The sequence below is a fragment of the Bidens hawaiensis genome, unplaced genomic scaffold, assembly GCF_021521415.1.
Source record: "Bidens hawaiensis isolate Kalapana, Puna unplaced genomic scaffold, B.hawaiensis_p1.1 tig00004105_1, whole genome shotgun sequence".
NCBI lineage: Eukaryota > Viridiplantae > Streptophyta > Magnoliopsida > Asterales > Asteraceae > Bidens > Bidens hawaiensis.
Genome location: NW_027491242.1, coordinates 815,852 through 883,058, shown reverse-complemented (window position 1 = coordinate 883,058; position 67,207 = coordinate 815,852). Strand labels below are relative to the sequence as shown.

Here is a 67,207-nt window from a genome sequence, read left to right as displayed (position 1 = left end):
TACTCACATTTATTTCTTCACAGTTTTTATTGGTAGCATTCAATTTCCATCTCTGATTGTAAAAGGAAAGCATGTATGATATATGGATAAAATATATTGTATAAAGATATTATGCATATTTTTTATCCTCAAAATATACATTAAATACTAAAATAAGAAATGTTACCATGACAAAACAGATTGATCTTAAAGCATATTTACACTGTATTCGAATATGCGTATTTTTTTATTTATATTAAATTAATGAATGTTCTTTATAAGAATAATAACTCTAATATATTTTTTTGAAAAAGGATAACTTTATAAAAAGTAGTACAATAAACGAATTTTACCTTGTATTTTTATAGTATTAATAGATCTTATAATCTTGAATTTTGGAATTTAAGTAGTGGAGAATCAAGAATCGATCGAGACTTATAGAATTACAAAAATTTCCAACTATGTAAATGATATAAAGATGTAAATATCGTTGACATTTCAATATAAATAAAATCTTTTAAATTCTGATTCGTTTCGTTTTCAAATTGTATTTGAATTTACTTCAAGGAAACTAAAACTCAAATAACTTGAGTAGTATGAAAATTTAAAAGGAAGCTGATTCGATAGACGCCACTAATAAAAAAGAGGTTTATGCGCATAAAAATATCCATGGCATTATGGCAAACTTCATGACACACGAGTTAATACGTCACAACGTGAGTTCACAGTTCAACGTTTGTTTCTTAGACTATAATAACCCAAGTTTTATACAAGGTAATAAATAAAATCTCTATATTTCATAATTATATGGTTAGTTTATTAATGAGATAATAATAATTATAAGATAATTGTTATGACCTCAAGGTTTAATAGAGTTTGTATTTGAATGCTAACATAATTATCATTCGTTAGTTAAGTAATATAAATAAACAGATTCTAAAATTTATGAAACAAAAAAATGCAAAACAAATAGCATTAAAGGATCCACACGTTTCTTTTATCCTTAGCCATCATCTACTGTAACAAATTGCCGGACTTTATGGAGCTCCGAATCCTTCGTTCTTGATCGCGATCACTGTTATAAATCCCTGAATCTGCAAATAAACTCCATCAAACCCTACTGCATACTCACTTTCTCCTACCTCTCCGCGTGTGACGACTCGACCCTGCTACAAGTTGGCCGCCGGCAACTCCAGTCCCGATAACCGCCACGAACCGATGGTATATAACCTCTGACCTCAATCTGAGTTGTTTCGCCATATTAGTTCCAATCCCAACGACATGCGCCATCACCATCACGTATCGTGTACCACCATCGTTCAAGTTTCCGCCTTTGATTTGTTATGTTTTTAAAGAAACCGACAATTTGTTATGTTTAGAGAAACCGACGTCATGTTTCTTCTAGTCACCGTTCAAGTCCGTGCATCACCGACTTTGTTCGGGTCCATATATGTTTTAAGTGTTCGAAGATATATGGCACCTATAATCGTTGATTTCTTATGGCGACTAACGCACTAATTAATTGACTGGGATTTGATTTACAAAGAAAATAACAATGCAGATAATAAGTTTCAATATAATAAGAGTTTGATATGTTTTGTTTTGATACACATCATATTGTTATGATCAATCATAGGGTGTTTGGCATAAACTATGCATTAGTAAAGTATTTTATATGAAGTGCAATATTAATGTATTTATAATAATGCTTGATCATATAAAAAGAGTTTTTGCTTGTTTTAATAATTATTGAAATTATTCTACTGTACTTTTGTTCCTTTATTATAATATTATAATGAATGGGTAAAGGTTGGCAACGTAAGAATTCTATATGAACACTTATAATTTTTAAAACTAACATTTTGGATACTAAAACAAGAAGCTGACAATTAAGATTTTAACGGTCAATCAAAAGGACGTTTGTCGAGAGAAATCAACGAATCAACCTATGTAAATTAAGTGTGTGTATCTAAATAATAAAAATGTAAATAAACCGTAGGTTCTCATAATTGTTGAAGACAAGCCAACTTGTTTATTTTTGCTTAATCATTAAGGTACGGATTCTGTTTTTCTTCACTCATAGTATTGGTTCTAGTCTATTTTATATTCGATGTCCGTCACTTCGTAGTGCGGATTTTTGTTATCTAGTTCGGTTTATTCGTATGATATGGTTATATTAATTTTATAGCATGCAATAGGTTATATATATTTTGAATTCATTATTGCATGTTCCTGTTTAAATATCTTTTAGTTATACGACTTTAGTTCAGTACTCTGTTACCCGAGCATTTCTGACTTGTCGTTGGGGCGTCAACGACATGGCACTTATCGTGACAGTGCGTAATCAAAGTTCACGGCGTCTCTAAAAGTACTCATGTAGTACCTTGGCCACTTAGAGGCGTATAGATCGATCTTAGCTCCGACTCCTGACTCCTGACTCCTGACTTCTGTTTGAGATGGAACAATGTGTGCACGCCACCCACACCGTCTCCTTGGTGCATGGACTAGCTAGCTGTGTACCCCTCTGTTTAGGCTCTGGGTGCTTCCGTATTACACGACCTATTTATTTTAACACCATCGTCGTGTATTTTAGTAATTATATTTTGTTTCGCTATATTTCTGGTCCGTTTTGATATGTGTATACGCATTTGGTTAAATTTGAGTATATTCAGATTACGTCCCGATCGTGTATCGAATTATGTTTCGCATCTAATTATAGTTCGGTCTAAAACGTGGTTTTATATCCGCAATAGTTTCAGTTTTATTTCAGTATGTGTTTTGTCTTATGTATGCCTTTACCCGTACCATTGTTCTCTCCGTTACTGGGCAATTTTTGGCTCAGCCGTATTTTCTTGTTTGTGTCTGTCTTATTTGCTAACAGGTAATTCGGGAAATCGGGGAGATCAGTGATGAGAGAGCGTAATAAAGTTCAAGATTTTAGAAGACTATAAATGTTTTCGATTATTTGATGGAATTAAATTTGACATAGGCTTTTATGAGTTATGTTTTGATATCTGTAATAGTGACACGTCAGCCTGCTCCGGGTTGGGGTGTTACATAGACAGTCTGTGTGTCTAAATAATTTTTTTGAAAATTTTTCATCATACCACTAACATTAATCTAATATTCATTTCATTTGTATTTTCTTAGAAAATGTTTATAGTTATTAAAGCTATATTTATGTATTTATAAATAAAATTTTGAAAAAATTACTATAATAGTTGATGCTCTGAGAGACCACAGGATGTACATGTTTTGATTTGAAAGGAAATTAATCATCATTCGTCCCACAAGTTCCACAAGTTCATCTGCATTAAATATTGTCACTCATTGTGGCGTTATATTACGTTTGATAAATCTAAGATAATAATTTATAAGATATATGGTATCACATATTCACATGGTACGCATAAAAATTCCCATAACTTTACATGCACCAAATAACGGATTATATGTGTTCAATAAATAAACATAACTGAAGACTTTAAGAATAAACCTAACAATGCAATAAAACGTGAAATCTCATGTAAAATAATGAGAATTAATTAATATAGTCATGCAATAAAGTGTGAAATCTCTTGTAACATAACAAGGCACGTACTTCGTATTAAATTGGATTAGATAATATCCTTGTATACATACATATCCATAAGAATTAATTCATATATTTTAATATATTTTGTATTAACGGATACATATATATTGGATCAAACAAAATATATTTTAATATTATGAGAGTTAATCTTGATTATGCGCATGCATACATATCCATATAAGATCAAGCATAATATATTTCAAAATATAATGAGAATTAATCTAGATTATGCACACACATACATCCATAACATGACGTTGACGTACAGAAGAGGAGCGACAAGCGTCATTGTATCCCAACTAATGGCTAAACTTGACTAAGGATGTTGGGGGGTGGGGGGGGGGGGGGGTTCACGGTTATCTTAATCGGTTATGCTTTATTAATCTGGATGAGATGAAATCATTTTTAATGTAAGCATCTTTCATTAGCCTCTCAATATTCTATGCTAAAATGTATAGTATTCGAATAATTATTAAATATTAAATTAATAATAAAAATATTAAACTCAATTTAAGATATCATTGGGTAAATTTCTTTGCTCTGAAAATTACTAGCTTGATTAACAAGATTGAAAGATAGCCAAATTTAACCAAAAAAACTCAAACCAAACGGATTAAAAATGCAAATTTTGGGTTTCGGTTAAGTTTAGCCCAAACTGTACCGAGGCCACACCATACACACCCCTACATCAGGGTGGTTTTCGACTTCTTCGTTCGTCTGGTATCCTTACAATCTAGACTCCACAACGGACTAGGCATTGCCGATGTTATAAGAAAAATATTCATAGTTTATAGCTTAAAATATTAAATAGAATAAATACCAACAAATCAATTAAAAATGTAAGCAAATTAGTTTTTTTTCCTTGTTGAACAACTGATAAAGATTATTTTTATTTGAATACATTATTGTCAATAAGCTAGTAGTGAAGTGGTAAATGATAAGTGAGAGATTTGATATTTAATGTAACTCATGTTCGATTCCTTCCCTCAACATTTAGTTTCAGAGCACCAGCATTTTGATTAGAGACTAAGACGAGTAGAGGCGTCTTTCGCTAGTTAGATCCTTAAACTGAACACGTTTTATCTCACTGTATTATTGTGCATTTAGGCAAGATGTTCACAGACGTTGGTCTTATGTAAGGGTTTTTTCCAAATCAGAATTCGAGGGTATCCTGAAATAATGAATTTAGTCAGTAATTCATTTAAACGATTCGCTAGCTATTAAAGAAAATAAAAAAGTTGTTTAGTATCATAAGACTACCCACGTGACCACAAAAGGCAAGAGTCAGGCAACCAGCTTTCTCTTTAATGTTGTCACCAAACCATCCTTTGTGGGTCCCACTCCTTATTCCTCTGTTTCCGGTTGGTGTGTTCGATCACGTGACATCGTATCGTAAAACACGTTCCACGCTGTCTCTGACGATGATTAATATTAATATTCTTAAGTCTTAACGCGGTATAGTAACCTTAAACTCCTTCATAGTTCATACGACAACTATATTAACGTACGGCCTTTCTTCATGGATTCTCCCTTTTGGAAATATTATACTCCATTCTTTTTTTTTTTTAATTCTTTGTTAATTTTTAATGTTACAATTTTAACTAAATGAAATTATATGAATATATGATATGTCGAGTTTTTATTACAACATGATAGTTAAATAGCGGCTAAACACTTCAATTTGGTGGCGTGAAACATATTATTTTTCTTAAAGAAGCATCATCACGATCTGATTGTGCATAAATAGTTTCATCGTTGAAGAAGAACTCACTTGCTTGAAAAATTCATCTAGGTTTTATGCATTCTTTCTGTCGTGGCATTTGTACAAGAAGCTTTCACGTAACTTGAGTTAAAAGTGATACAATAGAAATATTCTTTCTTTCCTCTTGACTTTGAGTTTTTCGGTTTATAATATATACAATATAAATAAAAAAGTTACATAAAGAAATTACATCTATCTCAGATCATCGAATGATTTTAAAAGAGGAGTGGTATACATCGATAAGTTATAGCAATGACCACGTATAACACCTTTTTCTGTTCTTGCGGTGGTCCAAATTACTCATTTCATGAATTTTAAGTAAGTCGATCACCGAGAATTCATATATGGGGAGGAAGTTTACAATGGTTACCAATAATTGCCAAACCAACATGACAAAACAACAAAAAGTAAGAAATTAATAACTCATTTCCTCAAACTCTACATAATCTACAAACCACCGGCCAATTCTATATTCTTTTGGATAACACCACAAGAGTCAAAGGTTAATAATATCAACACAAGATATAATTAATAAGTAAATAAAAAAAACAGCTATAATATATTCAATGATCATAATAACCACATAATTATATAGACACACCTGATATTCAAATAACTTATATGGTATGAAAATAACTTATCTCTATTAAAATTAGTTATATGTTTTTGAAACTTAAGTGGATAATAGACGTTGACACTTTTAAGAGGGGTAGAAGCCCTGGTTAAAGTTAACCTCAAGAATTTCCCGCGAAAATACAAGATGTGGGACCCACTGAAAAAAAAATGTGGATGACAGGTCAGATGTGTGTAATGGTGACACCCTTTTTTAACCTGGTGGCCGGAGTAACATGACCATATGTGGTATGGATTTTTTACTTTTTGACCAGCAGCTGGTTTATTGGCGGCAAACTCAAAAACTAATAATAATAAAAAAAAAAGAGAAATTGATACCTTCTTGAAGATTTACTTTCAGTCTTTTGAGATTTTAGTTTCAATATTTATTAATCGTCGTGGGCCACAATTGATATCCGCTCAAATATATAATCCAAAATATTTATATTGCAAGTTTAGTATCTTTTTAATAAAATTGAAAGATCAAATAGAGAACCTAAGTTTTTTTTGTAACAACTAACAACAATGAGTTGGAAACATGAACATTGAGATAATATGTATTTTGTGACATATGTTGGTTTTACTGTAATTGCCAAATTTGATAAAAAAAATGGTTTATGAGGATGGGTGTTGTGGGAGGCATCATGGCCACCTCACCAGCTTGTTAAATCACAACGATACCAAGCGCCATGTTCTTCCCCCCGCCTCTAGCATCATCTGGTTAATGCCTTCAACTTAAAATCTATTTAAACCTAGTTAATGCTTAGATTAACGGCTAGCTAGCTAGCTATTGTCTCACTGTCTGTGTGACAGTGATGCAGCGTGATAACTAGCTCTTGCTAGTTATCTAACAATACACTGCCTAACTAACATTGATCGAAGGGCAAAATTAAATGCATCGCAACAATTTAATTAGTTCAACTGATTATAACTACTAAAATAAATTGTTAAATGAATTGCAAGTATAATTAGTTGATGACTGAGTAAAAGAAGTTATAATTGTCAACATATATAGGTAGGAAAAGAAGGTTTCTGTTTGACATTACATGTACTATATTTATCATAATCATAATAATAATAATAACAACAAGAATATATAATAGTAATAATAGTTATAATAGTTTAATTATTAAGTATTAAATGTTTTATTTGGGAATTAAAAATGTGTTATTTCAAACAGTGAGAAACCTAGGTTTTGTTTATGTTTCATGTTGAAAATTTATAGTAAACTTATTATTTCAATTTGTGTATTTTTCTCATGGACTTATTTGATGGTTAATGAGACTGGATGGGCTTGGATGCCAAGCGAGAGATGGGCTTTAGGCCGTAGTGTTCGTGGACTAGAGCTTATTGGGCTGTTGTTGTATGCTTATAGACATATCTTTGTGTCTAGTGAATGAATATGATGGATATTTGAGCATTTTTGTTATAAATTCTGAAAATATTAAGCTCCATATTTCCGGGCTGGTAAACGAAGTGAACGAGGGCATGTTCGTCCTCATTTAACTTTAAGCGAACACAAACAAGAACATATAATTAAACAAGTTGTTTTGTTCATGTAATAGAATGAGCACGACCGTGATTTTTCATATTCATGTTCATGACTTTGTTCGTTTAAACCTGAATGAATAGTTCACAAACATAAATAAATATAAACAAATTCAAAGAAACATAATTATAAAGGTAACCAAGTAAATATATATAACTACTTATGTATTTATTAAATTTCAAACCATATACAAACGAACATAGACAAATGTTCACAAACATAAAAGAACAAACTAAACGTGTATTCTCGTTTGTTCGTTTAGTTAAATGAACAAAAATTTCTATAATGATGTTTGTTCATTTATTTAAAGGTGTATTAATTTTTATTAATCTCAACTATCATCTTTTGGTCGTTGCCGGTACCAACTAACACAGTGGCTGATGATGATCCCACTTTCTATCATATTTGTTCCCAACGACTAAAACAATCCTAAAGCCATTACTTGCTGGTAGCTAGAAAAACGATTTTGGCATTAAAAGTCACATTTTTTTACTGGAAAACTCAACTTGAACACCTCCACCACCAACCGATTCCGACGATGGTTCTGAGATTTCAACGACCTCAATAATTGAGGGCTTTCCGGTGACCTGCAACTAACGATGTTAGAATTATACTAGTTACGAACCATTGGTAACAAATATGATAAAAATTAAGATCACTATCGACCAATTCATTAGTTAATACGAACAACAATCAAAATATGATAGCTGAGAATAATAAAACGAACTGTATAATATCTAACTAACAATTTCCAAACTATACAACAAATAAAAATATGAACCTCCAAACGACAACGTTTAGGCACTTCATTTCTTCTTTCTTTTATCTAAAGTGTTGAGCCAAAAAGCTCACAGCTTTCTCAGCCCATGGCTTCTCACACCCTCTTTTCATCTTCAATTACATGTACCCATCATCAATCCATATACAAACCCGACCCGTTTTCCTCAATTACCCATATACCCACACACAGTTTACACTCAAAATGGTTAGGTATTACCAAATTATCCATTAAACACTCCCATATCCGACCCAAGACCCGACCCGTATCCGCCACTGTTTCTTTTAGTCTCCCAACTGCGTAAGTTATTATTAAATTTGTTGTTTTTTTTAAATTTTATTATTATTATTATTATTATTAATAAAAATTGGAAATTGAGTTGGGTTTTTGGTTGCAGGAATCCAGAGAGGGTTGATTCAGCTGATAAAGTTCCAAAGTTAGTTTTTTTTTAATTTATTATTATTATTATTATTATTATTATTATTATTATTATTTTAAATTGTAAATGTACTTTTGGAAATTGGGGGTTTATTTAAGGGGTGTAAATGAGCCGAGCTCGACTCGTTTTGACTTACGAGAGGTCGAGCTAGTTCGGCTCAGCTTATAAGTCGTTTTTTCAAGCTCGGGCTCAGGGGCCGGCTCGTTTATATAGGGATGAATTGTGTTGAAATTTATATGTAATTTTTCAAATATACATACATATATGCCAAAATTTATATATAAGATTTTCAACTTTGAGCAAATAGTGATTAATCGGCAACTAGTGGGTGGGTACCGACTAGCAATAAATCGGTGCCTAGGCTCGTTCTGCAACCATGATTTATATACATTTATAATTGTGTTTATATAATTTGAGAAAAACCTTAAACGAGCCTAAGCTCGGTTGGAGCTCGTGTAGTACCTTAAATGAGCCAAAGCTTGGTTCGGGCTTGGCTATGCAGCACGGGATTAATACATAGAACTTCAAATGAGGTAAAATTTAAAAATACACAAGGCTCGAGTTTATGTTTGATAACTAAACGAGCTTTATTTGAGGCTCTGGCTTGACTTGAGCTCGAAAAAGTTTGGCTCATTTACACCCCTACTTATTTACGAATGAATTAGGCGTGAATTTGAATTGTTTTAGATGGTCGTTGAAAGGAATAAAGTCATTTGCAATGGGCGAATTGGAGGCGAGAAAGCTAAAGTTTGCGAATACTGGTACCGAAGGGATTCTCATGGGGCTTTTGGTTGAAGGTTAGTGCAATTTCTCTCTTTTAGTTAATGAATTATGGAAATGTTGTGTTTATTTGATTTGATGCATTTTGCGTTTATTCATAGTTAGTTGTATGTGAAATTCAATCGTGCACTAAACAAAAACAAACGTCCTAAGTAAAATCCGACTAATAGCAAAAGATACTAGTAGGATGGAATGACTGCTCCCACTGAGACCCCCGACTCTAAAGAGACCGTTTTTGGTTTTAAATGTAAGGTGTAGTAAATTCAGGTAACATAAAGTGCGGCTAGGTGAGAATACAAAATTTAACAACAAAATACAGTGTGTCCTAATAATATTAGTAGAACACTACCTAGACATAAAGTGGCAAGAAAACTATAGTAGTAACATATAAAAGATCAAACAAGGAAACTAGAACAAGCAGCAGCGGTAACCCCTTAAAAGTCCGTATAGGCTTTCGTAAAACGTCCTTTTGCTTGACATAGATGGTATCAGTTGGTGGTTACTGTGTGGGTGAATGTGAAGTAGGTAGAGCTTCTGATGCGTAGGAGCCTAGTCATATAACTAAAGCATCAAGAGTTGGAGATGAGGTTGTAGAAGATATCGATGAATTCGTGCTCGGTTATAATGATGAAGATTGGTAGGGTACTAGGATTTATATTAGAGACTATAACTTGATCACTTACATGATTGCTTAGTGCTTATTTGATTTTAGAGGTTATTAAAATCTAAGTTAAGCATTTTTATATTCAAATGTTAACATGGTAGAAAATGTCATGATATGCCCAGCGAGGTGAGAAACATGGAAAACGCCTTCAGGGTATCCAGGCGTTTCCGTGACGTTCCGATTAGTTTTGGCCAAAATGGTCTAAAGCATCTCAAAGTGGCCCAAATGAGCCTAAAACATGTCTAAAGTCCATAAAAATAGTATGTTTATTCTTTGCGCCTAGGCCCAAGGCTCACCCTTTGCGTCTTGAGCGCCTTCGGCTACTATGTGTAATTAGTTTATAAGTATTGTTTAAATAGTGTGTGCCTTTGACTCACACCTTTAGGATTCTAAGCGCCTTGGAGAGTCCCGAAGGTGTTTTGAGTTCACTTGTTGAAAACAACTTATTTCACCTTAACATAAGCATAATGCTTTTCTTCTTCGTCTACCTCAATGGCTCAATATATAGGAAACAAACCTTATATGAATTCACCTACGATTATCTGTTTCTGTGGGGCGTATTAGTTACTTATATACCCTTATTCTGTTTATCAGCTTCTTAAATTTTAATCTGCAGGAACAAACCGGGCTTCAAAACTGTTGCGTGCAAACGGGTTTACACTTACCAAAGTGCGCGAAGAGGTCATCAAACTGATTGGCAAACCCGACTTTTTTTACTACAGTCCCGAGCACCCTCCTCTAACCGAATCGGCTCAAAAAGCCCTTGATTGGGCTGTTGATGAAAAACTCAAATCAGGCAACTTTCTATATATTTCGCTATTCAAACTCAACCGCAATGCTAATATTATTTTAATTATTATTAATTTATAATCTTATAAATTTAGGCGATGACGGGGAAATTACGACATCTCACTTACTTCTCGGAGTATGGTCTCAAAAGGAAGGAGCAGGATACAAAATAATGGCGACACTCGGTTTTGATGACGAAAAAGCCCAACAACTTCATTCTTTGGTTTCAAAACCGGGGTTTGCTGAAGATTAATAAGCTCGTTGACATACATTGTTGTTGGTCGTCAACTCTTTTCGTTTCAAACCGTTTAATTTTGCTGGTAAATGTTGTGATAATTTGATTTATGTGATTTTACCATTCTTGAATAATTAGAATCCTATTGTTGTTTCTTTGTTCAAAGTTATCATTTTGACTTTTTAGAGTCCAACTTGCATAATGGACCCATTCTGACTCAAACCAAAACAACCCTTTTTATAATGGACCCGTTTTGACTCAACCCATTTTGACCTATGACCCAATCGACCCAACCCAACCCAACCCATTTGCCACCCCTACTTCGGCCTGATTAATCCTTGAAATGAACATTAATAGCACCTTGTTTGACAACCAAAAACACCAGCTAAGATACCTATTAACATTTAGCGAAAATGAATCAAGATTTGATAAGCATTTAGCCCTCAACAAGCAACACATGAGTGATCTTAATATGAGCAAAGAAACCATCAGAACAAGAGTTTTGTGAAGTAGCTTGATGTTAAGTAACTCCATAAGCTTGACCACAATTGGGATCCTCCATGACCATTCATAAACCATTTAAGATCGAGAGACCGGTCACGCTTTCCAAGATGAACCCGAGTGTCCCACTAGTTAACTCAAGCTCATAATGTTGAGCAAGAAACAATGTAGTTACGGCTATCTTGACAAACTATAGCTAGCTCATTGCACCCAACGAGAACACAGTCGCCCGTTGTATTTTCAGGTCTGGCCATCTGAATGAGTTTCTCAGGCCATGGGTGTGAGTTTTCTCCATTTCTGACAAGTATTAGACTATCAGTAGTTGTAACTTGTAACTACATGTATTTGAACGGAGACTATAAAGAAAGAATGAGGACAACCGCCCTCCACAAACAAAAAATGTTATTTATACGCTAAAATTCTGATCCCCCCACCCCCCACCCCCTTTCCAATAAAATTTTGGTTAAGCACTCTGATCAGTGATCACTCATCATAAAAAGAATCTTGGGTGCGTCAGCGTCACCGGAGGTGATTACTAATGAATCTTGGGTTCGTCACTCGGTTTGGTACATCTCTAAAACACTGAGAGCCCGAGAAGTGACATGTTTAACCAAATTCGGTTACCGAGTTATATTTTAATAATAAAGTTTAAGAATACAGTGCATTAGTTTTAGTTTACTTTATATTGTTTGATAAAAAGGTTGCATTAAACCAACCTGACCGACTTTAGCCCATTGGACTAATCAAACTTCCAAAATTCCCATGTAAATTCCAATAAGCCCAAAATGATTGGGCCTAATACTTTTGTTTTACAATGAGCAGATACAAATCTACAATTATACAAAACTTGTATTTACTATTTAATTTGTGTCAAAACTAAACCCGACAACTCGAACCGATTTACGATAAAAAACCGGTTCCAGATCCTATCCAAAACCGATTATGAAACGTCTTTGAGAATATCCCCACTGAAGCATGTTTAAGACTGATTTAACTGATCCAAACTAGTTTGAAATCGGTTTGGGCCAATCCACTTTTAACAAATGTTTACTTGATTTAAAAAAGTTTGGAGACGAATCCGATTTGGCCAAAAAACTGGTTTTGTACATCTCTATGTGAAACCATACAACTGGTTTTATGAATATGCGTATTGTGTTCGCATTCATGTGCTTCATGAATTTTTATAGGTCCATGTCGGGTTACCATTAACCCTTCATGATCTCGACCTCTTTAATACACCTTCAAACAATTGAGCCAAACTGAATCAAACTAACCAAATATGTTATAGTAACTTAAATTGAATCGAACTGACCAAATATGTTATAGTTACAGAAACATATCATGTCTATAAAATAAAACATAATTATAAAATGTTCGTCAATAAATTAATATATCTTGATAAATAAAACAAGATTATCTAATCTATATTAGCATATAGACTTTGCAAGAAATGATTGAACATAAGTTGGATTTGGTTGTATTTTAGATGAATGATTAGAACAACAAGTTAGAAAAATGATTAAAGAATTAAACAACTGTTAACCAATCATTATCAACTATCATGTTGATCCAATTCAATCTAGTATATAAAGTCAAATATATATCGCTGTATTTTTATATTTCTCTTAATTAAGTTTTCAATTATTTGATGTTTAAACCCCAAAAACATGTGACAAAATAAATTGTATAAAATTTAACAATTATTATTAACTATTATACATACAATATAATATTACAATGTGTAACAAGTGCTATTACTTAATTAGTAACGGTTAACAGTTTATTTGCAATATTATTTTGTACTTCATTTATTTAAAACCGAAATTTGATGTGTCTTATCAAATTTATCATAACTAAAACTTTTATTATATACAAACAAATAATTTTTTATATACTCAACAACCTGTTTTGGTCAGAAATACTTCACAATTTACATGCAATCTAAACACAAGAAACTTCAACTGATGACCAAATAGTCATAGGTCAATGGGTGACAAATTCAGATGTGAAATCTTTTTGATAGTTTTCAAACCTTTTGATCAAACACATGTATCTTGTTACATGTTTTAAAATATAAAAAATGAAAGGAAAAAAAATGAAAAACTATGGCTTAAAATATTTATGATTTTATGGTCATCAAGTTCATTTTACTTTAGTTGGATTTACTAGAATTCGAGAGATATGAATATAAACATTGTTGCAAATAATATGTGTGGAGTCGACACTCATACAAGCCCCTAGTGACCAAAGGGATCTAAGGGAACATTGCCTCCGGTGGGCGTGGAAATTATTTATGTCACGTGTTTGGTGAAAAGCTACATTAAAAATGATAGTTAGTGGGTGGTGGGAATTGATGGTCAATGGTCACTGAGATTGTCAGATTGGTTGAAAGTTGGAACTCGACCCTCAATAGCGATTGTTACCAGTGTTAACTTAATTGGCAATGACAACTCAGATAAGTGGCAACTTTGTAACTAAATAGGGGTTTTCACGAGGTTTTCCACCACTCTTATGATTATCGAACTGTTATTTAACCGACAACTATCACACTCTTTCACTAAGAGTAGCAACGTCTCATTGTATTGGTTTCACACCCATATAAGAACGGTCTTTGGCATAATATGTGGCACGTTTGTAAAACATAACTTGCATTAATGTTTTACAGCGCGAAGGGTGGAATGGATTCCATGATGCTAATCACATGGCTATTGATTAATTAATGTCATTAACGAATTTTAATATAGACAGAACATGTTAATTAACTTCCTTTTAATAAAATAATAACTAAACAAGACTTTGATATATTAATATTATTTAAAACCACTCATAATCATCTTTAGTTTCACACTTAAAGAATTTATTTAAAACAAAAGAGAGCTAAACATGTAACAAGATATGTAGTTTACATTAAATTACTGTTAACACTGATGATGTTTTTAGTAATTACTTTTGTATACTTAAATGACATATTAATATCATATATTCAATTAATTGCCCTTAAGTTCTCTTGTTTGTAAACAAGGCTCTTCATCTTTTATTAATGTAAGTCAAGTAGTTAAATAAACTACAACACTTATTTAACTAATATTTTTGGCGTTAGTCAAATGTGAAAAATGTGGTAGATTTATTATGAACACATCATTTTCTAATGTAGCACAAAGAAATTGAATTTTGGTTTATGGTAATTAAAAATTGAAATACTTAGTTTATTTAAATTTATCAGATGATTGTTGGTCGGGATATGAGAAATATATAATATAACCTATAAAATATCATTTAACCAACTAAACGCCTATTTACATCCACTACTAGAAAAAGAGATGTTTTTTTACAACTGAATTCGTATGAAATTTGTTGGAAAATCCAGTTTCTAACAATTTTCCAACAAAAAGTTATGTTGGAAAAACATATGCTTGAAAACCGTTTTCAACCGTTTTCCAACAACTTTTCTTACAAAATTGCTACAAAAACATGTGATTGTAAACTTCCTACAACTTTCCTACAAAAATTATTTTAACTTAACATAATGTTTATTAGATAATGTTGTAGCAAAGTTGGAGCTTATTTTTTTTTGTTGAAAATCCGTTAGAACTATTTGTCGTAGGAAATTTGTAGGAAAGTTTTGTGAGAAAATGACTTATTTTCTAGTAGTGATCGTGTCATGCATGCTGAATGATTCAGAGACGACTTGTTAATCATCAGACATTTTATTGATTCAGCACAAGATTGTCAAAATCTCATAATTCAAATAAACCTTGTTTATTATTATTATTATTGAGATTTCTGATTTCATGTTAAATTATTCCACCCATTCTATATATGAAATAAGTTATTTTTCGTTTATTAACTTACCATTTTCCTTTTGTGTTTTGACTGCTTACCTCTTGTAAGTGGTCTTTTGTTTGGTTTTAATAGTTTCGCCTTTCAAATAAAAAAACTACATGTTAAACACATAAATGAGCCTTCTATGATCTCTTCCACCAATTTATGCATGATATACTCTTATTATTGAACTCTCAGTCCTTTCTCATTTTCCATAATTGCTTGAATGAACATCTTACGGCCTTTAAGTCTTCCATGTATGTCACAAACACAATCACATGTCTAACCGAATCTAGTGTTTGTTGGATTGATATTTTTAACCAAACACATATTTGCCACCAAGCTAATCTCGTCAACAAACAACACATCAACACATGATTTTGTCGATTCCTGACTGAATCGCAACTTATTCATAGAATACATTAGTGATTGACATACCTCTCCAATTTAAAGTGTGTCTTTTGAAGATAATCTTCCTTGTTCCGCTTGTCATACAAAGTAGTTAACTTTAAAACGTATCCAATTGTTCCATGAGCATACCCCAAACCCATAAGCAATTATGTCCCGTTAAAAGTTGATTGTCCTTAATTGAAGTGATAATGTTTAAAAGATTAATTTATCTTTTAATTTATTTTTGAACGGCAGAGAAATCTTACATATAAATCTATCATTTTCAAGACTATTTCTAAGGTCGACTTCTCGACCGTCGTGAGAGCGTACCCCCTGATGTGCATGGACCAGATGGAATCAGTAAACCCTCCCCCTGTCGGCTTTGAACCCAAGATTAAAGCCATAATTTGTCTCTTCACCTAAATGTCCATAAAAATAGCCCGAGTGAAAATTAAACCTGCATCTTCACCGAGAAAGGTAGACCAACTACTATTAGACCAAATTCACATGACAAAATGATAATTTTATCTAAAGAGATATCATCATAAACTCACTTGATTTTCAATTAATAACATATAATAATTGTGGATTATATTACAGTTGTGGTCCATGTTGGTAATTAGTGGGAAGTGCATGCTATGACCGAAGCCCAACGCCACCATATGAGGAGTGGTGGTGGTCAGCGGAGACTCCGCCGGTTAGGGTGGTGGCTGCATCCTCATGCCAACTTCACTTTTTGTCAACATTAATAATAATAATAATAATAATAATAATAATAATAATAATAATAATAATAATAATAATACATATATCCTTTTTCTTTCTTTTCTTTTCTATATGTTCTTTCTTTAATTAATTATTATTTAAATTTAGTAAAACCTCTTTAATTCATTTAGCTAACTTAAAGTGGAAATGGTGCCAATTGTGCTAATGGTAACTTTACGACTTTCTTTATGAGACGTCACGGTTTGAGTTTTGTATATGAAGCAATTTGTTTCAGGTTGAGCAGTGAGTTTTCTTAATTGTGGGTTTTCTACTAGATGAGTAGGCTAAGTAATCATATTCTGTACTTCGGGCAGAAGGGTGATATATTTAATTGCCAAGGTGATCTTGGATGTCCGGGTCTATGTTGTTCGAGAAAAAAACGGTGAAAGGGTTAAAATTAAGAGGAAAAATTTACCAACAAAGTAAACAAAATGTTTATTTCACCACTGTTTTCCCAAATGTTCATTCAAAATCCAGTCAATCCACCTCCTTAATAATTGTCACTCGACGAGATTTCCAACCAACAACATTCGACCATGTGTCAGAAAAACTCGATGGAAGCCAAAATAAATCTAGACAGGATATTGACATGTGACATGACATGATTTGTTTAAAAATCTAATCAGGTGATGGTTATTAAGGCCATTCGTAATTGGCGAAATTCAGGGGCTAAATGGGGCGATTTTGTGGGGGAACACCGACCCCGGATGATTTTGGGGCGAGGGCGGGAGGATTTTGTCGCCGGAAGGAAGAAAAGAAATATTATTATTATGTGTGTGATACATATATATATATATATATATATATATTACTATTTGTAGTTCCTACACCATTACATCCTAAAAACAAATTCTTATCTCCTTACTAACTAGGTGTCACATGTCATAATTCACCCTAATTTGTATCCACTACACTATGCATGTAGCCTAAAGATATAGGTTAATTGGATTTGAGATAAACATTTTAATTAGAAACTCAGTCAACCAACGACATTTAATTTGATCATTTTTCATAAGAGAAGAGACCAGTTTCTGCTTCTTTGTCGTCATCATTAACTTCTTCTACGTTATTCTTGTGGGTGGGGTAGTGACACGTGTCATTAAGAAATAAGTGTATCGGGTCCTATCCAATGTTGTTAAATATGGAAGGGTAGTGGTGCATGTGAATGACATCTTGGTAACATAAAAGAGAAAACATATAATAGTCCCATTATATGTTGCCTTCATAAATCTTATCCACACATATGTGCAAGTCATCTTAATAATGATTTGAGTCACACAAATAAACATTTGAGTGAATATTTAACATAACTAGATATTAGAACAAGAAAATCATACAAACCCACTAAAAAATATTAAAACTATATATGTATACTAGATATTAGAACAAGAAAATCATACAAACCTACTAAAAAATATTAAAACTATATATGTATATAATGTAAATATATGTGTGTGAAAGAGATGAAACATTAGGACCCATTTTGATTGTTTGTTACAAGTTTACAGTCAATGACTACAACTTGACAAACCTAGGGATTTAAAGTTCACTGTGAGTGCTCTTACTGTCTTCTTATGCGGTGCTATTAAATCATATAAAAATTAAATGTAAAAATGTTGAATTGCACGTTGCGTCACATTAAAACAAGAAATAGGAAAAATATAGATTGAAACGTAAAGCACTATCGAAAATAAAATAACCAAGCTGTAAAGGTAAAACCAATGTAAAAAGGAAAAAAATATACTAAAAACACCCATGATTATATGTTCGTCTATGCTTGATGATTTTTACATTATCATGCACAACTTCGTTTTAAATGAAACTTATATCAAAACATAGATAAAAATAAGTATGTCACAACGGTAATTTTGGAGTTTTATAAAACATAATATTTAGAAATTATAATTTTTGTTAATAAATCAGACACTTGTCGATTTGTAATTGACAAAATAGAATTAAATAAGGAAAAGAAAAACATTTGAAAAAGTATTAAGATTAATTGAAGTAGAAAGGTAATTATATTATAAGTTTTAGAAGGGCCATATTGTAACATCAAAAACATGATTTTGAATCACACAACTAAAACATTTGACCTAACTAGATATTAGTAGTTTAACGTACATTAAACTTAACTTAAAAAAGGGATGACATCATATCTTATTAATAACAAAAACGTTAATTGCCATGCCATGTGTTTCCCGTCGTCAGTTTTTACGAAAACATAAAACCAAACTATCGATTTTTGTTTCAGTATCGAATCTAATTTTTATTTTCTTTTTCAAACACAATAACACACCCTTAATTATATATTATCACCCACCCAATGTAGATGGAAAAGACGTTACGACACCACATTGCTTGTTGACAGATAGGTCAAACAACTTGCATGTCGTGGTTGCATGATTAATGGCCCTCTTAAAAGCTAAAACAATATTCAGTGCATACTTTCTGTTCATTATCTTGTTAGTATCCTAAATACAAAATAATTTTAATAAAGAACCAAACATATAAATAATAATGATACATGAATTTTAACTGTGATATAAAAACAGATATATACTAGTACTACACATGAACAACAGTCCAACACTATATACTACATAAACGATGATCATGTCAAAATATGTTAGAAAATTTTTGTGTAAATGGAATTATAGAAGCTCATACTACGGACACAAGTCAACTTCAATTGAATTTGTCAATACAAGTATTAAGATTTGTAAAATAGATTCATTGTATTTCGTTATTTAATTTGTTTTTTACTAAAAGAATAAATTAAGTGAACCTTGTAGTATGGTAAGGTTGTTGTCATGATAAGTACATGTTCAAGTTGTGACAACAATCTTTTATGGAAGTGCAGAATAAGAAGCTACGTAAACGAATTGAACGAATATGGACGAGTCATGTTGGTGTTCTTCAATTAACTTTAACTGAAAACAAACACGAACATATAATCGAACAAATTTTTTAGTTCGTGTTCGTTTATCAAGAAAATATGTTGTTCATGTTCATTTAAAACCTAAACGAACATTTCATTAGCGTAAACGGACACAAAATAAACAAACTTAAAAGAAATGAACGAACAAACATAAATGAACACATATAAACATAATCAGCGAATCATAAACGAACATAAACTCTAGTAGATAGATGATCGAAGATTTATTTCTTCAATAAAAATAATCATTTGTGTGTATAAATTTAAATGAGCCCCTTTTATATTTATATATTCATACAAATATAACTACTTGTATATTTATTGAAATTTAACCGAACATGATGGAATATCTAACCATAATATATAAACAAATATAAACGAACATTTACGAACATAAACTACCCATCTAACAGTTTACAAATAATTTATGAACGTTTGATTTGTTTACAGGAAGTCGGCCTAACACCCTAAATATACAAGGGCAGTCATTAGTACTAGAGAAGGACAAAATATTGGTCCAATTAGAACATGTGTTGTCAACATGAATTATATGTGAGTAGAGGATCCAATCCACCCCCTCCATCCATCCCCTATCTAAATCCAAATCTAACCTTAACCCATAAATCCTCTAATCTTTATCAACTTTCAACCAAGAGTGAGAAGTGAGAGAGTTAGTTTAGAGAGAGAAAGCACAAAAAACCACATTATTCTTCCTAACTCTCAACCACATCAACTCTCTTTCATAACCTAGATTCCCTCTTCATCTTCATCATCCACTCACAAGTTCTTTAATTGGTTTGTTTTTAGATCTTTAAACAATCCACTTAATGATATTGTTAGGTTAAAGTCAATAATATCCCACAAAAAGTCTTGAATCAAAACCCTAAATTTCACTACTTTTTTTCTTCTTGTTAAACCTTTTATCTAAACATCAAGATTTTAATGGATCAAATAACACCAACATCTCTCCCACCACCTTTTCACACAAGAAACTTTAATCTCCATCAGTTTCAACAGCCAAATTCTGAAGATGAACAAAGTGGTACAACTGGTCTCAACATGGGAGGTGGTCTAAAGAGAGACCGAGACGACAACGACAACAACAACGATGGCGAAGGTAAAGAAGGAGAAATATCCAGGCGTCCAAGAGGACGCCCGGCTGGTTCCAAAAACAAACCCAAACCCCCAATTATTATCACTAGAGATAGCGCAAACGCGCTTCGAACCCATGTCATGGAGGTTGCGGACGGATGTGACGTTATGGAAAGCATAGCCACGTTTGCGCGTAGGTGCCAACGTGGCGTTTGCATTATGAGCGGTACTGGTACCGTCACAAACGTCACTCTCCGACAACCCTCGTCACCGACCGCAGTTGTGACGTTGCACGGTCGGTTCAAGATTTTATCGTTGTCGGGTTCTTTTCTGCCCCCACCAGCTCCACCTGCTGCCACTGGCTTGACTATTTATCTAGCTGGTGGTCAAGGACAGGTGGTTGGTGGGACAGTGGTTGCGGCCCTTCTGGCCGCGGGCCCAGTGGTTATTATGGCAGCGTCATTTAGCAACGCTGCCTATGAAAGGCTTCCTCTCGAAGAGGAAGAAAGTGGTTTACCGATCCATAGTGGATCTCCGGGGGCCGTTACTCCCCAACCGCAACAATTATTAGCAGATCCTTCATTATTTCATGGGATGTCTCAAAACATGCTCAACCAAATTCAATTACCAAATGATGGTTATTGGGGCAACAATGGCGGCAACGGCGGTGGCGGTGGTGGTCGTCATCCATTCTAACTTAAACAAGACTCGGTCGAATTTCGATACTCATGAACAAGATTTAGGGTTGTAATTGTTGAGGATTTGAAGTGTTGAGCAAGATTTTATCAGGTTTCATTCTTTTACTACCCTTGGTGTAATATTCCTAGTTTGTGTCAACTCTTTTGCTTCTTAATGTATTAGTTAATTAGATAGAAACTTTGTTAATTGTTGTGAGAGTTTGATATTGTTCTTGGCGGTTAATAACTTAAGATGATCTTATGGAATATAAAGTTGGAATGAAACAGCTATGCAAATTGTTGCTTTGTGGTAATTAATTATCATGAGTCTGATTAATATTTTCACATAAATTATTAATTATGAGTTTGATTTTGTTGAACGGTGAAAGTAAATCGAACCTAATACTTCTCTACTTTGCCAAGTTACGTACTAATTAATTTTATATAAACTTAAGGCCTCCATGCTTTTTTTCTTTTGAGTCTTTAAGTAAACTTAGTTTCTTTTTTTTAAGCCATTACACATATATAATATATTTAAGCTATGAAGCTAGCTTAATTAAAAGCTATAAACTACGTTTTTGAGAAAATAGGGAAGTATACTTAAGTGTTATACATTTGCTCATTTAAGAATTAAGAGGCAGTGTATGAATCGTTCAACATGATTATGAAACTTACTAATCAAGAGGCTTCATTAATCATTAAGAGGTGTTTTTTAATTAAATGAATCAAACACACTCTACCTCTGAACGGTCCAAAGGTAGCCTCTAAATGGTATGCCGTTAAGTTACAAGTTTTGGTATGGCATTTACTCTAGGTTAATATCTCACTAATTGTGTTATGTCATTTGAGCGAATGTGTATCTATAACATATAGTTTTACTTGAAATTGTTTCACAATATAGTTTGTGGTACTCTACGACTATACATATGCATAGATGGTATGTAGTCACAATTTCATAAATATTTTTTTCTTTTGATATGGGTCATTATTATACGTTTTAGGCCTCCAAATTAGAGCTGAAGACGGCTTAAAGTTTTTAGAAATATTGTTTTAGATTAATTTTCTGCTAATATTTTTCAGTGAACTAATCACTTTTAAATTAACTAACTAAATTGTAGTTATTCCAATTTAATAAAAACAGTTGAAGCATCTATATATATATAATGAGTTAAAATGATATATTATTTTTTATACAAGAATCCTAGAAAAACGTACGTATGAAGATTTTGTAGCTGCAATTTTCTTCTAAATGACTATAAAAGACACAATTATAGCCTCTTTGATGATATATACGTACATGCACACAGACAACTGAATATGTCATTCCCCAAAACACAGGGTTGCATGATCATATGAGACATGAGTTGTGTAAGGTGCAATAAAAGTTGTACGTACTTTGAATACACTTGTTGTTCATTTGAATGAGAAGTCAGTTAGATGCATCGAACTGAAGCAAGCACACACCCTTTGTTATGCTTTAAGGAGACACCTCATTTACTGTCGGCTTATGTTTATCTTCATCTCTATAGTAAATTTAGGAAAAAAATAATTAATCATATATATATATATATATATGATTTCCTTATCCTTGTTATATGTTTATATACATTTAGTATAACTTTACTCTTTAGTAGTAATAGAATACATAAGATCTTAGTGTGTGTTTTCACTCACACATCCTTTTTAATTACATGCTCTTTAGGATGAGGTTTGCTTATGTTCGTTCAATATATATGCGCGAGTGCATATTGTAGATGTGGGCATAAACAACAATACAATATTTCACTTTAGTGTTTAGAGACAATTTTGTTTTATAACGGGTATCAATTAAAGATATAGGGGTGACAAGAGGGTTGTTGGCGGGGGGTAGACCAACTACATTTGTGTGTGGTGCCACGAAATGTTGTTAACTTATCAAAAGACAAGACTTCGAATGTTGAAAGGTCGCAGTTGCAAGTATACATGATACTCACGTAAAAGGTTGGACCTATACGCAATTTAGTGCTAGTATTAGGAGGATTGTGTTGTCTCGGTCTCATTAATGACTGCCACAAGTTCATGTCTTACCTTATAACAATAAAAAAAATGGTGGGACTATTGGTGACATGACTTACTCGTAGTTATTTTGACATAAACGAGAGCACAATTGACGGATGACAACTTATGTGTTAGCCACAAGTACAAGTTTTGATCGACCTCATATTGCGCACTTTGTTCTCATGCATCAAGATCCATTATATCCTAATAATGGCCACCTACATACATCTATACTTCCTTGTTATAAACACTTGCATTTCCTTTAGATACTATACTTAACTTACCATAATAAACCACCTAAATACTTGCAATCCAATTGAAACATGCAACACTTTCTAGCCATATGTGTTACTACTAAAAGTTGTATTCATTTGTTGATATTGCTAATTAACTTACAAATGATTAATGCATCTTTGTTTACATGCACTACTAGAAAATGGGTATCATTGCTACGAAATTTCGTGACGCAAATTTTTGCGTTGGATTTTGTCACGTGTTTCCGACGCATTTTCGACGTAAAATGTAACTCAATTTTTTTGTCGTTTGTTACGACACACTTCCGACAAATCCTAAATTCCGTCAGAAATGCGTCTGAATTTCCGACACCGTTCCGACGCATCAATTTAATTCTTTATCTTATGTCATATATTTACGCGATAATACAACTGTTGTCTGGATTGCGTCGGAAATTCCTGCATATTTCCGACACAACATTCTAGTTTTGGGAAAAAAAATATGACATTTTTTTAATTAAAACATAATACATTGATGTGTTGTAATTTCCGACGCAAATCCGACACAAAAGTTTAATTTTGTACTTTTGTACTTTTTTAATATGTTCAAATATATTTTTTAATATATTTTTTTGACGCATCATTACAACTTTATAAAAAATTTTTGTTAATACGGTAATTAGGTAAGAAAATACATATTATGTCGGAAATGTGTCGGAATTTCCGACGCAATTCCGACACAACGGTTACTTTTATTTATTTCCTAATACATTTAGTAAAATACTAATGTCGATTTCGACGCATTTCCGACACAACGGTTATTTTGTGGCAAATGCGTAGAAAATTTGTAGCAAGTTGCTACCTATTTGCTACACATTTCCGACTGCTATAATTTGTTTTTGTTTACTCGACACTAAAACATACATTTTTTAATCTATTTCTTTGTATAACTTTGCTATATGGGCAATATCTTTCTCCCTAACTTATGCTTGCTATATAATTTGCAAGCATACACGTTAACATTACAGTTGTACTTATACAATTACAAAGAGTTGTTATATGTTATAGTTATACAAACCATATTTATGTAAACGTATTATATGTTTGAATTTGTGAAGTAAACGTGTTTCATTTATAATGACTTTGTGCAAAAGATAGAATAATAAAAAAAAATGTTTCAATTTTGAAAACTAAAAACAAAATTGTATTTTTGTTTTCATAAAAATGGGTCGTAAGCGTGTCATGACTCACGTGGATCAATATCCTATTTAATAAAAATGGGTCGTAAACGTGTCATGACTCACACATGGTTTAACGGGCTGAAATGTGTATGTGTGTTTAACCATATGATGTCCGATGTCCTATCTTTGTTTGAACAGAAGGTGTTTGTGTTAATGTCTAACAATTTTCCTCTCAAATCAAATAAGTATTGCAATATTTTCTATATTTTATTTACTGTACACTTGTATGTAAATTCTAGATTTTCATCTCTCAAATCAAATAACTAGTGCAATATATGACTAGCAATTGTTTTGTGTTATATGTTTAAAATATTTCTTGATACTGTACACTTAGGAACATAAATTGTTTATTAAGTAAACATTATGTACTTGACCGTTTTTGTTTTATAATAAATGCAGGGTATATTCATTATGTCTGGTAGACAAGATAAGCGACGTGCTGGTGGAGCTCGTGGTATTCGTGGGCGTGTCCAAGTGTTAGATCAGGCAGACAACAGTCAATTGGATACGATGAGTATCGTGTTAGACTGGTAAGTTAATAATATTTTTCTCATGACTTCTAATAATTGTATATCATTTTAACACTTACTGCACTCTATATCCTTTTATTTCTCCAGAGGAAGGCCCTTGGTAGGGAACCAACTTTTAAGGAAATATTTATTAACAAAGAAGGTAAAAGAAAACAGTTGGCTGGAGAGTTAGACGTTAACAACTTGGAGGGGATGGTGCTTTGTACCGAACGAGCTAGAGAAGCTTATGTAAGTTCTATGTTTCACCTTAAAATTGTTAAATAATTTATCGTATGAAGCTTAGTATTCAAACAAACTTCTTGTTGGTGATGACTTGTAGGAGGAGTACCTGTTTTTGATGTTGGAGAAGTACGGACTTGAATTCAGTGACGACGATCCTGTTGTGTGGTCACAAGTTGTTGCAAAAGGCCGCACAAAACGGGTCTTTGGGATAGGATCTTCGGATCTAAATTATGTGGTGACCGGGAGACCAACATCTTACGAGATTACACGATCATCTATTGAGCAACAATTACAAGAAAAGGTGTGTTGTTATTACTGTTATCATTATATTTTTACTATTATTGTTATTATTATGTGTCGTTTACTAATAGTTATACATGTTTTAAACATATGTAGATTCATAGTATGGAAGTTCAAATGGAAGTTGACAGGAAAACACGGGAGGAGATGGAAGAAAAATTGCGACAAGACCTACAACAAAAAATAGACGAAGCGATACAAAGAGGTGTTGCAGAGGCCATCAGAAACTCGCAACTTTCCGATCTTCAGTAGTAGTATTATATCACGTGTTTTAAACATTTCAGTATGTAGTGGATTTGTGGCCGTTTAAACTGGTTTTGTGGTTTTCTTATGGATGCTAATGACGACTGTATTTTGTGTTTTGATGTGGTAAAAGTTGTTTTGTGTGTGAGTTTGTGGTTGTTTATACATGTATTGTGGGTTTTATGTATTTTTTGCGTAATAAATAGATATATATGCGTCGGAATTCTGTCAAAAAACAATTCATGCATGTGTCAAAATTGCGTCGAAAAACATTTCATATTTGCGTCGGATTTGTGTGGAGAATAATTTAAAGTGGTGTCAGAATTGCGTCGGAAAAGGAAAAAACTTAATACTGTATTTATACATATACGATATTACAATATTATAAATACAGTATTTAAAATATTAAATTAGAAGGTATTAAAAATACAGTAATTATAGTATTAAAATTAGTTGTTAAAAAGTGTCAGAAGTGTGTCGGAATATTGCGACAAAAAGTTTGCGTCGGAAAAGTGTCTCAATGTGTGTCGGAAACGTGTCATAAAGGAATTTCCGACGAGGTTTTTCTAACACTCACATTGCGTCGTGAATGAGTCGGAATCGACTGTTTCTGACGCGTTTCCGACGCAATTCGGCGTCACAACACAACCAGTTTTCTAGTAGTGATGTCTTAACAATTATTATCTCTTTTCTCCGTCATAACTCATTAACTTGTACACATAATATCAACATTTTTTTACTTTCATATAACATAACAACGCAAACTTTACATTAACAAAACTAATATGATGTTTATCTGTAATTTTTAGGTATTTATGATTTGGAAAATACATTATTTTTTATGTGTGTAAAAAGTTTAATACGTAGGTTGAGTATGCTAAAATAATAAAATGCCAAATTAAATAAAGTATATTATACTTTTGTGTGTAGTTTACTCTTTCTGTTTAAATCAGTTGGAGGTATGACCATTTTTTATATTATCCTACTAATATGAATTAATTGAATTAAATTTTTAATTTTATTTTCAATTCATAATATTTTAAGTGAGTATGAAACTCATGGGGGACAAATGGATACATGGTCCATGACTTTCTGTGTTTTGGGTCTATTTCGAATGTCAAATAATTTTTGGGAATGCAAAAATGTGACTTAAGTTTGACCCTTCAATTTATTAACGTTACTTCAAACCAAAGAGTCACAGACTACATGCCCTTTATTAATCATTAATCAACCTCGTGTTTTTGGTTTTTTAATAAACCTGAATTTTAGAAATATTACTCTCAGTAACATGGTATTCGAAAACCGTATGTTGGTATACCAAATTTGTATACATCCATATGTACGCATGTATACCAGATAGAATGACTGATTTGACAAATGAAAAGGATACATTCGTTTTAAAAAAGACCCTTTGAGGGTGTACATATATCAGAACAGAACCCTTGTTTTTATTAGGGCGTTAATTTGAGGCAATTCAAATATGACACTGGAAAAGGTTTTGGTTAGCTAACACTACTCGTTTCGTAAAAAGGTGAATTTGAACATGGCATTGACGTTTAATAAATGGGATAACACGAACAAGACACTTTTAATAAGTGGGTTAACATGTAAATTGTTAAAAAGTTTATATTTAGATTATATAAGAGGTTATTTATAAAGTGTTAAAACATTTTTTTTATTGATTTTCTATATAATTTTCCCTAGTATTTTCAAAACTAAAATTTATTTCTCATCAAGATATTTTATCGCCTCTATTTTTCCAAAAACTTAATGCGTAAGTTCTAACTATCAACCATCCAACTAGAGGTGCACAAATCGGGTTTTTCTAATACCCGGGTTCGGATATGAAACCGGTTTCGGGTATGATCGGGTATTGGAAAATCGGGTATTGAGAGAAATCGGGTAGGGTATTGACAAGAAAAACTCAACCCTATGTACCCAGGTAGGGTATAATCGGGTTCGGGTATTGGAACCGGGTCGACCAGGTATTAATACCCGGTTTTGAATTTGTAAATTATTAATTCATTTTTAAATTTGTTAAAAATTTAAATTCGCTTTGTAATTTATAAAAATAATTAAACTATATTACAAAAACCATATATCTATTTAAGTACAAATTATTTACTTAATAATATGCATTTTAAAAAAACTTAAACATAAAAGTAGTGAAGTAAACATAAAAATATACTGTTAAAACTCATGTATTATTTTGGGTATTAGAAATTGTTATCGGGTATAACCGGGTATGGGAATGGGGTATGACTGGTTTCGGGTATTTACGGGTATAAATCGGGTACAGTTCCGGGAACGAGTATTGAGCTCAAAAGGCATACCCTATTCATACCCTATGGGTAGGGTCGGTTCCGGTTTCGGGTATAGAATACCCGGTTATAAAAAAACCGGTTCCGAGTATTTTTTTTCAGGACCGGTTCCTGGTACTGGTTTTTTGTGCACCTCTACATCCAACTATTCTCATCCGTGTCTTCTAATCTCGAGCTAAATATATAAAATTGTCATTTACTAATTTGGAATGAATGACAATTAAAAGAACATCAAGTGTTTCATTTGAATAATTGATTTTTTCAACTTGTATTTAAGCCACTATACATTACTCATATTCACATACGAAGATTTAAAGGATCAACCTAAACACAATATGATTTTAAGGAGAGCCGGCACAACACGAAACCTATCAACCCGTCAATCAGATATTCATTGGGTTTAGCTTGAAGTTCAAGATGTCAACCCGAACAAATTAGTCCACTGTTTGCACATGATAAATAAATCAACTAGTACCTGGTAAAAATATAATTATCCATCTTCAATATAAAGAGCTAAAAAAGTTCTCAAAATAACACTTCATTATCTATTTAACATTGTTTTAAGTAGTAGGTGTCTCTTAATTAAGATGACATTATCCAAGTCTAATACAAATATCAACTCGACGAAAACACGACTCTTTTAAGTTTGAAACTCAAGCTCCGGTAACAAACCGATCCTTCTGAGCTACCGACTCCACTGAATTATCGATATATTAAACGATATTAGTCAAAGTTTGTAACAGTTAGGAGTTGATACATTCAAGCTTCTGCATCATATAACTCACCTAATTACAACTTACAAAAATAAGTAAACATTAACCATCATCACCTTAGCTACAACCAAACCGAAAACCTTCTATTCTCGCCACAACGATCAAACGACTAAAAAAATCAAAAATTAGTTTACCAAATAATATTAACCGCGCTTTTCTCTGACTCGTCTTAACCAGAGTTTAATCTTAACCGTTTTAACTCAACCTGAAAACTAGGACTGGAAGATAATGTACGCCGAGCAAGAATCCTAATATCCTCTCGTGAACAATCCCGTGAGATCCGAACAAGCTCCCATAACGCACCACCGGATATCATATCTTTAGCATTTACTTCTAAAATTCCAGAAACATAAATATAGTAAGAATCAAGTAAAATGAAATGAGATTGTTTTAACTATAGATATACCATGCTGTGCCAGGTGGCAAAGAGCAAGCTCGATATGCCGCCTGATCGGTGAAGCTTCGTTGCTAGCGTTTTTCACAATCCACGCAAGTGCACCGTCCTCGATAAGAAGAGACTTCCCACTTTTAATACCTTTAATATGAAAAGACCGATTTAACCTTATAAGTATGTGGTCTAGATTAAAACTTACTGACGTGGCAAGAAAATACCTTGAGTTGAAGCTCTCGACTCGCATTTAGCAAAATTAGCAATCCCACGTGCGACTTGAGCGAGAACATCGGGATGTTTACTTCTCACCATACTTAACAAGGCCTTAATACCACCTTCCGCTCGTAACACTAGCTGCAATTTATCTGAATTTTAACAAAAAAGTTAGTAATTTAAGAAGGTAATAATTAGTTTGTTACATAAGTTTATAATATAAAGTTTGTAATTACCGTTGCCGCAAAGGTTAGCAATGGCCCCAGCTACCATACGAAGAGTTTGAGGATCGTCGGCATTTTGTGCGGTCATTGCTAGCAAACTAATACCTCCTTGTGACATAATAAGCTCCTGGTTGGTTTCTGCAAATGTAATTCGTTGTTGAACTTATGAGATATGTAAGTTAAGTTGTAACATAATTATAAAAAAGAAAAGAAAAAATTACCGTTCATTGCTAGGTTGGCAATTGCGCCTGCTGCAACTCGGTGGATGTTTTCATCGTCAGAGCTTGAAAGAAGATCTAACAAGGATGCAAGACCACCAGCTTCTACAATCTTTTCCTGGTTGTTTGCTGCTCAAAATAACAGATTTAATAATCAGTGTTTTGAGTGTTCGGATAAACATATAACGCTTCTTTTTATCTGATTATTTAGTGATTATATAGTGAAATGGTTTCATGCCGCTACATTCAATACAGTTCATAAATCAAGGGTGGACTAAAGTTGCTAATTTACCTGTGTTGTAAGTAGGGGTGTAAACAAGCCCAAGCTTGAGTTAGCTCGTGAGCCTCAACGAGCCTTTTATTTATATAACTTTTGTTTATTATATCAAATATATGTTTTATTATAATTATTATTACATATAAAATTGTGATAAAAATAATTAAATAATATATATTATGTTATTTACAAAAATTAATTAATATACATGAAATAATTACAAATGTATATAGATAACTGATAAATAATAAACGAACCAAACTCGAGCTTGAAAAAGTACTCAAGAACCAAGCTGAGGCTTTAGAATTAGAGATCGAAACGAGCCAAGCTCTATCCCAGCTTGGGTTACGCTCTACTCGTTTACACCCTAAGTTTTAAGAAAAAAATTCGATTCCCATTTCACCAAAGAAAAAAAGTTATTTTAACACCAAAAACGACATGTTTGGTCATTTAATCTATCGATTTCTTAAATAATGCAAAGCATTCAAAATATGATAATCTAATTATTAAAGTTTGAAGCAGTAGAGGATATTCTAATCCTATCTTCCATGATTTTTACAGTTAATTAAGTGATCTGATTATTTAGCAACACAATCATATTAAGAATAAGTTTAAACAAAAGTATACCTTCAGCTGCTAAATTTGCAATAACTTTCACAGCATGGATTCGTACATCAGGATCTTCCGCTTCCAGTAATGATAAAATCTTTTGCAGTCCAACTGTCACGACACATATTTCATCAACAACCGATACACACACACATTAATTACCCTTCGTAAAGGAAATTTAATAATCACCTTGCTCAAATAATGTGGCCACAGATCCCTTTTCTTGCTCCCCTGAATATCTCATCTGTGGCTGCCTGACCGGAGAGATAATGGAACCCATATCCGCAGTCATATCTACACTACGATCACCACTCTCCAGCTGTTTTCTTGTCTAACAAGTAAAAGATATACAGTTAACAAATCATACTTCATTCTTATGCACATGCACATACATCATTATCAACATCAAATACCTCATCAGCATCAAAGCTTAACTGCAGCAGCTGATTTTGCAACACTGATATTTCCTCTTCAAGCTTCTCTCTCTGATGAATCTCATCTTCCAGCATCTTCCGAAGCTTTACAATTTCAGCATTTCCCGCCACCTGGCAAACCGGAAATATATTATCCAGTCATGTATAATAAACGAACAAAATGGATTTACATTATTTAAAATAATTGTACCTCTGATCTTTTCCATTGGACTGCTTGATTTTGAAGATTTTTAACCTCTTCTTCTGCAGTTTTCCTTAAGCGTATTTCATTCTGCAGTAACTTCTTAACTTCATTGAGTTCTTCATTAGGTTTATTAAGGCTTTCTTCTTTAAGCTTATTTACTGCCAATTGTGCCTCAAGCTTCTTTATTGACTCCATACAGTCTCTTTGATATTTCAATCTTTCCTTCTACATAAATAAAGCATAATAAGATAAGAAAGAAGCGTATAATACTTTCATGTAATTAATTACCTCCAAAGAATCTGCAAATTTTTTTTCAGCTTGAGATATTTGTTTCTTTGCTTCAAGTGAGATTTTTTCAATCTCATCTTGATATGCTTTTTGTTGCCGTTCGTGTTGTGCAATGAGAGATTCCACTTGTACATCAAGCTTTCTAGCCAAACTTTTGTAATCAAACTCTTCCTTTATCTTCAGCATGTTTTCCACCTTCATAGCCTATCATAACAGTTATTTAGTAAATAATTGGGCGAAAATATATTACAAAATAATTATTAATAAATTTAAGCTTACTCTTTGTCCAAACATTATAGTACTTGATGTCTCTCCTCTATGACGAGGAGATGGACCAATGGTTATAACAAGAGAAGTTCTTGCAGTGCCTGCAAACGATGTTTTATAAATTTTTACATTATAAGAAAGTCAAACATATATCAAATGTAGTCAAAGTCAATGTTGACAAATCTCACCTCCAAATGAATCTCGAAGCAATCTTGTAAGCTTGGAGTCACGAACAGGAACATAACTGTTTTCCGCCAATGCATTTATACATTTTCCAAGTGCGCTTAATGAAAGATTTATCGATTTAGCTTCCTCTAGCGTATGCCCTTCACTACCTGCAAAATAACAACAAAGTGGATACTATATATTTAGTAACCGTTGCCACATATTTATGGCCTTACGGATATTAAATATAGATAGTTATAATTTGATACCTGACTTATCAATACGCTCAGAGCCAGCAAGATCCACAACAATAAGTTTGCCTTTGCGTACAACCGGTGGCTTCATTGTTCTATTCGTATGAGACTTGCTACCAACATTATCACCCGAAACACTCACAGACTTCTTAACATGCACCTGCAGCAAGAGTGGAGTTCCGGTAAATAACAACCAACTTCCTGATATAAAACAATATAAATATTCACTGACATCATCATCATCATCATCATCGTACTCAGTATATCCCACCAATAGCCAAGCTATGGTAGGGTCTGAGGAGGGTAAGATGTAGACAGCCTTACCCCTACCCCATAGGGATAGAGAGGCTGCTTCCGATGAGACCCCCGGCTCGATAGTAGTTTTGCATCAAGCCTTGGACATAAGGCACATAGCACTCAATCATCGGGACACCGGCTGATTGGTGCATGTACCATTGTCTTTCGGCTATCAACGCCACCACATGATGCCTGATTAACCTTCTGCCACTTTTAACGTTATTTTCACGAGATTAGTAAAATAACGTTAAAATTAGTGCAATTTTACTTTTGCCCACCCGAGGGTTCACACATATATACATTATATGCGCGCACCGCAAGCAGGGCGAAAATATTCACTGACAGAATATTAATATTTTAACCATTAAAATTGCATGACTACGAGAAGATTCAGTATTGAGTTTGGTGTTTGTAGCAAACCGATGTGCTTCACCTAACCGTAACAGCTCAACAAAACTTTGTTGGTCTTTAACCTCTATCAAGCTAGCACCTGGAAGTGTAATATCTCCACTTTTTGGATCTTCCACTATGCTTAAGTTATCATTAACTGGATCAAGAAGATCTTGTATTGTCTCCATGTATAGCTGTATATATGATACAGAGATAGAATCTGTTTCAGTTGCTTCAGCAAATATATCTTCCATTGCACGAACCATGATTCCACGTGCGGAAGTATCTTCATCTCCAAGTTTTCCAAGTGTGTAAGTTTTCCCGGTACCAGTTTGACCATATGCCATGACTGTTCCATTATATCCCTCTAGAACACTCTGCACAACAATAACAGATAACATTTTCATAATTGCATTTTCACATAATTCATTTTGGTAGTTTATAAGTTAAGAACTTAAGATAAAGTTAAAAACCTCCACTACAGGCTTTGCTACAACTTCATAAACACGCTTCTGTGATGCGAATTCAGTGAGAACTTCATCAAATTCAAATGTATCTGAATCCCAATTATTCCTTCTGAGTTTCAATCGCTTAAGCTGAAATGACACAAAAAGAATGTGAACTGGATTTGATTAAAGCTCTTAATTAGCAGAAAAACTGTATAACACAAGCTAACCACATGCAATTTGATTACCTCAGGCTGCAATTCCACACAATCAGCAAAATCAGCATCGGTTGAGAGCTCCTCACTGTTTTTAGGTCTTAATCTTACAGCCACTCGAACTCTTCCAGAAACTGATATCAATTGACATTATAGAACAATAGTTAGAAAATTATCACAATACGAACAATTTCTGTCAATATTGCGCAAACCGAATCTATTACAGTTCTTCACAATTATAAATATGTAATCACACAATAACCAGATCATATGCGTGTAAACACGTGGATACTGCAAATTGCTAACTAGGCCAACATATCCTCAAAATTCTACATAATTTAAATTTATTAACCAAAAATCATTGTTAATTTTGCTAATTAAGTCAACATATCTCAGAATTCCACACCACGCCCTGCTTGCGGTGCGCGCATATAATGTATATATGTGTGAACCCTCGGGTGGGCAAAAGTAAAATTGCACTAATTTTGACGTTATTTTACTAATCTCGTGAAAATAACGTTAAAAGTGGCTGAAGGTTAATCAGGCATCATGTGGTGGCGTTGATAGCCGAAAGACAAGGGCACATGCACCGATCAGCCGGTGTCCCGATGATTGAGTGCTATGTGCCTTATGTCCAAGGCTTGATGCAAAACTACTATCGAGCCAGGGGTCTCACCGGAAGCAGCCTCTCTATCCCTATGGGATAGAGGTAAGGCTGTCTACATCTTACCCTCCTCAGACCCTACCATAGCATTGCTATTGGTGGGATATACTGAGTACGATGATGATCTCAGAATTCCACACAATTCCAACTCATTAACCACAAATCATCGTTAAAATGATATCGCAGACCGAAATCCATTACAATTGTTCAGAAACTTAGATGTATACTTACACGATTAACGCATAACAGTCACCAAATCACACACGTAAGTAGCATTAGGTCAACATATCCTCAAAATTCTACAAAATTTCAGCTCATTAACCACAAACCACCGCTAATTTAGCTAATTAAGTCAAAACATTTTCAAAATTATACATAATTTCAACTCACTGACCACAAATCGTAGTTAATTTCACTAATTAGATCAACATATTCTCAAATTCCAACTCAATAACCACAAATCATCGTTAAAACTCGAGCACAAACCTAAATCCATTCCAATTCTTCACAATTACATATACATAACTACACAATAACCAGATCACACATATATAACCACTCGCATACATCAAATTACAATTACGAAACAAAACCTAACCTCCAGGAGCATCATTATGAGCTCCGGTAACAGAATTACCACTAGAACCGGTACTGTTACAGCAAATTGCTAATTAAGTCAACATATCCTCAAAATTCCAACTCATTAACCACAAATCATCGTTAATTTTGCTAATTAGCTCAACCTATACTCAAAATTGCAACTCATTAACCACAAATCATAGTTAATTTTGCTAATTAGCTCAAACTATACTCAAAATTCCAACTCATTAACCACAAATCATAGTTAATTTTGCTAATTAGCTCAACCTATACCAAAATATCAACTCATTAACCACAAATCATAGTTAATTTTGCTAATTAGCTCAACACACTCTCAAAATTATACACAATATCAACTCATTAACCACAAATCACCATCAAAACTACACCACAAACCTAAATCCATCACAATTACATATACATAACCACACAATAACCAGATCACACATATATAACCACTCGCGTACATCGAATTACAATTACGAAACAAAACCTAACCTCCAGGAGCATCCTTATGAGCTCCGGTAACAGAATTAGCAGTCGAACCGGTACTATTCCGACGGAGATTCGACGTAACCGCCGGTTTAGATTTACTATAACCGGACGAAAAAGAAGATGAAGAAGATGAGACTGATTTGGTCTTCACTCCACCGCCGTTTTTGTAACTGTAATTACTAGACATCTTATTATTATTTTATAAAATTAATATCATAATAATAATAATAATAATAATAATAATAATGAAGAAGAGTAGTAGTTGTTGTTGTTGACACAGTGAAGGTGAAGATGGGAGTTGAATTTTGAAGCAATGTTTGGGTGTTCGTGGGGTATAACGTGGGGCCCCTCATGGCTTTCTTTCTTGCACTTTAATTTCGGTTACTTGGTTTATTATTATGTGAAGTGAAGTAATGTAATATTGTAATGTAAGACCTTGGGGTTTTAGTGAAAGTAATATTGGTTCTTTAGGTTTTATAAATGTTTTGTTATTTACATCACTTTTTCTTTCTTTTTTTCAACGATCAACAAAAGTCTGGTTGTCCTGGTACGTCGTACGTCTACTACCTATGTCGTGTGTGCCACCAATTTCATGGAAAACATATCGTCTGAAGGCCTACTATGGTGAATGAGGTGCAAATGAATTGAGCCCAAGCTTAATTAGGCTTGAGCTAGTATAGTGTAACTTATATAGAGCTTAAGTTCAAGCTTGGATCGTTTTGATATCTGTTTCTAAAGCGTGAACTCGGCTCGTGAGTAGTTTTTCAAGGTCAAACTCAGATTACTCAGTTTGTGTTCGGCTCGTTTACAAATTATTAATTAGTTTTTTTTATATTTATAACTATTTTTATATATTTATTTCAATTATTGTTTTGAATATAACATAACACACACACACATATATATATTATAAAACTTATTAAAAAAACAAGCTCGTTTAGGCTCGCAGGTCTGCTTGAGTTCGATAATTGAAGCTCGGGCTCGTTTATTAAACGAGCTTACTTTTAGGCTGGGTTTGGGCTCGTTTAAGCTAAGCTCGATAGAGCTTTTTCACGAGCCGATCTCGAGTAACTCGCAAACAACTCGGCTCCTTTGTACCTGTATTGATAAAACATGTGGCTTATGAATGATATTTTGTCATATGTGAGACTCGAACCCATGATTTCATGAAAATGAAAGTCAATGAAGGGGTAACATTAGACGAATTGGTGTTTGGTTTATTTAGATGATCACTAGATTTCAAATCTATTGTACTTTTGAAACGTGTCATACGTTTATTAATCGTTAAAAAAATATTATATGTCTAGATGATAAAAAGTTATCCACTATCGATTTGTACTGCTTGTAGCCTTGTATGCAGCCTTTAGAATTAAAGTATGTGAATAAGAGAGAGCTTTTTCTTGAATTACATAAAAATAAATTATTTTATTAAAACATATATAGTAATATTCGTTCTTAGATCAATTTATGTAACTTTCATTATCTAAGCACAAATAAGTATGAAATTTTCATTGTATACAATTAATATAACCAAAACACATTTGCAGTTCTTAAAAGTCCAACATATTTCTCATCCACAAGCGATGCATATTTGCGTAGTAAACTCCCCACATCACTTATCTACTCGCCGTGCTTAATTAGATGGTCCTACAAACCTATAAGACATGGGATTCGCCTTAAGTGTAATAAAACACACTTAGTACCTCAGCGTTTCGCATAACATTTGTCCCACCGTCACGAACGACACAGAGTGACTCTAATATCTTTAGTTTTGGTTACCAGAGTTTAGAATTCTCATGCAGTCATCCATCCATAAATTCCTCTTACACAGTTACGCTTAAGTATAAATTCTCTTCCACAACCGTTACTCCCAAATCATGTATACGATATTTGAGGTAAGACCGTAAGATAGACGGTTATAAAGTTAGTGGGTGAACTATATAGTTTTTAGAACCTTGGTGTTCAATATGAGCTAATGAACAATCTTAAGGTACTCAATGATCCACAACCACTTAGAAACAAACACTGCAGTACCATTACCAGATTTGTGTTCTGTAATGACCCACGAAGAGTGACATGGGACGTTTGTATAGGTAAAATTACCGTTGTGCCCCTTGAAACTTTTGGTTTGGTCATAACGAACACAACTATTATTTAATATAGTTTTATCATTCACTTTTTTATTGGTGAAATAATAGTCTAAACAAATATGAACAAATCTATTGTAAATCTTAGGTTCAAGAATTTAGTTACGTCACTTTGATAGCTGGATAAATATAATAGTTAATGTTTTTAAAATGAATAAAGGACTTATGTTATGATGGTTATTATGTCAAGAATGGCCTACAGAAATGAAACATGACAAAAAGGATATCAAACAAATCATATTATAATATTATTATATTAATTAATCAAAGGGCTTTATTTTTCTTTTAAAAAAGAACACCCCACTCTCATGTTTTATAAACTTTAAATTAAACTCATGGTCTCCGGCAGTGGACTCAGAATAAATTTTTACAGGGGTCGGAAGAGGCCGGAGACAAAACTATATAGGGATCGATCATGATTTTAACATATGTATACATTTTATAAATAGATTTTACAGAGATCACCGACACCAGATGAGTAGGCCAAACACTGATGGTATCGAGCTATGTCGTAATATCTTATTAATAGTGCTATAAACTTTTAAGTTCACTTTGTGTTTTCTTTGAATTAATTTAAAATATAAATGAGTGAAATATTTTGAACCAAAAAGAAATGACATATGTAATATGTTGGCTGATATATTTAAATACATATGATCTGAAAGTATCTTAATGTACTTAAAACAAACATATGATTTATACGTATATATAAAAACATGTTTTAGTATCGAAAATTATATATAGAAACATGTATACATCAATTATAATATGAACAAACAATCATATCAACTCCAAAACCATGTGTTAAGATGACTCCTTAAGATAGGTATGATGTGCTAATAATGAGAGGAAACGTAGTGATCGATTATGACTAACCTTTTTTTCTTTCCTAGTTAGAAAAGCTAGTTTTATTGTAATGTCTAGCTAGATTTTTACAATGTCATTGTAATATCTAGATTTTTGTCTTTTTGAAAATTCCTTTTACAAGATATATATTAGTTTGAGTATGAACATATGTATTACCGGAAGTAGGCTCTTTATTCATATATATTCATAGAGTCAGAGAGGGTAGAGGTAAGACCGGCTACATCTTATCCTCCTCACACCTTACTATATATTTGCTATTGGTGGGATTTACTGAGTACGATGAGTATGAACATGGGTATTACAAGAACACGTTAAATGTCAATTCCTCTTATCAATGAATAGTATGATTAAGAGAAAATAAAAACTTCGGATGGATTATATGAGAAACTATTGGATTTGTACCATCTCTAACTTTTCGCATTCAAATATAATATAAAAAAAATGCAACCCAATAGTAGAGATGCGGTTGTTCACTTAAAATTTCAAGGGTAAATTTGATACGAGGTAACGAAATAAATGAGAAAATAAAAGAGATCATTATTAACTTATTGTCATGTTTGGTTAATATATGAAATGTAATGAATCATTATTTTATATGGTGATGGTGGTAGTAACAATGGCGGCAACATCCAGGTGGTGGTGGTGGGGGCGACGACAACGATGGTGGTGGCGGTGGAAATAGCAATGGTGGTGGTGGTCAAGCGGTGTTGTCAAGGAAGTAGGTTGAATGTGAAATGGAAAAAATAAAACACACGCAACACAAAGGAATAGTTTTGATGTTTTTAGAGGGAATGAGATAATTTGTGTAATCGTTGGTTTCATTCAACCAACCAAGCATCCATATTTTCATCCGTTCATCATGGTCCTGTCTATTCCGTAATTCATTCCCGCGTACCAAATGCTAACTAAAGACTGAGGCAGTGAGCAATTGACTATTAAAATGAGAAGGTGTGTTAGGGGTTTTAGCTTTTAAGAAAGTATCTTATTGGTGGAATCTTGGAGCATTTTATGTTACCTACTTATTTGATGAGCTTAATCACATGGGGGTGCATGTACTTATTAAGTTGTAAAGGAGTGGTGTGGCAAACAAATAAATTTGATTCATGTTATTATCTATGTGGTATCACCCCAACACCCAAACAACAATTTTAGGTGTGTATGTTTGTCTTTGTAGGTTGTGATACGGTTTTTCTACTTTCAACTAGTTATTTTGCCGATTAACACTAGTAAGGGTTACTGCTTGTGGTGTTTATTTCTTTTTATATTTGTTTCAAGAATAATCATGTGTTGTTCGAAAAGTAAATGATTAACTTAAACACATAGGGAAGGAAGAGTTCCATCACATGATATACACTAAATGTATATGGTCCTTCATAAGAGAGAAAACTACGGTCCTTCATAAGGGAGCGCACATGCACATGCACATGCACGGAAGGTTTGCCCTTCGGAACAAGTCCAGAGAAAGTTGGTTTTCCTGGGGACATGTTATGGGAAGGGAAGATAGTCTAAGAGGAGACAATTAATGGTATGTTCGTGTACATTCGATGGAAAATCGTTTGTTGGGAAGATATACCAAGGTTTGTTTATGAGCGTGTTAGTCTTAACTCTTATGAATATGTTATACGAACCTTAGATAGCCCTGAGATACACACTAAAAGCCATAATTGACCCTAATGCACATCTTGGAAGCCACGGTTAACTCTAGAAAACATTGTGGGAGCCATAGTTAACGATGAGTGTATGCCCTAAAAGCTATACTTATCCCTTAGTAAGTTAGTATACACAAGTATAGAGGTCGTAAACTTGTCTTTCCTAATAAGATCACAAGGCAAATTTGTGATTAAATTGTAATGTCCTAAATAATTAAAACACGTATTGAGAGCCCCATCAATCTGTTAAAACATATGTAGATTGTAACTGTTTCGAACTTTTGTATGCATTATTGAATACATCATGTAATAGTTTCAAGAGGTGTTGCTTAATTGAATATCAAAATTTTGTCTAGCATCATTAAATGGTTTTTTCCAAAATAAAAGAAACCACCCCCCACTCCCACTTTATCTCCTTTTTTTCAAAAAAAAAAAAGAAAAAAAAAGAAAACTTTTCTTCCTTTTCATTGGATTCTTCTTTATACAAGTCATGATTGATTTCATGACATTATTTTTGAACTCTTGTTACTTTGAAATGTACAAATATATATTATATAAAATATAATTAATAGAGAACACACTTATAAAATAAAATAATATTTATTAACAATGTATATACTTTAGATATTATGTAGAGTGTCATATAAAATTCTTACATCTTCCTTGTTTTATGGACACTTATGGGTTACAAGTTCCTAATTCCTTATCATTTATCTACTTGTAGATCTCTTGAGCAATGATATTTAACACACATAAAATATACAACACCAATATTATATATATATATATATATATATATATATATATTGAATTCTTCCATGATATCAGAGCATATATATAGATCTTAAGTACAAAAATTATTCAACACCAATTTTGTTTTCCGTTTTTTTTTTCATGTTGAGCATTTCTTTTTCGTTCAAATAAGGCATCAAAAATGAATAATAAAAACTAGTTAAAATTACAAATCAGACATTGACCATAAGTTTTAGACACAGTAGTTGAAGTTGCAGTAAAACAATAAAGACGAAAAGAAACACAATAGAAGTAAAGATAGATGGTCTTAAAACCACAACAATGAGAATCGTTGTTAGCGTCTTTAAGTTTAAATTTTATCAATCAATCAATCAATCATGCCCAGTAAAATCCCACCGACAGCAAAGCTATAAGTAGGGTCTGGGGAGGGTGGGATGTAGGCACACCGTACCTCTATCCAAAGGAATAAAGAGGTGACTTCCAGAGAGACCCTTGGCTCTAAGTACATGTGTATGAAGCAAAATAAAGGAAATCAAAGTTTAACAGTTATATAAAAACTACTACTAATTATAATAATATTAATAATAAGATCACAGTTTAACAGCTATATAAAAGCTAATAATAATTATAATAATAATAATAATAATAATAATAATATATGTAAGGGAAATACCATTATGGTATGTGACCTAAATAAGTTAAGTCTAAGCCCTAAGGTATTCAATTCTCTCTAAAAATCCTTAACTTTAATTCTACTTCTCCACGAATTCCTATCCTCAACCATATCCTCGGAGAGGTTTAGGTCTATCAAATCATGCATAATCCTCTCATCCTTATCCTTCTTTTATATTATATATTTAAGCAACATTGAATCGAAACCGACGTTTGAGAGGCATATTACTATATCAGTGATACATCTTTATATCTATTTCAGAGTGTATCTGTATTAAAGTTTATATATTATAGTTTTATCAAATAGAATTTTTACCTCTTCCTTGTTTTATTTATCACAAGTTTGTTACTATTTATCTTCTTGTATCATCCTTACCATATAAAGAAGAGGTTACATGAAAAATCATAATTAAAGCACAACACCATAGGTCCATATATCATATATTTCATTTTCTTATCTTATATCTATCAATATTAATCGGTATACTGCGTGAATTTAAAACTTACTCTTTTTTATGTAATTGTGTGTCTTTGACGTTTGGTTAGCTTTTTCTGACCATCACCTTTTTATATAATCTTGTCGTTGTCCCGAAAAAAATATTAATCGGTACAAATAGACCGTGTTAGCGACTAGCAAGGTACTTAACCAAAATCACATGTTGGGCAGTTGAAACATCTTTATCAAAAATTAAAAAGTGAACCCAATCTCTATGGCTCTCCCTATCTATTCATGCATAGTTTGCTTTGTGTACTCTCTCCTTAGAAAAGGGTGATGTCTTTACTCTTTTTAATAAAGATTTGATCCCCTTAGATTTTCTTTCTTTTTTCCCATAATGATTTATATGTATTTTCCATAATTCATATCAAGAGTTTCTCATATAATCTATAGAGTTGATGATGTTTCCAAAACACATGGTTTTATAATTTATAGTAATGTAATGCCCGGCCATTTAACGGTTTATTCTACACTGAATATTTTATAAGAACTTCTAAAGTAGCATGTCCCGATCAAAAAGACTTAAAGCTTCTATCTTGTGATTCTTATCTATATATCATTTTCATAACCGTGCTTACAATGATTTCTTCTTGTTTTATACTTTTCAGATTCTGAACTTACAAAGTAAAAAAACAAGTTGTTCGTTCACCTGTGATTTTCAAACTTTTTATGTTGAGTTATATTCTAAGGGCGTAGATTGCGTACTGCAACTTTTTTTTGCCAGTTCTCGTTCGACTTCCACTAATTAGGAAAGCTTTATATTCCCCACCATACCACTTTTTAATGTCGAAAGGACGATCGTCATAAAGTCACTAGGATGGCCCTTAGCTAGATGCCTCATAAAAAGGACTTGTGCATTATGGTCTTGTTTTCAGTTAAGGTGTTGTCAAATTGGCCCTACTAGTGTTGCTCATTTTTTTCAGCTGATATTGAATATCTTTTATTGCATGGTCATAACTCATATATGTACATAACAATGTTTCTTTGAAATTACTAGTGTGACAAAGATTTACCACAACCTAAGCTTCCTTTGTGAGTGGTCCTCAATACACAAAGACATGCATGTGGTACATATATATGAGTATATGACATGTGTGATGGGATTTGGGCCACATCATAGATTGAGCCCTTGTAGTACTATCTTCTTCTTTTTCATTATTGGTGCACAAAAAGGTTTTATTGGCATAGAGGTGATGTTCGGTATTTGGCTATAGACTTCCAAAGTTCGAATTCGATCTCAACCGGATTTTATCGTAATGGAGCTTCAGATGGTAGCTTTTACTGAGAAAAGGAGATAGTGGGCTTGGGCTACCCAACGTCGTCGGTGACCATGGGTGTATGGGGTCACCTTTTGCTATTGGGTTGCCCCGGGTGTTTGTGTTTTTATTCTTTGGTAGTTCAATAATTCCATTTCATGGGAAATTCTCATTCAACTATTGAATCTCAATCATTAGCTTATCATCTGTTTAGAAAGATAAAACATTATATGTTTTATCTCACTTCATTAATGTTGTTCAACAAATTAAATAATGACACACATGTAACATATTTGATCTCATTACAACACCACTATTTTCATAAACATTTTTTTCAACTATTTCAAAAAGACTGGAACAATTCCTATAAAAAGATCTCAAATATCATAATGCCAAAGTTGAAATTTAAACTAAAGGTTTACATAAAACTTTTGCACAATATGTTTATCATCCACTGTTATACGAAACATAAACTGAGTGCAAATAGTAAACAAAATACTGTTTAAGTACCTTTGGCATATTACCATTCTAATGAGCGGGTTTAAACCCCAACCGGTCACTTCTATAAAATTTCCAACATAAACATGCTCGTTTGTTGTATAATCCTTAAAATGGTTACGATATCCGTTTTATTGATCGACAAAAAGCATTGAAAGCAAAATTAGTCTCACCAATTTTATAAGTTGGGTAAGCTTAAGGCAAATGTTTTTCACTACAATCTTCAAAATTATCTAGTTGTTAGCAATCAAGCTAGATTATCCAAAACTAAACTTTACAAACATGCTAAGTCATTATAAGAAATGATTCTAAAGAGACGCCGTTAGCATGATCAATTCAAGAAAATTTAACTCGGATAGTACCCGCTTGAAACTTTTAGAAATCAGACATGTGAAGGATATACTTACTGAATACTTAATCTTAAACTTGTAATGTAATTTGAATTTTTATATTAATCGAATTTGTAATTCGAATTTGGTTTTTAATCGTAATTCGAATTTTGATATGTCAGAAAATTCAAGTTACCCGAATTTCTACATGTATTATCGACTTATCGTCTTAAATATTATAACTATCCTCAAGGCTAATCTTTTGATGCAAGTTTATTGATTGAACATATAAAATCACTTTTCTTAACCGCATAGATCAATTGAATAGGCAAAAAACATTATATATTATGGTTTAATTACAGAATTAAAATAGCAACCAATATGAACTTGAATAAATAACCAACCATATCAGTAACAAGCATCTAATAATCAAACTAGTCAAATAAAAACTAGCCAACAAATTTAACCAACAAAAATAATCATAAAAGTAAAAAATTACATAACAAATTGAAAAAATCCAATATAACATTCCACTTTAATTCTTTGTCAAATGGAACTTATCAATCCAACCCTTAATTCAACTACTCTATCCGACCTAACCTGACCTAACCTGACTTGAATAACCTGAATATTTATATCAGGTTCACCTTATCCGCCTTCACAACCGGGTTCGCCTTCGCTATCGCCTCCCTCCCCTTGCTCTTAAAATCGAATTCACAACCATGCTCTTCAGGATACCAATGGGCCCCACAAAAAACCTCCCCACATTTACACAACCCCATCACACCAACCTTCTTGTTACAACTCAAACACCTATTCGAAACCCGAACCTCCTCAACCGCTTCAGTCGCAGCCTCCGAAACCGAAGTAATCGACGAGCCGAATTTGTTGACTAATTTATTCATCATGGCTTTAGTAGAAGCCGCTTGCTCGTTGTTAACTTGTGTGTCACGGTAGCATTTGGAGCATAGGTTCATTGTTGAAGCCGATCCGAAGAAGCCGCAGCCGTTGGCGCAAAGAGCCGGCTCGGATGGGTGAAAGGTTGTAGCGTCGTTCATGTTGTTTGCATTAGAACTCATTTTAATGGTTGATAACAATAACAATATTAATGATAAAAAAAACTTATGATATAAATTTTTGTTGGAATAATAATGTATTTATAAGCCAAGGGTGCGAAATATTAGTTTGACTTAACTCTTAGAAAGTAAAATACATAATGACGGCTAAGAATTGGTTAAAAACCTATTTTGCCCCTACTAGAAGTATAAATTTGTAAAGAAGTATGGGGGTATTTTAGTCTTTTAAAAGGATCTAAACCGCCTAGCTTTAGATAGATAGATTGTAACATATCTGTCCTTTCTATTTTAGTTAAAGAAAAAAACATGTGAGTTCATGAGCAAACTTTCTAGAAGGATCTAAAATGTTCTAAAAAATTTAATATCTAATAAAAATAATATATAACATGGACAATCGAAACCGTAAAGATGGTTTAGTTTTAAAATAATGGTTATCATTTGATTTTGATATGGTTTGTAAATAATATATTTAATTGTTTAATTAAAAAAAGACTTGATCCATGTGTTTTGTGGTAGCGGAATTGAAACATCAAAGCATTTGTTTGTAAATTGCGACATTATTAATGTGGACTTTATTAAGGTGATATGATCGATAATGCATGATTTGATAAATTATTTATAAGTGGTCATTCTTTTGGTTTAATAAAATTGCCCTTTCAAGAAATGAAAACGATAAAGATCAGCATGGATGATTAGGGGTGTAAAGGTTAAGTTGAAGACGAAACAGCTATTTCGCTCAAAAGATTATCAGATAAAACCAACGGGTATGTAGTTCAGTAGTATCGTAAAGTATGATATGATGCTTCATCCGTTGGTAGACTGTAGAGTGAGTAGTTTAGATGCACGTTTGAGTTGTTAAAAAAATATAATATGATCTTGTTCAAAGAGGTTCGGATCAATCCTAATTTTTCTATTTTCATTTTTATTTTGAAAGACAAATCTCTTTGTAACTTTTGGGACGTAAACCCAATACCTTTGCGTGTTCAAGAAATTTTGTCCTTACCACTGAAGCATTTATCCCAGGGCCAATCCTAATTTTTGTAACCGACTGAACCGAGAAAGCTTGAAACCAAATTATGTCGTCCTATGAAAACAAAACTTGAATGTTAAAATTGCCATATTTATTAACCATATTCAACACTAAACATTTTTTCTCAGATTCATTAAAATAATTGCATGGGTGATGGTCGGTTAATTTGTATATGTTTTAGTCCGTTTATTATTTATTTTTAACTGTTTATTCTAGAACTATCGATACTTCATATGTGTATTATTGGATTTCAGGTCATGGGCGTTAAAGTACTCAGTATGGACCTGTTGTGACACGGAATGAAGACCCGGGATATCCAGCACGCAAAACGATGAATTAATTGAAGTTTGCTGTAACTGAGTCCCATCGCGGTACGCGATGGGCTTGCTGAAGGCCCCATCGCGTACCGCGATGGGAGTTTATAATATGTTGACTTTTAGTCAATCGTGGTACGCGATTGACAATGGAAGACCCCGTCGCGTACCGCGACGGGAGTGCAGACGGGATTTTTTAGTTTATATCATCTTTTTCATCCTAAAAAACCCAAACTCCGTTTTTGAAAAATAGAGGCGATTTCCAACAGTTCCTATAGGCGATTTCACCATCCTAGCTCGTGTCAAGACGATATCTATGATCCATATCATCCGTATTGAAGATTCGATGATGTCGCGGCTCGAATAATCTCCTAGAATCGCACCCGGGATGTATAGTTTGTAACCTTTTACAGTTTTTCTCATGTGATTAAGAATACTTATGTTTGTTATTGATGATTAATATATGATTATTGATGTTTGGTATTTCTGAGTGTTCGGTCGGTTTAGGTTTACGATGGTCTGAACGATCTGTTACCAGTTGCTAGATAATTAGTCATATAACTGTTTGGTTAGATTGAATACGATAAAACATACAATTACCTTTAACTGAGTCACACTGGCAAGGACTGTTTGATAACCAGTGCCGTGTGTAAAGTAATTGTTGATGTCTAAGGTTTTGTCTTATTGATTTGTTTTCAGTTAATCGTTAATTATTAATATGTTAGGTTGCATGAGATACTGTTGGTTGCTTACTTGAATTCCTGGGTGTGATTTGCTTTGTTAACTGTTTGAAATTCGTTTACTTGTTCATTGCTTAGTTATCTGAATTTACTCAAAATTGCTTGTGTTCAGTTAGTCACTTCATAATATTAAATCTGTTACATGAATACATTGACCACATACTCCTTGTGATACGATACCCTACTTGCTCTAACTATTTAGAATAATTAGGTTTTTGATTGACTCAAACAACGGTCATCAAATGGGTATTTAGCACTTTACCTTCATGTTAATACACTGTTTATCTTACCAAAAATAATTCAATATGTGACAAACTAGCAACCGATTCACTCAATGAAACACTTGTACTAACGCAAAATAGTACCTAGCATTAAACACTTGAATAACCCGAATATGCATGACGTGTTGATATTGTTACAGTTTCTATATAATAATATATTAACTTTTTGGGTTAGTCTAAGGGGGTGTTTGGTAGAGGGAATTGAGAGGTGAGAAATGGAATTGGAAAGAATTCTCTTGTTTGTTTATGAAAGAAAGAGTTGAGAAATGGAAATAAACCATTTCCATTTCTCTGATTTTGTTTCTCTAAAAAAAGCGGAGAATTGGATTTCTATGGTTTCATTTCTCAGCCTCACTCTCTCACGCCTCTTCCTCACTCTCTCCAACGATCCTATTATTGTTCGGCTTTGTTGTTTTGTTCATCAATACATAACGTTAATGCATAATGCTGATGCAGCCAATTACTCGATCTATATTCATTCGGAACCTGGTTTTGTATTCGACGAAACCACCACTTGGTCCGCCTTCTTTTATGGTCGGCAGTTAAGCAATAGCATTAAGGTGATCAAACATCCTCCTCTATAACATCTTTATTGATTATTATTTTTATAATTGTTGGAGATATAGCATTCGAGTTGTCTCTTATCTTGTCCAATGATTGTAGTGGTGATGTTACAGGTAAGTTGGGGCGAATCCACTATGATTGAAGCTGAAAGATTGCTGCTTCGAGCAGCTCTTCAAAATCCTGCAAACCAGAGGTTTATTCTTTTATCAGACAGGTAAATAAATAATAATACTCTTGTCATCATCTTTGTTATACTTCTTTTAAGGCTGCAATTGCTGTCGTTGTGGATTGTGATGATTTGGGTTTTTGAATTTGATCACATTTTCCTTTTTGTGCAGTTGTGTTCCCCTCTACAACTTTGCTATATTTACAATTATCTGATGGGATCTTCTAAAAGTTTCGTGGACAGGTGTGGTTATTACTTTCATTTGCTCTTTGCAAGTTGCAAATTATCTGATCTTAGTTATACGGGGTGTTTGGATGTGTGCTTTGATGATTATTATAAGATGTTGAGTAACCATTATGAAATAAGATATGGTGCAGAAAATATTGCTTTGCTGCCAAACAATGTATACATAAGGGTATATAAGTAATTTTATCTTACTTTGAATAGTTAGTTAGTTTATTTGACACCAGAAAATCATAAACAAACGTAGGTTGCCCAAATACTCGAAACTGATTATTGCAACTTGTAGTTGAAGTAATCAGATAATTACTTCCATTCAAACACCCTAGTATAAACTGTTGTTGATCTGGGCTTTATGTGTTTTAGCTTTCTTGATATGAAAGAAGGTCGCTACAATCCTAGGATGTCTTCTGTTATACCAATGGGGAAATGGCGAAAAGCCTCACAGGTTGAACCATATTTTTATCACATTTTGTCTTATGCAATTTTGCCTTAATTTGGCTCCTTTTAATTGAACTTTTCAGTGGATTGCTTTAATTAGAAGCCATGCAAAAGTTGTAGCATATGACGGTATCGTATTTCCAGTTTTTAAGAAGTTATGTAAGGTTTGTATTTCCATTTTTGTTATAACATCAGAAAAGGACAACATATGAACATATTGGTTTTTATTTGTTACTAACATTATTTATTTAATGTTTTTCAGAGACGTCCACCCTTAGATTATAGTAAAGGAAAACAGAATTATGTAAGTTATTACATTTTCTTGAAATCATTTTAAGGTCAGCCTAAAACTCAATTGTGATTTTTTTTATTCAAAATATGCAGAAACTTCAGAAGCAGCGTAATTGCATTCCTGATGAACATTATGTGCAGACATTACTTGCAGTAAGAAACATTTTTTAATTTCTTATGAAATCTTATTTCCCTTTATAATAAGGTTTAAATTGTGTGTCCTAAGATGAATGATCTCGAGGGAGAGCTTGAAAGGCGAACTGTGACATACACTTCATGGATCCAGTCCGCCACAAACATGGAAACGAGAAGCTAGCATCCTGCAACCTATAACTATGCAAGTGCCAACCCTCAACAAATCCAAAGAATCAAGGTTATATATTGTATGTTTTTCTATCATTATTCATTTTGCTTAAAATGGCGAAACCACTTATATATATTGCAATTGCAGGATATAAACCATGTGTATCATGAGACTGAACACCGAACAGAATGGTGTAAGACTAATGGAATATTAGTCCCCTGTTTTCTGTTTGCTCGCAAGTTCTCTAGAGACGGGGCCATGCGGCTTCTGGCTGAAGGGAATTTTGATGCATCTGCTCTGCAACATACGACTCCATGACTGGTAGGAAGTATCTAGATTGAATAGCAATTTGTCATCATAGATACAGTGTATACACAGTAACTGTCTAAAAATAGATGTCATTAAAATGACTTGTTCTCCCATCTTCAGGCATGTTTCTTTGAAAACGAACACGTTGTTGTAGAATGAATAATAAGTGACTAAGCCCAAAAAAACGGGATGGTGTTGCCATTGTGCAAAACCAACTAAGTTTTGTAAGTGGATGGTATCTTATGAAGTGTTTGTATTATTTCTTTCTTTTTACTGGATTCGGTTGGTAATCACCTCATCCGTGCATAGCGTTAACTGTTATAATTCTTTGTTTATTTCCTATGTACCAAACAAGAGAAATGATTCTCAGCTATATTTCTCTACTGAAATCTCTGTACTACCAAACAGAACAGTCAATTCTCATTCGCCAGACCAATTCCCTTTCTCTGCAATTCCATTTCTCTATTTCATTTCTCTACAATTCCATTCTCTGTACCAAACACCCCTATGTTCTTATCTTAAATATTATATACAGTTAACAACTAGTTTTTGAATACATTTTTAATAATTTTAAACTTTTGAATCTTTTGGTTTGCTTTTTGTTCGAATAGACATAAAACAACCAGATTTGAATTCGAATCTGAGTTTCAAATTAATAAATTAATAAATTCAAATAACAATATTCAGATTTGAATAAATTCTAACTCAATATCTTTTGATGTAAGTTAATTTATAGACAACAAATTTAACCAATAAAAACCACCAGCAAATGTAAAAAATTATATAACAGTTTTCTAAACATATATCCAATATAACTTTCCACCAAATAATAATAATAACAATTCAACTACCCTAATCTATCCAACCTTACCCAACCCAACCCGAAACTTTTAAATCCGAGTCACCTTATCCGCCTTCACAACCGGGTTCGCCTTTGCTATCGCCTCCCTCCCGGTCCTTTTAAAATCGATCTCACAACCATGCTCTTCGGGGTACCGATGGGCCCCACAAAACACCTCCCCACATTTACACTTAAACCCCATCACACCATCCTTCTTGTTACAACTCAAAACACTTATTCGAAACCCGAACCCGAACCTCCTCAACCACTTCAGGCGCATCCACCGAAGCCAAAGTAAATGGCGAGCCGAATTTGTTGACTAATTTGTTCATCATGGCTTTAGTAGAAGCCGCTTGCTGGTTGTTAACTTGTGTGTCATGGTAGCATTTGGAGCATAGGTTCATTGTTGAAGCCGAGCCGAAGAAGCCGCAGCCGTTGGCGCAGAGAGCCGGCTCGGATGGGTGGAAGGTTGTAGCATCGTTCATGTTGTTTGCATTAGAACTCATGTTTGCGAGTAATAACAATAGTAATATTATTGACCAGAAACTTATGATATAAATTTGTTGGAATGGAATAATAATAATAAATCGAGCTATGATTTATTCATAGTCTTCCTAGGAAGCTATTTATTTTTAGGATAACCTCCCCTATATATATATATATATATATATATATATATATATATATCATAAACACAATATAATAATAATAATAACAAAAGGGAGTGAGGCGAGACATGCCTGCCCCCCCCCCCCCCACCCACACCCACACACATTTCGCCCCCCTTTATTGCTCGGGGGCGGGGGGGGGGGGTTGAAAATGAAAATCGCCCCATTTAGCCCATTTTTCTCGCTCACTACGGGCAGCCTTACAGTTAAATAACCTGTTTTTTCTAAACTAAAACAGAAAGCTGTTTTAGAAAGACAAAACTAACTTCGCACTTTTATACAAACTTAAACTTCTAGTAGGGGTAAAACAGATTTTTAACTAACTCTCCACCGTCATTATGGACTATTATGTCGCACCCTTAGCTTATAAATCAATACGTACCTTATTATTATTATTATTATTATTATTATTCCTAGTGGATCATGTTAATCAATGATTGAGATTAAAAATTTCCAATAACCGACATAGTTTCCTAGAATTATTCTTTCACTATCATTTGTAATGCCAAATGTCAAAAAATTGTTGGTTCTTACCATTCTTAAGAAACTCATTATTCTTATATGAACTCTTATATATATATATATATATATATATATATAGGGCTACAACACCATTACACAAAAAAAAAACTTATCATTTGCTGACTAGGCGCTACATGACGCAAAACGTTCCATTTTGTAGCCCTCCACTACATATAACCTAAGGAGATTCTAGAGGAAACTTTCTAGAAGTATCTAAAATATTCTAAAAAGTTTAATACTTAGTAAAAGGAGCATAGCACACGGATAATTGAAACGGAAAGTAGATAAAGGCATGTACCAGATGATCAAAGGGGTGTAAATGAGCCAAGTAACTCTTGAGCTATTTGATATTGATTTAAAGAAAGAAATATGAATGGAACTATGCTAAAATAAGCTTGAACCTAAAAATAACTTAGTTTGATAACTGAGTCAATAACCGAGCTTCACTTTTTGAGATTGAGCCGACTTCTTAAACAAGCCTATTATTTATATAATTTCAATTTAGGATTTTTTATGTGCTCTTATTTAATTATGATAAAAACACTAAATAATGTGTAGTATATATTATAGATATATATAAGTATAACAAAAAAAACACTAAATAATATATGTATAACTATAACTAAAAAATATATATGTATATACATATATATATATATATATAAAACTAAATTTTAAATACTAAACAAGGTGAGCCTGAGTTAAGCTCGAGCTTTTATAAGTTAAATAAGCAAATTGAAAACAATTAACTTATAGACACCCAATTGACCCTCCATATATGATCTATTAAAAGAGGTCGAGCCAATCATAACATTTTGCAAGTGATTCAAGTCTTCAATAAAAAAAAACCCTAGAGGTATTCACTTTTATCTCTAATGATCGTTCAAATCAACAAAGAGAAGGCCCGATAATCTTTATTTACTCGTCCTGCTTCTTAGTTTATTTCCAATGTCTTAGATTTTTGTTCCAGCCCCGATTTAAAGGAAAACTTGAAACCACATTATCCTCTTTTTAATAACCATATTCAAAACTAAACAAATCTGGTCAGATTCAATAACATGAATGCATGAGTATTGTGTCGTTTACCTTCATGTTAACAAACTATTTGTCTCACCAAAAATGGCTCATGTTTGCTGTTACCACATGTATTTTGTTTTTGTTACACTCCTGTTAATTTAAGACATTTAAAAAAAAGGATTGTGTAAAAATTCTAGGGGTGTGTAAATTCATGGTCTAGAATGTGCGTGAATGAGAACCTATACCGAATCATATTTATTTACACATAAGATCAGCATAGTCAGAACTATGCACATTCGGACATTTTATGTCATGTGATGCATAGTCAGCTTATGAGCATTTTGCAAAAAAGTTAGTATAGTGTGAAAATGCCCCAAAACACCCCCCCCCCCCCCCCCCTTCTACCTCTCTCTCACAAAACCCTCAAAACTCGTGCCCTCCTAAAGTTATGTACAAAACGCTTCACCATAAATGTTAACCCAAAGGGGTGTTCCTAGCGTTTTGGCCTTAAAATGCGTGGATAACTTGCCCAGTACGGATGGTCTAATCGTCGAGTTTTCTCTCCGTATTTATTTACACATAATCATGTTCAAACCATAACCGAAACCTAAGCAATAATTTGTGGAACAATGAAGTCGGTAATCTAATATGTAGGAGACTATCAACCGATTCACTGGATTAAACACTTGTACTAACGCAACATAGTAGTTAGTATTATACACACTATGTATGATTTAGGTTCTATTACACCATTATTTCAAAGTATTCACCGTTGGCAAAAATCCAATGCAATAATATCTTAACGTACAATAAGTACGCGGATCCTTTTTTTCACGAATCGATTCATGAAATCACATCCCAACATCTCGGAATCATCATACATACCCAATTAATCATCGATTCACCGAAAAAAACAGTCTTGGATCGTTAATCGATCAATTTTTTACTTTTTTTCACGAAACCCGTTTTATGAGCGTTTTAGGTTTCCGGCTGAACGTTTTTTTAGCGTTTTAGTATTTTTGCCTTTGAGCGTCTCACGTACCTATCGTACATTAAGACATTATTGTACAGTATCTCGACCCATATCATAAAATAATATGATGATGGGCTAAACAACACTTAGAATATGTGGTTGAATCATAAAATGAATGGGTGATGGGCTTTAGATCTTTTAGATTGTGGGCCAAATATACATCAGTACATGTAAGCCTATATGCATTATCTACAACAGAAATCTAAGGGCTTAGGTCCGCATGTAAGGATCTGATCAGACGAATCGATGTTGAGCAAAAACTATTAAAATGGTTTTGTAGACTGGCCCAAAAGCCCATTCACATATCAGAAAATTAAATGTATTTATAACTTAGTGTTATTAGATTTTAGTAATCTCAACTTTTATCTATTGACCGGAAATAATCTTGATTCAAGAAATGTTTACAAACAGTCTCAAACTTTAAACACATTATACTATGATAGTCCACTACGTATTTTCCAAGTCATCATAAAAAACAAAAGAGCTACTTTTTAGTTAGTTGGAGCTCGTCGGAGAAAAATACATTCAGATTGAGACGGTCTGTAAATATTTCTTGAGTTGAGATTAATTCTAATAATCTTATACTTTAATTATAATGTTCTATAGATTGTAATATTTATTTCATTTGTTTTTTCTTATAATTTTATATATAGTATTTATTACTTAATAAGTACATATTAAATATATTGAATAAAAAGGTATATAACTAATAGGGTTTATAGACTCATGAGTTTACTTGAACTTGATAAGTGAGATTCGGGCTCGTTTGTTAAGCCTGCTTATATTTAGGCTTTAGCTCGATTAAGCCTGACCCGACTCAGTTGGCTTGTTTACAACCCTAATCGTGCAAAACGAGTCTCCTCATCGCATGATAGAGGCTTGATGCGACCTTATGAGTGATATGATGACCTATACGGTTGATCACTATTTAATATTGGATTGATTGTCGATTAGAATATGATTTGAGTTTTACAAATATGACTAAGCAAATCTAAGTAGCATATGTTATACCATTTATCGGAAAAATCTAACTAGTAATGATAAACAATATCTTATATTTTAGCGTTTAGAAGTCTACAAGTTCAAATATTATCTATAAATAATTTTGCTTAGTATTTTTTTAATAATAAAAGTCTCACAAACATGTTGTGCGCACATTATGTATTGCACGTCATTCATCCGCTTTGGTATCAAAACGCGTTGATGGGGACACTAACTTGAAAAGGTCAGTTTATATGCCCGTGAGTTAGAGATGTAATGAAAGAGAAAAAAATGTGATGTGACGATAATATATAAGAGAACCAGTGAAAGATATAAGAAAGGTGAGCGATTGCATCCCGCATATTCATTTTGAAACGGCAAAAATACATCTAATCCTTGTTTTTCATTATTGTTTTGCATGGGACTTTTGCCCTCAATGTATAAACAATCTTCTATACATTGTATGGAAGTTAGTGATTGTAAAACAACTGTCACAACTCACATGTTTGACAATTATATTTGGAAATTGGAATCTATGAGGAATTTATGATATTAGTCCAAAAATGCAATCAATTGCATGGCAACCATGCATAGGGATGAGCATGGGATGGTACCGATCCCGATTTTCCCGATCCTGAAAATTGAAAATTCTTGGTACCGGTACCGAAATATTTGGTACCGATTTGGTACCGACTGTACCAAATCCTATACGAGGGTCAATTGGGTACAACTTAAAACTTTGGTACCGATTATTTACTCATAAATTATTACATATTTTCTTTTTTATGAGACGGGACTTGAAGCCTATACCCTTGAAAATGTAAGTGTTATCCAACACTTGGTATCGTTAAGCCAAAGACCCTTTGAATTATCTAGGCATCATAATTTAGATATGTTCTTAATGATTAAACTATAGAAACAAACAAAATAATTAAACATTCTGGGAATTAATTAACTCAGAATATAAGCACCTTAAAACATCATAAGAAAGATGAAATTCAAACTACATACCATTGTGTAAACAGTTACAAACTAAATATCACACTTACCATTTATGCTGTATAATTTTTAAAAACAAAAATGATGCTAATTATTTGCACTTATTAATAACAAGTGAGAACTTTATGCCTTACGCACTTGTGTGACTGGTATAGGGGTAGCAACTAGAGGTGTTGCTCTAATCAATGTAAGTCCAAAAATGTCATTCATATCCATTTCTTCTCTAGCATGAGGCAACTCCCAATTATAATGATAAACAAACGAAGCCACCATTAAACTAACCACCCTATAAGCTAAGGGTATCCCGGGACACATTCTACGTCCTGATCCAAACGGTATAAACTCAAAGTGTTGACCCTTGTAGTCGATCTCATTTTCTAAAAACCTCTCGGGTTTAAACACTAAAGGCTTTTCCCAATACCTAGGGTCGCGTGCCATAGCCCATGCGTTCACTAGAATTTGTGTGTTTCTTGGCACGACGTATTCATCTAGTTTAACTTCAGTTTCGGTTTTATGAGGTACTAATAAAGGCACAGAGAGATGAAGTCGCATCGTTTCTTTGATCACGGCATGGAGATAAGGCAAATCAAGGATTTTGGCCTCTTGAATTTTTCCGTCTTCTCCCACAATTGTCGAGACTTCTTCTCGAACTCTGGAGAACATTTCAGGGTTAAGCAGCAATTCTGTCATTGCCCATTCTGTTGTATTTGAACTTGTTTCGGTTCCAGCTAGAAACAAATCCTGCAATTGTATAAAGTATATATTATTAATCAAAAAGTTTTCCTTAGCGTTAATTATTCAGATTTTATATAACCCTTAGAATTAAATGAGTATTACTATAAAGAAAAAAAAATCTAAAGCAATCAATTATATAGTTTTATAAGTCAAAATTTACATTAAGGTCTTTTAGAACATTGGTGCTCTGTTTAAAATGTCATTATTGATTTTATTGTTTCTTTAAGACTTTGAATTATTGAATGACCATAAAAGTTCGTAAATACATCACCGAGTACATGTTATTTATAAGAAATTAAAAATATAGTATTTTTATATGTTTATTTATTTTATTGAGAATCATGCATATTAATTTAATAAGAAAATAAGTAAAATATTACAAAGAAGTAGTTCAAGTTCAATAATACGTATAAGAAAAAATAAAGTGCATAACATATATAATCTCATCAATTCCATCATGCATGTACCATATATATCTAAACATTTATGAGACAATAAGTCAATAACATAGCATTTATTTATTTATAATATATATGTATGGGTTAAGACACATTTTTCTTTGAAACTTATGTGTAGTTGTGTACATGATTCATGTACTGATTTTAAGCTTCATATAAATATTTAGCTACTATATAAAAAATGGTACAATAAACCTAAACTAAAGCATTAGATTTTAAGCTTCATATTTAACTAAATTCAAAAAATTAAAAGATAGATTCTAAGAGTAAGTAATCTGCATGACTGTATTTATGATAATAAATAGATTAGGATAAAAGATATGTACCACAAGTAAAGTCTTTATATGTTTGAAATTAAAGTCTTCTTCATTGGCTTCACTATAATCTAGCAATGAATCCAACATATCACCAAACCTAGGAAGTTTTGACTCTCTATGCTTCAACCTTTCGCATATGAAACGTTCTGTCACGTTATCGAACCAGTCATACGCCGCCTTTGCTTGTCGTCGTATGTTTTGAGGGTCCAATGGCTTCAACACGGGAAATATATCGGCTATGTTAAACTTCCCATCTACTTCCATTAATGTCTTCACCGCCGTCTTAAATCCCCCTATGTCGTCAGACTCGTAGCTTGTCACGTTTTGTGACACACACGTGTTAGACATTTGGTTCAACGCCACCGCAAATGCCAACTTTCCTATGTCTACGTGTGCCTTCTTCTGCCCGGACTCATTAAGGAAGTCCAACATCCCCTCCACCACATTTTGTCTAAGATCTCGAAGGGTGTCGAGTTTGTGTTGATGAGTGAGGTATGTGTTGAGGGCTTTTCTGATGGTTCGCCAATCGTCGTTTGCTGGAATCCATAGCACTGCCATGTCATGGTTGGCCTATATTAGAATAAACGAATTAGTCAAAGGTATAAATAACATAAATAGGTTACAATAAGAGAATAAGTTTAGCCTATAATAAGCAACTATAAAAGGCAATACAATAATACAATAATTAAGACTTGAATTATTTTTGACTGATTCGTTTATTCTAATACCAATGCAGTGACAGCGTCTGGGATAATACGGCCAGAGCATGCCTCGTCATTGCGTTGGAGGATTTCTCTAGCGGCGTCAGGCGTGGAAGCCACAACGCTAGTGATGCTTCCCAACCGGATGGTCATAAGTGGGCCGTGTTTCTTGGAGAGTTTGGCTAGGGACTCGTGGGGTTTCGGTCCTAGGTCAAGGAGGTTGCCGATGATAGGGAGGCCGGCAGGGCCAGGTGGCATTTTTTGACTACGGTGGTGGTTAATACCATGGAGGAGAAAGAAGAAAAATATAATGGAAGAGAGAACTAGAAATAGAAGTTCCATTGTTCTCTTTCTTTAGTTTGTGTTGATCCAAAGGGATGCTCTTAAGTCTATTTATAGAGAAATATATTGGAAATAAGTAAACATGGTGTTTTTTTTTTATACACCCAAAATCCACTAAAAACAAATAAAAAGATTTCATATAGAGATGCAGGTAAGAGGGTAACAAATTGCGCTGTCACCCCATTTTGAATGGCAAAACCGATCATATTGAAAACAAAGTTATCGTTCTTCGGCATAGTTGAGTTACTGTGCACGACCCGTTGATCTATTTTTAGAAACGTAGCAGCATCAGAGACAAGGGACCCAAATGCATCGAGAAATATAGAAAGGAAAACGCTTGACAATACTTTTTAGTAACATGACGTTGATTTGACGTTTTAACTAGCAAAAGCTAGTTAAATTACAACACACATTCTTATCTAGTCTAAGTTATATGAACATTGAATAATCACTCTATTATGTTTTAACTTTAATATTATTTACATTGGTATGTACATAATTTTAAACTAATAATGTAGATGTTATGTTTCATTTAAAAATCTATGTTATAAAAGTTCAAAATATGGGAACCGGTTGATAGTAAAGAAACTAAAAGAAAGGACGAAAAGTAGAATATATGTTTTATTTTCTATTTTATTGGTATATAAAACTAAGCCAGAAAATGACAAATTTGTCACTATTAAGTTCATGACTAATTCCATAATTAAGCACTAATGTTGTATTGAATATTAATTCAGTTTGTTTGGATTGTTATTCTTTGTATACATTGTTGAAATGAAAAAGGTAAAGATTATAGCGACAAATATTGATAGAAACTTTTGAAAGAGAGGTATCTTTCATCAAAAGTAAAGATACACACTTTATTTTTTTCTTACATCCCAAAAGATAACCATATTGGTATTTTAGTATTGTAAAAAGGCAAATTTACGACATATTTTTTCTTGATAAGTGTGCTTGCTTTTTCAAAACATGATGGTAGGAAAATTCAGTTTGCAATTTAGATTATTTACCTTATTGATTCATCTGATCTTCATTTATCAAGTTTAAAATTTTAGGGCTCTAGGCTGGCATGTCTTTAAAAGAAAGCTCGTACATCGTCGTCCTCATCAATCTCGACTCAGAGACCACCCTCAGAAGAAAACATATTATATGTCCTGGAATCCTTATTTTGTCATAGGTAAGACCCGAATCCAAAACTCCAAAACATCCCCTATTAAAAAAAACGTTATGTATTTATTTCACTTGGGCCGGAGATTATTGGCTAGAAAAATTCACATTATCACATATAAACATTTTTTTATTGTAATTGTCTTTTTTAAATATTAACTTATTAATAACTTTAATGAATCTTTCAAATAATATGTCATTAGGTTCACAAAAAAAGAATCATCAAGAATAAATTAACTCAATGGATGAAAGCATTGGCCATTTTAAGAATGATTTGTTGTCTCTAATTATGGTTTGGATACAAAACTAGGAATCTAATCCTTTTAAGCAACAACATGATCGTCTATCTTTGTCATCTTTTAATTGTTTAGATTACATCTAACAATCATATCATAATAATCTAAGAAAGATTGCATTTTTTTAACCTATCTTAAAAGATGTTATTTTTCAAAATATGTAGATAATAAGGTACCTCACTTCGAAAGCATGCACTCCAATATATGGAAAAAAGGCAAATAAAATCATGTGACAATTAATCTTTTTCGTGTTGTTAAAAAAAAATCTTTTAAGTAAAATATTTGTATATTAGACCAAAAAATGTAAAAAAGTTTGAACATATTAAAGACAAGATAAGGTTATAATTGGGGTGCCTTGTTTCTCCTGAAAGTATTTATATCACGTAAATTAAAAAAAAAAAGAAAATCAAAACGTACATCACGTAAATATATTATATACTAGCTATATTTTAATATATTTTGTATTTTTGCGTTTATTGTTAAAAAGTCGTTTAGTGGCTGTCCATAAGATTTTCTTATAATATTTAATGAAATTAAGATATGTAGATTTATTCATGAATTATTGAGGTTTGTTAGAGTATACAATATTTATAAAAGTGGAGTGTTTATTTTATTATTTATTTGTTTTATATACACCCACCCATGAGGGAGAAGCTTGGTGGTTCAGCCATCGTACTTCTATTTCTTTAATTTTTATAACATGGATGCATTTAAGTAAAATGTTACAGGTTACATAAAAAAATAAATAAACTTAAATTATGAGTCTCATAATCTCATAATTTGACTTGCTGAGACGTTTCTGTTCATTACTTACGAGTCATATAATTTTAAACGTCGCACAAGTTATGTTATTTCGTGGTTGATTTATCTTTGTTCAGTTGATCCAAATTTTAAACTTTAACTCGTAGATCAAATCTGCATCATTTTTGTTTTAATGTTTGTAGAAGTTCTATAAGCTAAGACACTCATATGTCTACCGACTAATTATCGTGATTATTTTCTTTAAGACACTCACGTATAACGTTAATAATTATCGCGATCACTTTCTTTATTATCGTGTTTTCGAGCTAGACACCGTATATCTAAAACAAATAACATAGAAAAAAATAAATAAGACATTTTATTGAAAACGAAGCAAAATATTGTAGACGTTTTTATCATTGTTAATGTTGTTATTTGGTTGGTGGGTCTCGTGGGGCAGCATGCACCACTTTTATTTATTGTTTTCTCTCAATTCTTTTCAAATTTTAAATTTTGCTATGTTTAAGATTTGATTTGTGGTTTTATGTCACATGATGTTTTTGTTTTATAATATATAAACGTAATAATGACTTCATGTGGGTAAAGAAGTAACTTACCCATACGCATTTAAGCTTCTCATCTCCAATTTTAATGGTCATTTATCACTTTGGTAGCTTTGCCATCAGTATTCATTAAAGTAGATGTTCAAATTTTAATTCCATCATAAACATATATGTATCACACTAGTAATGAATGGTTTTTTTTTCTTTCCTTTTTTACTATTTTTTTAATTATTTATTATGATTATTATCCGGTAGGACGTTGTGGGTGTTAAGACAACTTCATATTCAATGTGACAACACTTTTGCAGGCTACGGGGCGTTTTCAGGGAGTGAACCCGTGTCGGTAAGGTGTGAAGGGGTGCCAAGAAGGATGAGCGATAGCCCATTAACACCAGAAGGGCGGAGAAGGTCGGTGGTTTCGCTGATGTGGCTCCAAACAAGGGTGTGGGAGCATCTCTGTTTGTTCATCGACAACATATAACCTTATAATTATTGTTATAATTATTAAAATAAGTGTACATTATATATGTTCAGAGTATAGAAAACAACCCTGTCATATAGCTATACTAAGAGGGTGTTTGGCTGAGCTTATTTTTTTTGCTTTTTGGATGGGCAAAATGTCCAAAATGTCCATCCGAAAAGCAAAAAAACTTCAATTTGGTGTTTTTAGGTGTTTTTGAAGGGGGCATTTTGGACATTTTGCCTCTCCAAAAAGCAAAAAGCAAAAAAAAAAAAAAATAAGCTCAGCCAAACACCCCCCTAAGCTTAAGTAAAGATGAAGTTTGACGACAAAAAATAAGTTGTTTTTGGTTAAATTGCGTTAATAATCTTTGGCTAATGGTTCTAAACAGGCTATAATTAATGGAGAGTTAGGACCATTATTCATTTATAATTTTCATGGTGGATAAATTAATTGGTCCATACATAACATAACCAAAAGTTTTAAGATGGGACAAGTTTAATTCTTTTCAAATACCATGAATAAAGGTTTGACATGTAGTTGGAAAACTAATAAATGCAACCACATGAAAATTGATATGTTCCCATATAGTGATAATAGATTTAAGTTTCATAAGTAGTGCTATAGTGTAAACTTTTAATTAGTGGTGCACCTAATACATTTTGTGTATGTAATTGACCACTAATATAGTAATATTCAACATTAATTCCAACTCACAATAACCATTCATGAGTGGGATGTAAACTCTTTAACATTCTATAATCCTTTTTTTATTAAAAAGAAAGAGAGAAATGACACTATCAGAAAATCAGGGTGTGCATTAAACAAAAAAAAATGAATTGACATAACTATATCGAACAAAAGCCAATTGTTTAGTTTTATGTTTTTGGTAAACAAAAGCCAATTGTTTAGATTACATCTAACAATCATATCATAATAATCTAAGAAAGATTGCATTTTTTTAACCTATCTTAAAAGATGTTATTTTTCAAAATATGTAGATAATAAGGTACCTCACTTCGAAAGCATGCACTTCAATATATGGAAAAAAGGCAAATAAAATCATGTGACAATTAATCTTTTTCGTGTTGTTAAAAAAAATCTTTTAAGTAAAATATTTGTATATTAGACCAAAAAATGTAAAAAAGTTTGAACATATTAAAGACAATATAAGGTTATAATTGGGGTGCCTTGTTTCTCCTGAAAGTATTTATATCACGTAAATTAAAAAAAAAGAAAATCAAAACGTACATCACGTAAATATATTATATACTAGCTATATTTTAATATATTTTGTATTTTTGCGTTTATTGTTAAAAAGTCGTTTAGTGGCTGTCCATAAGATTTTCTCATAATATTTAATGAAATTAAGATATGTAGATTTATTCATGAATTATTGAGGTTAGTTAGAGTATACAATATTTATAAAAGTGGAGTGTTTATTTTATTATTTATTTGTTTTATATACACCCACCCATGAGGGAGAAGCTTGGTGGTTCAGCCATCATACTTCTATTTCTTTAATTTTTATAACATGGATGCATTTAAGTAAAATGTTACAGGTTACATAAAAAAATAAATAAACTTAAATTATGAGTCTCATAATCTCATAATTTGACTTGCTGAGACGTTTCTGTTCATTACTTACGAGTCATATAATTTTAAACGTCGCACAAGTTATGTTATTTCGTGGTTGATTTATCTTTGTCCAGTTGATCCAAATTTTAAACTTTAACTCGTGTATCAAATCTGCATCATTTTTGGAAGCTGGTGGTGAACACACCACCCGACATATTATGGATCGTGAAGGAGAGAGGAACACGAGAGAATCTCATGGGTCAAACCGTTGGACAACGAATTAGAAATCGACTAGTTTTATTTTTATTTTATTATTATTATAAATATTAATAATACTTAACATTTTTATACATATTCTCCCTACAAACAAAACATCAACCTAAAAATGCAACCACCCAAAGACTCTAGACGCAAGAAAAGGCCCGGGTCAACAATTACATAGTGGAGACTGGAGTGATATGTTGAGTTCTCAAATGCCACCTACTTTCAATCATTTGTTTCGTCTTTAAATTTATAATTACGTTAAAAATCATTACATGTTTGTTTTCATTTTTAAGTAAATAATATTTTTTATACATCTATTATTACATTTTCTCTCTTTTCCACTTACAACCACTTTCAAAAAATATTAAAAAGTGATAGAGGGTGAACATAAACTTTTTAAATATACAGAAAAATCACTATATATACCATTTCTTTCTCGCATAACACCCTAAACCACTCCACACATTATAAAAATTTCGCAACAAATTTTGATGGATAGAATGTGAATATTCTTACACCCCAACAATTACACAATGTAGTGATATGTTGAGGAATATGAACAAGTTCAACAATTTTTTTTCCCTAGTTAGGATTTCACAAGTGGCCTACTGATACTTTTATTTTTGAAAATTTCTTTTTGTTATTTTCTTAAAATTATTAAAATAATGTCTATTAAAATTCTGAATATCTGTAACGATGCATTTCGTTTTATCTATGTTTTGATGTTAGGTTCATCCAAAATCAAGTTGTGCGTGATAATGTACATGTCATCGAAACACAAACGTACGAGTCATCAAAGCTGCTTTAAGGTTTTTGTAGTGCTTTTTTTTGTTTCCTCTTATAACCTTTAAAATATGATGTTTATAAAATTCCAGTTTTGCCATTGCGACATGATTATTTTTTTTATCGTTTTTTCCTGTGGGTTGAGTACTAGTATACAAATCGTTAAAACTGAGTCATATAAAGTTTAGCACAACTACTTTAGCGCATTGGTTTACCGAACCGCTTCCAACAAAAGGTTGAAAACAAAGTTGTATACATAATAGAGTGTGTTTTTTGTGTCATAAGCGTTATTGAGTAACGGTATCGTACCAAGTATCGTGACAAATCAACCTGACTCTTTTTAAAAATCGGTACTTAGTCCAATATTATTAGTGATGTAAAACACATGTCAACTTCTTTTATCTTTCGGTTGATATACCGAGCGACAGTATCATACAAATGCCGTAAAGAATTAAATTGATACCCGCTTTTCATTAGTTTACCCCCCTCTTTTAATCTACTTGCCAGTATTTATATCAATAGCTTTATAATTCATTAATAATCTTAGTCTTTATTTATATTTGTTTTTTAAGCTGGGAAACAAAGAAATCTAATGGGGGGTATTTCTATAGGTCACCACCTAAAAAAGGCATGTACAATGTTAACTTATACACAAATTTATATAGAAAGCGATATTAGAAAACAAAATACAAAGATATAGCATGAAAATTTTTTTTTGACAATGAAGCTAAAATTATAAGCATTAGAAAAATAAGAAATAAAAAATGATCATGGAAATTTTAAGTTAAAAAACCAAATAAAACACTCTAATTTCTGATTTTGGCACCTTTGTTGTCTCAACCCGTGATTTCATTTCTTTAAAAATGAGTCATAAATAGTAATGTTATGATCTCGTATATATGTTATTCTTCAACGACTTGGTTTTCCTATTAAAAAATAGCTAGCGACGCAACTTGTTGCTCGTTTGCTTTCTGTATAAATGTAAACACAACTTATTAACGAAATATCACACTTGAGACTGTTTTAAAAAATAGAACTTTACTACATGGTGATTATATTATGATCACTTTTTTTTCTTTTCTCCTCCGCCTCACGTTTATATACTTAATTTAGCCCATAATTCGTACATGAAATTTAATCAAATTACATTCAAACTTCGACCTTCGGTCTACCGGTGGCCGGTGGCTGGTGGCTAAAGCTTAAAGTTCAAACTTCAAACTTCAAACGACTTTGACACGCTTAATAAACAAAGTCCTTATTGAATAGAAAATAAAATGGCGGCCCCATATTTTCCTCATACTGTCAAGTGGGCAACCATTTAGTAACCAATTATAAAATTCTCATCGGCTCAAATTTTGCTTCCAAAAATATGAAATTGTCACATTAGAGAAGAAAATAAATGATGTATAATCCTTAGGTCAATTTTACTTTGAATGAACTTCATATGGTTTGACTTTAGCTTTATTATTAGCCTAATCCAAGAGTGCGTGTGGTTCAGTTTGGTTATTAGCTTTAGCCAAATTAATCAATTGATTGATCAGTTTATTCGGTTTATTTTTTAGTTTTTGATTATGTTAATTTCGGGTAATAACCGAAATCAAATTTTGACTAAAACGGTTTTGCGTTTTAAATTGGTTTGTGCACCTCTATATAAGATGATGACCAGATTGTTGGTCATCGAGTTATTAATATTTATGGATGGGAAGTTGGCAGATAGTTTCTATTTTTGTTAAGGTAATTACACAAAATTTATTAGGAAATGAACCTAAATATGTAAACGGGTACTCGGGTAGTAACGTGTGCATCTGGAATGAAAGATGTTTGTTGATACTATTTATGATTGCGCCTAAAAATTTGTTAATATGTATTCAAGGTGCCATTAAATAGTTGTTGACTTAACTTCATATTTTTCTTCTTCACTAAACCGTTCATTATGCATCCAAATCGTCCCTTTATAGTAAACTTATATCGGGGTGGTGAAACCGAACATTAAAAACGACTTCAATGGTAGTTAGGCAGAAATACATGTGATCGATGTTACATGAGTATGAAGATGTTGGCAAGCCCATCTTCCTTACAAATTATAAACAATTTTTTTTAAAAAGGTTATGCTATTATCAATATATTAAGGGATATTGGTCTTTAATACTCTCAACTTTCCCTTATTGGTAGATAACACTCTTAACTTTTGATTTGTCACCCACCACTCCCAACTTTCACCCTATTTTCCTGTACTACTCCCCGTCTAAATGAACACTAACCTCGTTAATGTTTTGGATTAAAAATGTCATTCAAATTAGTTGAGGGGGTAAAACAGAAATTTTATTTTTAACACACAACCTCCATTTCTGGTGACCTCGTTTTTCCGGCGAAGTTGAGTTTTCGGACTATCTCGTCTTTCAGAAAATGGAGATGGCTCA

At 32.8% G+C, this 67,207-nt stretch overlaps 3 protein-coding genes and 4 pseudogenes across 5 annotated transcripts; 3 read left to right on the top strand and 4 right to left on the bottom strand.

Annotated features, from left to right (window-relative positions):
• Positions 1-8,283: 8,283 nt before the first annotated feature.
• Positions 8,284-11,324, top strand: LOC143625409 (ATP-dependent Clp protease ATP-binding subunit CLPT2, chloroplastic-like). 2 transcript variants are annotated; one of them, XM_077095743.1, is made up of 5 exons: positions 8,284-8,575; positions 8,673-8,711; positions 9,402-9,511; positions 10,775-10,962; positions 11,051-11,324. In XM_077095743.1, the coding sequence occupies exons 1-5, from the start codon at positions 8,364-8,366 to the stop codon at positions 11,198-11,200; spliced, it is 699 nt and encodes a 232-aa protein (XP_076951858.1). In that variant the 5' UTR covers positions 8,284-8,363; the 3' UTR covers positions 11,201-11,324. The 2 variants fall into 2 exon arrangements, with proteins under 2 accessions (XP_076951858.1, XP_076951857.1); XM_077095742.1 differs by having other exon boundaries at positions 8,286-8,575; positions 10,775-10,954; positions 11,043-11,324.
• Positions 11,325-20,151: 8,827 nt separating this feature from the next.
• LOC143625408 (AT-hook motif nuclear-localized protein 24 pseudogene) lies at positions 20,152-21,646 on the top strand (annotated as a pseudogene).
• A 7,501-nt stretch (positions 21,647-29,147) lies between these two features.
• LOC143625494 (kinesin-like protein KIN-UB) lies at positions 29,148-36,091 on the bottom strand. The gene is made up of 17 exons (XM_077095816.1): positions 35,902-36,091; positions 34,173-34,273; positions 33,952-34,074; positions 33,451-33,855; positions 32,807-32,951; positions 32,561-32,707; positions 32,385-32,473; positions 32,106-32,309; positions 31,824-32,042; positions 31,613-31,744; positions 31,389-31,530; positions 31,218-31,310; positions 30,317-30,442; positions 30,108-30,233; positions 29,880-30,023; positions 29,674-29,802; positions 29,148-29,600 (listed from the first exon to the last, which is right to left on the bottom strand). Exons 1-17 carry the CDS (start codon positions 36,083-36,085, stop codon positions 29,437-29,439), a joined length of 2,673 nt encoding a protein of 890 aa, XP_076951931.1. The 5' UTR covers positions 36,086-36,091; the 3' UTR covers positions 29,148-29,436.
• An 8,861-nt stretch (positions 36,092-44,952) lies between these two features.
• LOC143625407 (zinc finger A20 and AN1 domain-containing stress-associated protein 1 pseudogene) lies at positions 44,953-45,678 on the bottom strand (annotated as a pseudogene). Its single transcript, XR_013152270.1, has 2 exons — positions 45,151-45,678; positions 44,953-45,106 (listed from the first exon to the last, which is right to left on the bottom strand). The product of XR_013152270.1 is annotated as a zinc finger A20 and AN1 domain-containing stress-associated protein 1 pseudogene (transcript).
• A 2,765-nt stretch (positions 45,679-48,443) lies between these two features.
• On the top strand, positions 48,444-50,330 carry LOC143625355 (glycosyltransferase BC10-like; annotated as a pseudogene).
• Positions 50,331-51,139: 809 nt separating this feature from the next.
• On the bottom strand, positions 51,140-51,693 carry LOC143625406 (zinc finger A20 and AN1 domain-containing stress-associated protein 1 pseudogene; annotated as a pseudogene).
• A 4,694-nt stretch (positions 51,694-56,387) lies between these two features.
• LOC143625412 (cytochrome P450 76T24-like) lies at positions 56,388-58,945 on the bottom strand. Its single transcript, XM_077095745.1, has 3 exons — positions 58,621-58,945; positions 57,902-58,462; positions 56,388-57,123 (listed from the first exon to the last, which is right to left on the bottom strand). The coding sequence occupies exons 1-3, from the start codon at positions 58,933-58,935 to the stop codon at positions 56,506-56,508; spliced, it is 1,494 nt and encodes a 497-aa protein (XP_076951860.1). The 5' UTR covers positions 58,936-58,945; the 3' UTR covers positions 56,388-56,505.
• Between the last annotated feature and the right edge of the window lie 8,262 nt (positions 58,946-67,207).

Excerpts from the sequence above, each read along its gene's own strand:
- LOC143625412 (XM_077095745.1), bottom strand. The coding sequence starts at position 58,935 with ATGGAACTTCTATTTCTAGTTCTCTCTTCCATTATATTTTTCTTCTTT. Across the intron at positions 58,463-58,620 it reads CAGACGCTGTCACTGCATTG|GCCAACCATGACATGGCAGT; the intron begins GTATTAGAATAA and ends ATTCTAATATAG. Across the intron at positions 57,124-57,901 it reads ATATAAAGACTTTACTTGTG|GATTTGTTTCTAGCTGGAAC; the intron begins GTACATATCTTT and ends ATACAATTGCAG.
- LOC143625494 (XM_077095816.1), bottom strand. The coding sequence starts at position 36,085 with ATGTCTAGTAATTACAGTTACAAAAACGGCGGTGGAGTGAAGACCAAA. Across the intron at positions 32,474-32,560 it reads GCTTCGAGATTCATTTGGAG|GCACTGCAAGAACTTCTCTT; the intron begins GTGAGATTTGTC and ends CATCGTTTGCAG. Across the intron at positions 32,043-32,105 it reads AATTTGCAGATTCTTTGGAG|AAGGAAAGATTGAAATATCA; the intron begins GTAATTAATTAC and ends TTATTTATGTAG.
- LOC143625409 (XM_077095743.1), top strand. The coding sequence starts at position 8,364 with ATGGCTTCTCACACCCTCTTTTCATCTTCAATTACATGTACCCATCAT. Across the intron at positions 8,576-8,672 it reads TCTTTTAGTCTCCCAACTGC|GAATCCAGAGAGGGTTGATT; the intron begins GTAAGTTATTAT and ends TTTTGGTTGCAG. Across the intron at positions 8,712-9,401 it reads TCAGCTGATAAAGTTCCAAA|ATGGTCGTTGAAAGGAATAA; the intron begins GTTAGTTTTTTT and ends GAATTGTTTTAG.